At 53.2% G+C, this 65,149-nt stretch overlaps 1 protein-coding gene across 2 annotated transcripts; it reads right to left on the bottom strand.

The window, feature by feature from the left end:
- Positions 1–609: 609 nt before the first annotated feature.
- Positions 610–51,167, bottom strand: HTRA1 (HtrA serine peptidase 1). 2 transcript variants are annotated; one of them, XM_066355306.1, is made up of 9 exons: positions 50,600–51,167; positions 24,922–25,021; positions 24,285–24,489; positions 8,902–9,096; positions 7,365–7,397; positions 5,885–5,999; positions 4,619–4,676; positions 2,640–2,738; positions 610–1,320 (listed from the first exon to the last, which is right to left on the bottom strand). In XM_066355306.1, the coding sequence occupies exons 1-9, from the start codon at positions 51,075–51,077 to the stop codon at positions 1,152–1,154; spliced, it is 1,452 nt and encodes a 483-aa protein (XP_066211403.1). In that variant the 5' UTR covers positions 51,078–51,167; the 3' UTR covers positions 610–1,151. The 2 variants fall into 2 exon arrangements, with proteins under 2 accessions (XP_066211403.1, XP_066211404.1); XM_066355307.1 differs by having other exon boundaries at positions 2,640–2,735; positions 50,600–51,165.
- Between the last annotated feature and the right edge of the window lie 13,982 nt (positions 51,168–65,149).

A 65,149-nucleotide genomic window follows, 5' to 3' on the forward strand; every position in this document is an offset into this window, starting at 1 on the left:
GGTGCCTCGGGCTGCCTAAGGCTGTGCCTGCTCAAGGACACTTTGAGGGGAGCCCTGCTGTGCACCCCACAAGGCATAAGCTGTTTTCTGTCAGAGCCCTGGACAACTGGAATCAGCTTCAGCCTGTGCTTTCAGGGGACTCAGAACAGGACACTTTGGGGGTTCTATCCTAGACTCCTGAAGTGTCGCTCTTTCAAAAAGAGATCTGGTTCCTTGGCTGAGCTGTGGGGCAAAGGGGCAGGTCTGTCTGCTCTGCGCTGACCCCTGCACACTGAGCCCTGTGCCTTGCATAGAGCAGCGGCCCAGAGAATCTTTATTGACCGACGATAGCATGGTGCGTGAGGTCAACAGAGTCTTTTCAGTTTGAGAAGCCCCAGATGCAAGTGCAACTGTCCTCAAATCCAATTTCACAAGGCCAGGACAGCCGGGTACAACCGCTCATCACACCAGCAAGCCCCACGGGATGACCTGCAAATAACCACTAAGTCCTGCCACTCAACCCCACGCGGCGGACACCGTGGTTTCCCGAGGAGCCCCTGGACACAGTAATCACCTCCAAGAAACTGCGACCAGCTGTTGGGAGGGACGGGAAAGAAGCATGCCAGAGAGCCAAGTATGAAGAAGTAGTTTAATAGCTCAAACCCAAAGTCACTGTGCTCCTCGTTCTGAGGAGATTCCCCGAACAGGTGCCTGTGGCCGCTTTGGAAGCCAGCGTCCCCCCTGCTGCAGTCCCAGCACCCACCCACTCCGGGGCGCTGACTCGGAGGAAAGCCTGCACACGCCCAGCGCCCGCCCAACTCCCCGGGGCCTTCCTCTGATGTACGTGTTATATCAACTGCCGTCCCTGGACTAAGAGGATGACTCAGTTAACGGAGGAGACAAATGTTGACTGTCCGAGCAGGAACAGTCCAAGCGGGCAAGAAAAAGCACGCTGCATACATACGGTACAGGAGGGCGAGTCTCTGCTACACATTAACATTTGTTTTGCCTGCAAACTATCAAGAAGGAGTCTGTCGGCCAGGGAGTTTCTGCTGAACAAGCAACATGGTGGTCAGAAGTCTTGGGTGGTCCGTGCCACCAGCTCAGAGTCATCATGCACCGTCCACTGAAGAGTCTCTGAGGGAAACATGAAGCCCAGCTCATGCCTCTGCCTACTGGTCCTTTTCTTCAGGAACCACCGTGATCATAATGTCTTCGTTGCCCCTGCGGACGACCATGTTCAGGGTGCTCTCCTTTTTAATGACGTCGCTGACGTCGTTGGCGGAGACCACCGACTGTCCATTGATGCTGATTATGACATCATTTTCCTTGAGCCCACCACTGCAACAGAAGGAGAAAACAATGGTGACATCTCCACTCCTCCTGTCTAACTGCCGCGGAAGGCGGTCATCTTCGTGTGGACAGAGGCACAGTGTAGAACCTCAGAGCCCAGAGCAAACAGGTGGGTGCTGGTGAACTTAGGCGACTTAACCCACTAAAGGACTGCATTAATTCCTTTGGAGATGTTTAGGACAAATCTCCAATCATATCCATTGCAGAAATGCCTACCAGCACTTGTATGATCCATGACAGACTGACCACAAAAAAGGCAAGGATGTGCTATGTTTCATCTACCACGTACTGTGACCAAGGCCAACTTTCTTATAATGCGTGTCACCACTCAGAGAACTAACTGTTCCTATAAGGATCGGCAGAATGGTTTTATCATGTGACACTTCTTTTGTGTTATTGTTGCTATAACTTTAGCTCTTAATGTATGACAACGTCAAATAAGCTCTTATGGTCCTTAATGGTCCAGCACAGAGGTCAGCTAACTTTTTCTGTAAAGGGCCAGGCAGGAAAGATCTTAGTCTGTGCAGGCCTCACTGTTTTCTGTTACAACTACCACTGTTCTGGCCCGAAGGCCACCCCAGACAATGTTTCATCTGCTGGGTAGGGCTATGTTCTGGTAGATCTTCACCAATGGCCACTGAAGTTTGAATTTCACATAATTTTCATGCGTCATAAAATACTATTCTTATTTTAAATTTTTTGCAAACATTTAAACATGCAAAATCTATTCTTAACCTCTGGGCAGTACAAAGGCAGACAGCGCACCAAAGCCGGCCCCAGGGCGGTGGCTGGTCTCGGTCTTCCACTTTTCTGGGATAGTATGTCAACGCAGGTGACAGACCCAGAGGGCTGGCTGGCCTACTCCTCTTCATCTGACTTTGATGTCGCCTGGCTATTCTTCTAGAGGCATGGGCAGTTCTAGTCCGACGGATAACCAGATGCTATAGGACAGGACGTGCATCCTAAAGCCGATATAGGACCACTGCCCAGGGTCTCAGGGACCCTGCTCCTTAAACCTCCTTTCTCAGCCAGGCCTGTCTGTGGGACTCCTAACGACTCCAGCGCTCTTTCCATCTGGATGACCCCTCTTGAAGCAAGGACTTTTGGAGACAAGAAGCCCCCCTTTTTCTGGTGAGTCCTAAGCTGAACCAGGTCGGAAGGCCGGCGAGCAGGACTGACCGAGGACGTCCAACCATTGCATCCAGGAGCCGCACGACCGCCCGAGCTGACGTGAAATGAGCGCGGGCCCCTCCCACGACCCCCAGAACAACAGGGTATGAGGAAAAGGGAAAGTGATTCGAACTCACGCCTCCGCTGGGGTGTCGGAAAGCACTTCAATGATGTACGCTCCTGAAAGCACGTCTGGGAAGTCTCGGTGCCGGTCCTTGAGCTCCTTCGCTTTACTGCTTGGGAGGAAAGACCCCTGTGTCAATGTTAAGTGCCACCGGGCCCCCACTGAGGCCACCGGGCCCTCACTGTGGAGACTGGTGCCTACCCCACTGCTCTGCCCAACCCCGAGTCCACGGGACATGCCTCCAGGAGTCTGATGCTGCTGGAGGTTGCCTACTAGACTCAAAGATTTCTTAGGTAACAGCAAGAGAAGTGTCTCCTCATCATTATTAGCTTGACTCATTAATTGACAGTAGCTACCATCCAAGGAGTCACTGTCATAGAGCGGTTGGCTGGTTGGGAGCCTGAGCTCAGCCACTTCTGACTGTGCGATCCGGGGCAGTTGCTTAACCTCTCTGTGCCTTAGTTTTCACAAATGCAAAATCGGGATGATGACTTTTCCTCTGTGACACTGGTTGTTGTGAGGATTGGATGAGGTCATCTGGCTATGGCACCAGGCCCAGTGCCCGGCACAGAGCAAGCAGGGGACCAACAGTGGCTAGCGTCACTGTGCCTAGTGATCATTGTCACCACGGAGCCTTGGCACACAGTAAATCACCCAGGTCCTCACCCCACACCCAAATGCCTGCACTGTCATCCTCATCCTGGGCAGCAGGAAACTGAAGATTCAGAGGCCAAATCGTTCCCAAGGGCACAAACCAGGAAGTAGCAGAGCTCGGACGAGAACCCAGGCCGGAGCCCAGGGCTTGAACCTCTGTCTCCCACAGATCAAGATAAGAACAAGGGCACATTTTAGTCTCGGCACACTGGTACCCACTGTGGAGTGCTAAGAAAGGTACCAGCGTTCACCATACGTATCTAACCTATAATTCAGGGTCGCAGTTAATAGTTGATTTATTATAACAATACTATATATATATATTTTTCCTTCTTTTTCCAAGTGAGAGGAGGGGAGATAGAAAGACAGACACCTGCATGCACCCCGACCAGGATCCACCCAGTAACCCCTATCTGGGGCTGATGCTCTACCCATCTGGGGCCATGCTCACAAGTGAGCTATTTTGAGTGCCTGAGGCGGAGACTCCACAGAGCCATCCTCAGAACCTGAGGCTGATATATTCAAACCGATGAGCCATGGCTGTGGGAAGGAAAGAGAAAAAAGAGAGAGAGAGAGAGAGAGAGAAGGGGGAGGGGAAGGGTGGAGAAGCAGATGGTTAATTCTCCTGTGTGCCCTGACCGGCAATTGAACTCAGGACATGCCCATGTCAGGCCGATGCTCTACCACTGAGCCAACCAGCCAGGGCAACAAAAACATATTAATATTCCTATTAATATGTTCTACTCTCAGCCGAGTTTACCTACAACAATTTCAACTACACCCTTAGTTACCAGGACTCTTGCGATTACATCAGATTTTTTTCATCAAGGGTGAAAAACACCAGCGTGTTGTGGGCCTGGCGGCCACATGCCACAACCTCCACCAGCCCAGGAAAACAAGCCCATCAGTCATGTGGGCCGGCGGCATTCCTGCAGCCACAGCCCACAGGCAGCAGACCTCATGACCGGCAGGGCTTGCTGGGGCAGAGGGAGGTGCTTGGGGCACTCCCGGAATGTGGGTTTCAAGAGGACAAGTGCTGAAAGCAAGGCCTGAGGGAGAGTGACCAACACCACCTGTTGTTCAGGCCTGCCCTCAAGGCGGAGGGCGGACTCTTCCAGGAGGAAGGACCCGCTCAGTACACACGAACAGACTGAGAGATAAGTCAAGAGGCCAAGGATCGTGACCCCTCTCTCCTTCCTCACCTTATGTAATTTCAACCAGAAACTGCGATCTTTCTTAAGGCAGCATAAGGTTTCTCTTTCAGGGGTGCCAGGGAGGCCCCTTCCGAAATCCAGGGTCATTTACACTTAAGACAGACACACACACCCTGGTACCCACCTGGATGTGAGCGACATCATCCGGATGCCAATGTACTTCTTCTTGGTGATGGCTTTGCCTGGAGGAACAACAAAAGGACAAGGGAGGTCAGCCGAGTTGGTGGCTGTGCTGGGGCCACCAGGAGCTGTGAGGTTCAATCCCCCAGTTTGCAGGGGAAGGACCAGGGCCACCAGGGTGTGCACGGAGGCTATGGATAAAATTCCGCCTGGGACCGTGGGAAGTCCTGTCACTTCAGTTAATGGCTGAGAGCCTAGGAGGGACCCTTGATTCCTCTTGGCCCCGGCCTGACAACTGACAGGGTTCTTTCTGTCCTTCATATAAGTCCAGACAGCGGCCCCTTCCCTCCGTCCTGGTCTGGATGACTAGGAGAGCCTCTTAACTGGTCTCCCAGCTGCCACCCACCCCTCAGTAGAGTCACCTCCCAGCCCTGAGAGGGACCTTTAAAGACATCAACCAGATCACAAACTTCCCTGTTCTCCATGAGGCTCAAATACAACTCCAGCCCCTCACCATGGCCCAAGGTGACCCCAGCTGCCTTCCTTCCACATCCACACGCCCCCCGCATCCAGCTGCAAGGCCGCCAGCTCTCATGTCCCGCAATGGAGGCCTGGACCCTGCTGGTCCCCTGTCAGAACCCCCCCCCCACCCCTCCCAGCTGGCCCCTCTCCATGAGGAGGCATTTCCCGCCACACTGTCTCCACGGGCTGCCCTCCCCCCACTCCCTAGTGCCCCACCCCGCTTCCTCGTCTGGGAAGCACTTGTTGCTATCTGAGATCATCTTATTTGTTTGTTTACTCTCAGCCTCCCCTCCCCGCCACAGGTAGAAGGTAAACATCACACCTGCAAGGGAGCCCCAGTCAGGCCCTGAGCAGACGGGCCCATAAACATTAGTGGAATGAATGACCTCCTTGACCTCAACTTCCTCCTCAGTAACGCAGGACTAATACTCCCCACCTGACAGGGCAAAGGAATTAAAGACGCGAGTGAATGATGAACCAAAACGCTGTGCAGAAATCACCTAGGATCGTGCCTGCCACATACTGACTTGTATGAAACGTTCACAATCACAGGTCAAAAATGGCAAGCACCCACAACCTAACACCAGGGGCTTCGTAACGTGTGTTCCTTTTCCTTCCTGATGGAAAGTCTCAGGGTGCCTTCAGGTGTGTCGCTGTCCTGCCCCGAGTCCCAGCGGGGCAGCCGCGCCTCAGGCCTGCACCTCCCACCGCTGCCGGCTGCCATCTGTCTGTCGGGGCCTCTCTTTACCTTTGGCCTGTCGGTCGTGCGACTCCGTTAGGAACTTTTTGATCTTATCGGATGGGATCGCAAAGGAGATGCCAGCTGTCACTTTCAGGGTGTTAATTCCAATCACTTCCCCGTCCTGCAAAGCAAGGCAGACATGGCTGACGGAACCAGAGAGGCTCACCTGAAGGTTCGCACCAGGAGAGGACGGAGAATTTGTACGAGAGGAGTCGTAGAGTGGGGTGGGGCTGGGGGAGCTGGGGGGGGGGGGGGTTCCAGGCTTGTAGTGGAGAGAGGTTAAGTCATGTGCAGCAAGGGAAGACCCAGCACACACTCTGGGCTCATACTCAGGGGTCACCATGCTCTAAAAACTGCCTCAAACAGGTACTTTTAAGACCCACATTTACTCTTTTCACGGGGAATGTTTCCAAACGCTCTGACTCCTGTAGGTGGCTGTCCACACCCTCCTGCTTCTCCCATCTCCAATGACCTTAGGGTTCCTCTGCTGATACCAGGAGGACTGGCTTAGGGCTACCTGCTCCATTTCCAGAAAATGCAGTTTCAGACAGCGGCCCCTGACGCAGGGGTGCTGGGGGGAGGGGCACAAAGGCCTCTTGTCCCCTGCTGGTCTCCGACTAGCTTTAAGTCATGGGAGAAGCCAGTCCACAGGGCGTCCTTTGAGTCAAGATAAATTCACCATTTAGTCAACGCTGCATCATAGGAAACGACTCTGGAATCAGAGCCTCACCTCATGTACTCGGCCATTATTCTGAATACTATTGTTAAATGGTTTGCTCCACTTGGGATTAAAAGGGGAACCGGCCAGGAGAGTATAAATCACTCCAGGAATACTTTCCCGAGCGCTGAGAATTCAGTCCCCAGCTCCGAGGGACCCTCCAGGAGGCACTGCCCTCCCGGGCCTTGCTAAACATGGCCTCAGGTTCCTCACCTGTGAATGAGAGTTGACCTGGGTGACCCCTGGGCTGAGCCCTGGCTCTGACAGTCTGGTTTCCCTTTTATGCTTATGTATTTAAATACGGGCTTAAGTGACATCTTTGGGAGTGGGGTAAGTCCTCATTCCAGCCAGGTCTTAAGGGAGGGCTCCTGGCCAAAACAAAGACTGTGGACGGTCCGAGCCAGCTCCCCCAGCGCTGGGGACATCATCTGAGGGACGGGCCTCTCCGTGACGGGTCAGACCCGCTCACACCTTCGAAATAAAGGCCTGCTCCCTTGGCTAACGCCTGCCTGGGACCCGAATTCCACCGCCATTTCCTCGTAACTTCGAAACACCGGCGTGTCCCCCGGCATAACTTCCAACCCTTCCACTCCAGCATACCTGACTCTTTCCAGAAAGATAAGACAGGTGACTTTGCAAGGACACACAGCACATTCACAGATTTCACTTTAAGAGAATTAAATGTGCGGGCAAGTTCATGTCTGAAAAGAAAGCCAGAACAAAGCAAACGAAAGCATGCACACCGATATTAAAAAAAAAAGGCCTTACCAGGTTGACCAACGGGCCTCCTGAGTTCCCATACTGAAATTAAAGAAAAGTGAAAAAATGATGAGTTTATGTCCCTCCGTGCTCCCACTTCCCGGCCTGGTAGGTTCCACAGTGCGGGTTCTCTTCCAGAATTTGTTCCTGTCACCCTAGTATTTTGCCGGGGAAAAAGGGGACCTTAACTACTTCCGAAAGTTACAGAGATGCCATAAGTGGGATTTTTTTTTTTTTTGCTCCAAAGCTCAGATGCCAACCGTGAACCCCCTAAGGCACCTGACAGCTTTCTCTGGGCAGCAGCCGGGCTGCCCACCTGCTCCCGCACCCCAGTATGTCAATCGGCACAGTCCCCCTTCTGTGTGACCCATCTTGCCGCCAGGCTGGAAACCCACGTGGTGTGTCCCATTTCCATGACTTCACGCAGACCACAGGAAAGCTCAGGCATAAGATCTGTGGGAGGCGCCAAGTGCTCAAAACTCCCGCGTTTCTCATTTACTAACAGATGTCTGGGGGCGGGGCCGGGGCGGGGGGGGGGGGGGGGGCATTGCTTCTCACAAACGTCAATCCTCCTGGAAGACAGCTAAAGTGGAAAACTGTGATTTCAGAAAGCTTCTGCTTACGAGGTTGTGTGAAGCAGCCCCTGGCCTCGTCGGACATCGAACAGTGTCGGGCACTGGTGGGATTCAGCTGGTTCTCACCAGTTCGGCAGAACCGATACCTAATTTCTGGTTGAGTTGGGCAAACCGGTCGTTAAAATGGCACTTGTCATCAGGGTTCTCTCTAAGGTGGGTGGCTGCCCAGCCGCCCAATGTGGAAATCACAAATTGACATTCCTCCCTCTTTTTTAACGTTCATCTGCACAACAGCACATTCTAAGCACCCGTAGTTGTGTCCATTTCGTCCGTAGGTGAAAAAATATTGCAAGCGAGGACGCCAATCAAGAAGCAATATGGAACTATCTTAAATAACAGTTTTATTTTTTTTGTCAGGTATGATTTAATATTTTTTCATTAATATTTTAAAACTCTTTCTTATAATCTAGGTTTGTGGACCTCTTTCATTGTTCTTAAGTATTAAGTGCATGAAATAATAAACTACCTGTCGGCATATCTTTTCTTTATACTTAAAATGGTCATTAGGGCAGAGAACCGGTTGTTAAATTATTTGAATCTCACCACTGGTGTCGGGGTACCGCTCGGGCTGTGCCCCAAGGCACAGCAAACAGCCAAGTGCCGCAGGGACTCTGCCAGCGTGAGTGTCCCACCCGCCAGGAAGCTGCCGCAGCAGCTCCACGGAGGGTCCGCGGCCCCTGGGACAGGGCAGCTCCTGCAGGCTGCAGAACTTGGCCAACTGGGAGTCCCCTTCGCAGCGGCCCCTGGAGACGGCTAAGGAGCCGAGGACAGCCTGCAGCCTCAAATGCTCCAGGGCTCCCAAGCAAACTAACTCCTTGCACAGAACCTTGAGAACCAGACCCCAGCCCTGCTTCCTACGCCTGCCTTTGCAAAAGCCCGCGCCCCCAGCAGATGGCAGCGGCCAGACTCACGTTGATGATGGCGTCTGTCTGGATGTAGTCCATGTCCGAGTTCCGGAGCCCCAGCTCCTTGCCACCTCGCTGGGTGGTGCTGACGATCCCCGTGGTGACCGTGTTCTGAAGGGAGAACGGGCTGCCGATGGCGACCACAAACTCCCCCGGCCGCAGCTCCGAGGAGCGGCCAAGCAGCAGCACGGGCAGCTTCCCCTGGAACCACAAGGTTGGCGTTGCTGCGTTTGGTCAACAGGACGGATACGCGCACAGATGTCACGGAAGCCAAGCCGTGGCGGGTGCTCCAACACCAGGCCTGTCCCCAACCGAGGCCCGTCCTACCGCCCTTCCGGGCTCGGGGCCATGCTTCCCTTCCCACCCACAATACTCAGTATGTTGTCGGGGCTGCTGCGAACTCTGAAGCCGTGAGCCAAGGAAAATGTGGGGAGGTTACTGGAGGCCAGCTCGGGGTCTCAGCGCATCTTGAAACTATCAGCACAGAATTACACTGAAACCTTGAGACCGGGAGACGGAGACCAATTTCGAATTTGGGTCAGGACTGCCTGGGGTAATCTTAAAGAGTACACAACCCAGGGAGGACCCTGAGCCCACACACCCAGGGTGGAGGGGACAGGCTGGGGCTGCCACCCTTTACCACAGGCTCACCCTCCTGAGTCCTGGGCAGTCGGGAGCACTAAGGGCCGGACTGCACTGACTCAGTTAGGCGTGTCCTGTGCTGAGCACACGGCCCTTCTGGTGAGGAGCAGGGATGGCATAGCAAGGTGTCCAGAACCCTTAGACGCCAAGACCCAAGAGGTGGGCTGTCCCCTTGTCTGAAAAGGTCCTCCATCAGCCCCCTCTGCTCCTGGCTCAGGCAGGCTGAGTACCCCAACAAGCCTGATCCAGGATCCCCTGTGAAAACCAAGCAGAGTTGGAGCCACAAACAACTCTTCAAACCAAACGGGACAAAATAAGCCAGCTCAAGTCACCACGCTGGAGATCTTGGTTTAACCGGGGATGGCTTCGGCCCTCCCGACATCCCTACCTCCCCAGAGCCAAGCAGTTCTTTTTGCCTTTGTTCTCTGAGTCAGAATGAGCAGCTGCCCCAAACAACGTGGACCAGGCCCAGAAAGCAGAGATGGCAGCGCAGGCCTCGTGCGAAGTGCGATTCAAGAGTCCTGGTGTTTGTCCACCTGGACAAAGGAAGAAGTGAGGGTGGGAACCAGCGGTGACTTCAGCATGTCCTCTGCCAAGGACGGAGCGTATACCATATGCCAATCAGCTCATGGGGGCCCAGTGAACAGACGAAGAAACTGAGGCTCTGAGCAACTGGATGACTCGAGACAGAGAAGGGACTGAAACCTGGGGCCCCAGACTCTCGCATCCACCACACACACGGCACCTCGCCACAAAGACCCCACCCCCGTGAGGAAGAGGCCGGGCCAGCAAGGTCATGGAGGAAGGGGATGCTGAGCAAGAACCTAAGACCTAACACTGAGTTTAAGGGAGACACATGAGAAGGAATGCCTGTTGGACCACAGGATCTGAGGGGCCCAGCAGAGCACTGAGCTCGGGAGCGCAGACCCCTGGCCAGGCTGTCCAGTGAGATTCTGGCCTGAGCTTACAACCCCTGGGTCCTCAGCGTTCTCATCTGGAAAATGGGAATGTCACACATCCATCTCCGCAGTTAGTTGTGAGAATCCAGGGACTTAAGATCTGAACAGCTCTCTGAACACTGCCTCGCTCCTTCTAAGCATCATGGAAGCGGGTCCGGGAAGCACCCTGGAAGTGTTGGTTATTGTTATTAGTATTGGGGTCTGTGCAGACCCAATGGGCAAAACCTCACCAACAAATAAACTCCCACAAGCTAGTTCAGGTCACCCAGAAGAAGGCTGGTGGCACAGGTCTGCCCGGACAGTGACTCTCGGAACTTGGGGTCACCTGAGGCCAGAGTGCATGGTACTGCCCTGGAGTGGGGCAGCTGCAGCCCCGGACTCCCCGGCTCCTCAGCATCCAGCCACACCAGCGCGCTCAGCACAGCCTGTTTACCCTGGGCCCCCGCCAGCCGCCCCTGCCAGGAATGACCTCATCCCACAGTCGCAGAGCAGCGGGTGGGTGGGAAGGAGTCCGGGTTGGTGATGGGGGAGGCCCACCAGGGACACTAGCACTCGTTCAGGGCCTGGGAACAGCCTTCAGGGCTGGGCTGAGGGGGTGAGGGGACACAGAGGCGAAGGCTCCTGGGGCCGGGACCGGGGCTGTCTGGCTGCACCAGGTAACAGTCGCTTGTTTCCAATTTCAGTGCACGAGATCAAGTTTAACTACAGAAAGGTGGGCCCACATCAGCTCAGCCACCAGCTGGGGACGTGCCACTCCGCCTCCACCCACTGGGCAGGAAGCCAGACCCTGGCTCCCAGGTCTCGGGGCGTTTAAAGGCAGAGGGGCCTCGAGACTGCTCTCCAGAACCCTTCTCCGAGTCCGAGCTCAGGCAAAACGAACGCTTGGGGTGAGCGTGTGCAGACACGATGAGGACACAGGCAAGAGACCCCCCCCCCCGGGGCCTCTGAACGTGCTGCTCAGCCACGCTGCCCGGGTAGGGCCAGGCCCCCAGGGACGCTCAGGGACACCAAGCATGGCACCAGTGTGGCGAAGCCACTCGGGTGACCACACGGGCTTGGACAAGTGGGCATCAGCGATCCAGCCCAGAGACTCCTGCAAACCAATCTTCACTGAACACAGAGGGGGAAATGCAGGCCACAGGGCCATGAGGTCACAGCTGCACCAGTGGGCAGCACCAATCCTCACCCTGTGCAAGTCTTTACCCATCGGACATTTCACCGAGTGTGAAGGACAATCCGAAGAAAGCAAGGAGACGCACAAGGGGAGGGGCTGTAATATGAAGCCTGAGTTGCTATGAAGGGAAATGAACCTTTTCCCTCCCGTATGACAAAACACTTCCATGACTTCGTGGGGGGGTAGAGTATCTTCCCCTCCCCATTTTACAGATGTGGAAACTGAGTCTCAGAGGAGTGATTTCTCACTGCCAATGAGCAGGTTGGCCAAACAAGAAACCAGGCTTCCCAGCTCTGAGGCCTGAACTCCTAGGCATGTGGACCCAAAATTCTAACTGTAGGCAGAAATCTTTGCAAGGGAGTGACACGGGACAGAGACGCGGCCCAGCCCAGTTTACGGCGTGTCGAGAAATCAAGGTGACTCGTGGGGCCAGTGTTTGGGAGCCAGCGTCAGGCTCTCCAGTCTGTCCCAGATCCTAGTGGGGCTCGTTCTCAACCCCCATCCTCACCTCGGGCCTGTCTGCTCAGCGCCGCTATAAGTCTGCTGGCCAAATTCCTCCTTAGCAATTGAGCATTTTATTCCATGGCTGTCTAGACAGACGCTCCGCGGGGGGATCTGGGGCGATGAAATGCAGATACAGCCAGAAGCGCGAAGCTATGCCTTGGCCTTGACCTGCAGATGTAAGACATCGGCCGCCGGCTCCTGGTCTGAGCATGCACCGCTGTCGGTCCGGTCTGGTCCGGTCCGGTCCGCAGGCTGGTTCCCGCGCGGCCACCCCCGTCAAAGCATCCCAAGCTCCCCGCCACATCGACAGACGCCCTCTGATCTTCTCTGAGGCGGCCCCAGCCACAGGCCATGTTGGAGAGGCCAGCCCTTCTAACCGCCACTTCCCACATCTCACCATCTCGCGGGAGCCTCGTGCTGGGGCCTAAGGGCGCGCCTACGGAGTGGAAGGTGGACGGCCCTCCTCCATGGGGCAGATGAGAAGAGCAGAGGGTGGGAGAGGGAAGAAGGAGGCCTGTCGCTCTGTCCCTCACGTGGGCTGGTTCAGCCACTTGGGGGATGCAAGTGCAAGTCCTGCACCCAAGCAGGACGGTGGGAAAGCGTGTAAGTGGTCCTCGTTGCTGCGGTGGAACCCTGGGGCCCCACCCAGAGTTCCTGCGGCTCAGGATTGCCCTGAGTCCTTCCAGGACCAGCGAGGGCCATCTCAGTCCTCAAGGCCACGCTCCTGCTAATGAGAAGGGGGACCAAGAGGCCAACAGAACAAAGAGGCATCTAGGGTAAAACGCACACCCAGCCTGTGGCCCACTAATGCTCCGGGACATCCTCATGACGGAGCCGATGAGAGGGAGCTCAAGAAAACACAAATCCCCCTAATACCTGAGCTTTCGGCCACTGCTTCCCGGGTGGATGGAGAAAGAGCCCGGGGAGGGTGTCAGAAGGCCAGGTGTGGACTCCAGACCTATGTGTCTACGTTCAGTTACTGAAGACTGGCTGTAGGCAGGGTGATCATTGTGTGGTCGATGTAACACTGAAACTCGGTGGAGGCTGGTGCCCACCATGAGGAAAGAAGGCTCCTCCCAGGTGCTTAGATTTCCGCAAACACCAACCAGCAGGCCCAGCAGCGCTGTCCCCGTGGGACAGTGCCCACGCAGGGGAGAACTTCTCCAGCCAGCATGCGCTGAGCCACTCCCACGTGCCTGACACAGGGTGCGCAAAGATCAGTGGACGCCACCCGGGCCACCAGGGCACAGAGCAGTAAAAAGAGACCAGTCTCCATCTCCGTGGTCAGCTCAGCCCAGAACCTTCCATAAGGGTTAAATACAATCAACACTAAAAGTGGCGGGTTTACCAGGGAGGTGTGTTCAGATGCAAGTTACTGGAGAACCCAGCCGACGTGGAATATATCAGTGTCCACCTGTTCAGGCAGGGTGGGCTCAAGGACAACAGAAGAGGCTCCTGCCTCCCTTCTCTCTGATCAGCCTGCCGGTGGAATCCCCCACGCCTCTGTTCCAGATGTTCTTATCACCAGCCCAGCCTCCCACTGCCCACCTGCCCAGAGCACAGCTGGCCAGCAAGAAAGAACTGCTCTGCGCCCAGACTGGTCCACAGAGGCAGGTGACGGGAGCAAAGATGTCATACAACAGGGCAAAGAGGGACTCAAAGAAAAATCAGAATGGAGGCCCACCAGAGGAAGCGGAGTCCCTGCCTCCCCGGGGCCAGGCTGTTCTTCCAGTGGTGGGAGCCTGCACTGTCCTCAGACAAGCCCGGGCCCGGGCCCAGAGGCAGGCCTGTGCAGCACCACCTGCTCCCGGGGCTGTACATGAGGCCTGGACTCCCGCTGAAGTGAGTCACAACAGCTGGGATCCCCCCCGGGATCTCCCAGGAGGCAGAGCTGGGGCTGAGCAATGGCCTGGGCTGGCGGCTCGCTTCCGGCTTACTCTCCAGAACAGCCACAGGGGGTGCAGAACGAAGACCTAGACATAATGTGCACACACGCACGCAGAGACACATGCGTGTGCGTGCACGGGCGCACGCGCACACACACGCATACTCCTCACGCACACGATGACACGTGGCCTCCGTGCACCTCAGGAGCACACTGTCCCAAACAGCAGAACATCTGAATTTGGTCTTGGTCCTACATTAACTCACTCCATGACCTTGGGCCACTTGGACTTCTCTGGGTCTTGGTTTTACCACTTACAAGTGAAGAGACTGGAACCCTGGTAATGTCCAAGGTCATCCAGCTCTGACAGGGTTCTTTCCAGAAGACCTTGTTGATTTCCCCCAAAGGTATCCTATTAGCAGAGAACAGTTACACTGGTGAGATCAAAACAGACCCAGGGTGCTTAGCAAACCTCTCACACACGCCCTGCAGGTCGGATGACCCAGAACTACAGCTTCCTGGAAGGCCCCAGATGCTGGCTCAGCCGGCAATCTCCAGCGAGGACTAAAGGCAATGACCCGTCCGTCGTTCAGCTTCCGGCCACGCTGGGCTTTGCCAAACAGCCCTTGAGTGCTCACTTCATTGTGGCCTCATCCTCTGAAGTTTGGGGACAAGGACAATAAGACGAATCAACGAAACTAAAGGAAAGATTGGCAACTCTTTGGAACCTACTGAGGCAAGTCAACTGCTGCTTCTTTGAAAAGCAGAAAGCGCCCTGTTACAATATTTTTGTTGCTGAATGTGCAGAGGCCGCAGCGTCCGCCAGTGGCCCCACACGCCCACTCTCCAGGGGCTGGGGCTTCCAGGTCGGCCTTGTGTGCCGAGGTTTGCTTCAAAGGCTAATGGCGCAGCGGCTGGCTGTGACTCAGCTGAGTGAGTCAATGTGCCTTCTGGAAGCAGTTATGCTAACCTTTCATTTTCTTGAAATAATATGCAACGGGGAAAATAGCACGTCCCCCATACCCAGCAAGAGGCAGTGCCACAGAACTCGCATGTCAGCTAAGGGAAAGCAAGGGGGGGGTCAGCATCAAAGACTTGCCGGGGTGCCAGTGGCCCAGCCTGGCAGAGAGGGACAGTAGCCCGGGAGGGCTGGGAAGCTGGACAGGTCAGTGGGCTGTGGACCTAGGTGAGGCAGAGGCTTGCTGGCACTGCGCTCCTGGGGCAGGACCAGCTGCATAATTTACAGGGCGAGAGGGAAAATGCAAACATGAATGGTCTGTTCATAAAGCACAAACTGCCGATGAAGGTACTAAAACAGAAAGCCATTTTTTTAATTCCATGCTTCACTCTCTCAAGCTGTCTTGATTTTTTTTTTATTTGCTATTTAGTGTCCCACTTCCTGGGGCACAAAGATACTCCTGGGGCAAGTGCAGACCCAGGGGCCCCAGGACTCAGTGCTCTCTGCCCACCAGCTACTGGACAGACCTAGACATTGTGCCCAACCAGGGACTGGCAAGTCAAACCAGGCGTCTCCTGAAGGCCCAGTGCCCCAACCACGGAGGACAGACAGCCTCAGGGGCATGGCAACCTCCTTCCTACCAGGACACTAGGCGCCCGGATGGGATGGGGGTGCGCTGGCCCCGCCCATCACCAGCAGAATGCCCACGGCTTCATCCACTTCAGCCCTGCTACCTCCTGCTGCCCCAAGATGCCAGGGGTGTACTCGCCCAAACCCGAGGCCCCCTTGGGAAAGGAGGCTGGCGAGGATTGTTGTTTGGGGCAGGGGTCCCAGCAGACAGGGAGCTGGGAGCCCGAGAACCATCCTGGGGAAGAGGGAAGGCAGCAGGAGGAAGACAGTGTATGAGCCAAAGCTTCAGACCCCCAGCACACACTGCACCAGCTAATGAGGTTTCACTGACAAAACAAATTCGAAGACAAAATTAAGACGGTGACCTCAGAGCATTCAATCACCAAGCAGGGGCCCTTCTGAGCATCGAGCCTGAGACTACCCAGGTCACCCATAAAGCACCCTGGCCAGGGGAGGAGGTCGTGGACCACGAGTGAGATGCCTGGGATTCAGATCAGCGAGGGTGGAGGTCATCAGTGATATCAAGGTCAACGGTACGATCAAGGGCGCGTGGCTCCAAGGAGCACGTGAATGGTGGGCAAGACCAAGAAGCCAAGAGGCCAGGAGGGAAGATCTGCTCTGTGGGCTGAGGTCACCCACACATACAGAACCCAGGCTGCCACCATCCGTTTCCCCAGGTGACATGTTATTGTTACCGAGGAGATGGCAGACGTGGGACAGGTGGGCCGAATGGAACTGTGGCAGGTGTGGGAGGGGCTCAGATGGGAGAGATCTGAGGAGTGGGGGAGTCGGAGGGAGAACAAAAAAAAAGAACAAAGGATGGTTATGCAAAACATAAAAAAAGAGAGAAAGAGCAAATGAAAAATGCTACACCCTCCCCTCCCTCGCGTATGAACATCACCACAGTCCTTCCTCCCCTTTAAGCTATAGCAAGACATGCTGGCATTTCGAATGTTGCCTAACTTGTTTACACTACAAAATGTCAGCAGTTGAAGAAGGGAGCCCGATGGCCAGTGAGTGTTTACATTCTGTGGCATCCCGAGGGGGAAAAACATCATCTCCGTCAAGCCTAACTCCTGTCTTCTCCCTACGTCAGCCCCTTTGATCCCGTGCTTACCCACTGACTTCATCTTGGCCATGGCTGCTACGACAGTGTTGGGCCAATAAATATTTATAAAAAAAATCAATGAACGTGAAAGTGAATAAAGGAAAGAATGAACAAACCCGGTCTGCAGAGATCTGTCAGGAGCTTCAAAGTGGGCGAGCCCAAAATTGGGGTGAGCCACGCCTCGCGTTTCAGTCTGGGTAACTGACTCTGGATGCTGCATCCTGGTTCTCAGCGGTCAGTCAGGCCGCAGCTCGGGGTTCAGGGAAGCAAGGGGAACAGTCTGTACCGACCAGATCCCCACCGGGAAGGGCCGTGGCCTCACGCGTTCGGCTCAGCGCTGAACGCACCGCTGCCGCCCCGTGTGTGCTGGGCTGCAGGCACACTGGCAGCCGCCCCGTGTGTGCTGGGCTGCAGGCACACTGGCAGCCGCCCCGTGTGTGCTGGGCTGCAGGCACACTGGCAGCCGCCCCGTGTGTGCTGGGCTGCAGGCACACTGGTCCTCACTCCCTGCGAGCACTCAGAGCTTGTGCCGTATGCAAAGCAATTGCCCAGGATATCTAATTACTTGAAATTTTATTTTTTAAAAATATTTTTTTTTAATATTAGGTGACCTACGCTAGATAAAAATAAGTTGTGATGGTCAATGACCCAGGACATAGTAAAAGAAGTTAATATATATTCATGACCTAAACTGGGGACATAGAGTCTATTCTTACCACAGTGTGGGCCAGTGGTTTCTGTGAGCTGCCTGGTCACCAAGAACAGAGAGGACACTGCCATGAGTCATGTGTTCTCATTATCAGACTCGGATGCCTTAATTAACCAAAGTAACTTGTTAATCAGCACGTTTATGAGAATAAGCAGTCCTCAGTTCACCAGAGGGTCCTATTTCTCCCTTGCCACAGTTTTGGGAAACTGAATCTAGAAGTGTAGACAATACACAGAGGAACCAGCTAAACAGGAACACTGGCTGGTGCTCTGGAGGGCTCTAACAGACTCCCTGGGAAGTAAGTCTGCACGCGGTCCGAGGTCAAGGTCTTCCAGGCCGGACAGAAAAGGCAGCTAAGTAACTCAGGTCCCGTCTGACCCTTCCCCTCGCCTGGCTCTATCTGTTCTTTCTACCTCAGCTTGATGTCACCTCCTCAGATAGGCTTCCCTGCCTACACCACCTACAGAGGTCTGCCCAGCGCCCAGGACCCCAACCTCTCGTTTTGTTTGTTCCTTCTTCATCCTCATCATCACATTTATTCCGACTTGCCTGTTTCCTACACTAGATTGTAACCTTAGGGCTGCTGCCCGTTGCTGATATGTCCTCAGCACTTAACACATGTTTGGCCAAAATAGATGCTCAGTTAACACTGCTTGAATCCGTGAATGAATAAGGGATAAGGGAAAGGGTGAAAAGACCAAACCTAAAAAGATCACCAGGATTTCAAATTGGATAATGACTTGCAAAACATTTTAAGAGTTCTTATTACTGAGAAATGGGTAAAATGAAGGCCTCTCTCTGCTTAGTCCAACCAAACCAAAGCAGCAGCTTGAAAGGCTAAAAAATAATTTTGGCTTCACAGGCCTGATGGTCTCTATCCTAACTACTCAACTCTGCTGTTATAACGTGAAAGCAATTGTGGACTCTTCTACCTACAGGAATGGACATGCCTAAGTTTCAATAAAACTTTATTTACAAAAACAGACAAAGGGCCAGATTTGGGCTGCAAGCTGCCATTGGCCAACCCTGGACTCTAACACATGGTCCCACACTAGCTCAACTGTCAAATGGCTCGAATGCATGTCCCCCCTCGGTCAGTGAAGAGGACAGGAGACATTTTCAATGGACCACCTATAGAGTCGGACCCAACCACCTGGCAACTGCTTTGCCGGAACCACAAATAATCATGTTAATCCAATTCCCTGAAGAGAGAGTGCCAAAGTGAAAAAAGGCATTACCATATTAAGAGAAAAACAGAGCCAAAGAATTTCCTTCAATCAACTGAGTTCTTGAACTGGGGCCAGAGAACACACAAGGGCCCTGGTCTGGACGGGCTGGGGAACGGGGACGTTTTCACATTCCAAAGGGAACGGTCGTCAGAGCCGCGAGGAGCCGGGTCCTCCTCAGCCCAGGACACGGGCCGGACAGCGGACAAAGCGGCCTTCCTTCCACCAGCTGGTTGACATTGCCTAATGGAATACTGATTCCCTCCCCGCCTGAAAATGGTTAAAAAAAAAAAAATCAATACGGTAAATAGAAACCGGGGAACATCACCAGGGTCTGGGGCGTCTTGGGCACATTGATTGGCAGCCTGTAAGTTTGGGGCGGGGGGAGACCACAGTGAGACCAGCACAGAGTCTGGGAGCGGGGAGGAAGGCCCCGGTGGACAAGCACAGCAACACAAGGCTGGGGCCACCCTCCCCGGTGGCTGCCTGGGGGGGGGGGGGTGACAGGCAGACACCGGACGATGGGAAGCCACTGCAGAGCAGGCTGTGTTATCGGATTCGCTTTTGGACGGGCTGGGACGGCTTAGTCAGCGCCTCTGACAGTCGGTTGCTGCAGCAGAGCCGGCTGGGCTGGCGGCTGGAGCCAGCGACATGCCACCCCTTCCCACCCCCCTCCTCCTCTCTCTTCCTCCCTCCCTTCGCATCTTCCTCTGGGGGGGGGGGGGAGCCTGGACTCTCCCTCAGAGAACTCAGGGCAGGTCCAGAGAGGACTAGGGCCTGCTGTCCAGCCCCTGCCACCTCAGACCAGCATGTGACAGGGCCCAGGCCCTCCCCCCTCCAACACCCCCCCCCACTCCCCAGCCCATGGACCCAGTTCTGCACGTCACAGAGACCAGTACCAGTGCCTGGCAGCCAGCTCAGCAGTAAAAGGACCCTCTGAAAACAAAGCCACCTCCGCCCCCAGGTCTCACTTTTCAGCCACTTCAAACAGGTCCGTAGGTGGCATCTGGCTCTAAAGGTGGTGGGGGACAGACGCACGCCCAGGGGTGAGGGGGGAAAACCGCCTCGCCAGCCTCAACAAGGCTGCGTCCAAATATTCCCCGGCTGCTGGCGTCAGGGAAACGCGCCCACAGGAAGCCTCAGCATCTCGCCGGCGCCCTGAGTGACCAAGACCGCAGGCTGCTTGGGCCCCCGCAAAGCCAGGTGGCATCCACAGCTGGGCAGCCCTGCAGCCCCAGGGAGCCCCAGGGAGCCCCAGGGAGCCCCAGGGAGCAGAGAGCACTGGCTGAGGAAGTTGGGAGGGGGTGGGGGCTTCTGCAGCCTGCCTGGTGCACCATCATCTCGTCTGCAAACCCGGAGCAGCAGCGGGCCTTGCCCCCTTCTGAGCAGAGGGCTCTGACATTCACACTCGGGCCACCAGCCACCTGGCAAGTGCATCTGTCAATCACTCTAGCAGCGAAGGTGAACTTACATCAGCAAATAAACGTACTGGCTGTAACTTATGATGAGGAGATGAGGAGGAAGGGATAATTGTCTCAGGGGTTATATGTCCCCAGAGTGACATGGGGGTGGGGAGGCAACAGAGAAGGGGGCGGCTAAGCAGCACAGATGTAGGGCGGAAGAAGCGGGCACCCCAACAGGCCCGGCCTCCAAGGCCCCGTAAGAGTCAAGACCTCTTGGTAAGGACAGCAGGAAATGTGTAAAGGGTTGTGTACAAACAGGACATGATCCGATCACTGCAATCATCAAGGGGCTGCAGGGAGTGTGCTTTTCTCCTGTGTGTTTGCCAGTCAACACAGCTGGAAAAACAGCTGGAACACAAGTAACTTTCCCCTCTTACCTTCTTCAATACATTCCCAGTATTTCTGCCTCATACTCTGGCCTCAAGCAAGCAAATATCCCTCTTTTACCTCCCTTCCACTTTCCCTCCCTCCTTCTCTCTCTCTCTCTCTCTCTCTCTCTCTCTCTCTCTGTCTCTCTCAGCTACACAGGGAAAAACAAACTGCACAGACAAAATGCTGCCTTTGGATAAAAATGTTAAATGTTCTGCAAACACGGCCAGCATCATGCTAAACACATTTGGAAACAGTTTGTATCTGAAGCTGAACTAGTTTGCCCTCGAAGCTGCTTCCCATTAAAATGTTTGCATGCACACAGTCCTTCCTTCCTGCAGTGCAGCGGGGGGACTTACCAGCCCCAGGGCGGAGGGGAAGGCCTGCAGGGGGCCACCTCCTCCTCTGGCATGGAGGGGCAGCAGACCAGGGCCAGAGGGGCCTGCTGGCTCAGGGAGCCTTCTTCCAAAAGTTCTCTCAGCTCAAAACTCCGCAGGGAAAGCCGGTGCACATGTGTCTGCTCGGCAGTGAGAAGCCAGAAAAGAGTTATTTGGTCGCAAGCCCAGAATGTCTCTGGCAACCTCAGTCGAAGAGGGGGGGGTTACTGGAGATGTGGGGGGAGATTCAAGAATGGAAGGAAAAGTAGGCAAACCGGGCTCAGGAAGGGCTGGGACTCAGACAGTGCCGGGGGTCTTGGGGCTGCGGGTGACAGCCAGCTGCAGGTCCAAGGGGGAGGATCTGCTTGGTCTCCGGGGTCATGGGCACCATGACTGAGGGTTCCAGCAATGAGGGAGAAATAGACCCCAAAGGACGTGCTGGCAGCTGCTCCCAGGAGGGCGGCTGGTGACTCGTGGCAATGACAACAGACGTCACTGGAGGTAATGCTCCTTCATTGAAAGCGGTGAGAACACCCCCCTCAGGGAGGACGAGTAAGCAACAAGGAACCCAGTGAAATCACAGCACTGGAGGGAGGAGCCAGGCCCAGATTTGGAGCCAACAACTCAGCCATCGGGCCCTAGACGTCAGTGGCTGTCACACTGGTTTTACTCCGTTATTTAAAAATGGTCCTGGGAGGCTGGGCCATGGCTTCCCACAGCAAGGACCATTTGGAACCATGTCAACCCTCAAACCCAATTTTCGCTGGTTCTGTTCTGCCTCCTCCGAGTTTTCCAGCCCTGTTTCTTCCTTTCTGCTCTTCCCGAGAGGAACAGGCAAGGCAGCCTCTCGCCCCACCCGCGGCCTGCACGCTATTAAATCATGCATCCACCCAGTGAGGGGCCTTGCTCCAAGCCAGTCCTCTCACCCCCTGCTAGACAAACCCTCGATGCAAACCCCAGAACGAGACAGGAAGAGCTAGACGGCACGTTTGTTAGCATCCGCCCGCTTCCAATGACTACCAGCAAAAAAAAAAAGGCAGCTGAGTCCGTGGAAACCAGTCTCTTATATGGGTGTCTGCCATTTAATAGCCTTTCATTTTCGGTTCTGTTTCAAAACGCCACCTTAGTTCACATTCTGATTCCCTGGGCTGGAAACACATCCCAGAGAACACGCCGCGCAGGGAAGGGCAAGAGCGTGGGAGCGGCCGGAGCCGGGTCAGAGCCGCTCTGCTGAGCTGGTCTGCTGAGACCTTGCACACCCTGCCTGCCAGGACGGGCCAGGGATGACACAGCCCACACTCCACCTCGGCTCAAAATCTGAAAAGAATACCCCACCACCACCACCACCCTCCCACCCGGCCAGAGCAGCGGCACAAGCTCCAAAGGCAGACTTGCTCAGTGAGGGCAGCTCACCACCACCCAGGCCAGTGCCCTGCCTGCCCGGAGCCCCCACGGCTGGCGGCCTTCCAAGGGCTCGGTGGAGCTGAAAAGCCCTGGTGTGGGGCCCCAGGACATGCTATTCTGGCTGGCCTCCTTCCGGCGAGACTACCACATCCTGGACACCTTTCTAGCGGTGTTCTTAAATGGGGCTGTGCCAGCCTTCCTGTGGGCTATTTAAAATCCAGCCATCCCGTCGCACCAGAAGGCCAGGCCACCATCTCTCCGCTAAGAGCCAGGGGCTCCAGCAGCTGGGGAGCGGCAGCCTGGCTGACCCAGAAAGCTCTCACCGCACCAGAGCGTAGCTGGGTGGCCTTGGGCAGGCCAGCTCCAGCTCTCTGAGTCCCTGCTTCTTCTACTATCCAATGGGGACAATACGGCTAGCTTGCAGATGAGGCAAAAGTTACAAATGAAGGCAGAGCCTGGCCCGGCATTAGAACTTGTCAAACAGAAGTTATTGTGGTTATGTTGTGACAAATCAACACATTTTGAAAGAACAGTTGTTACAAGTAGGTCCATAGTAACCTAATAGAAATAATAGGCAACAGCAACCTTGCTAAAGGCCAGTTAACCACGCCGGGCACAGAGCCTGCTTCTGCTCCAATGAACGGCGCAGACAAAACAGCCGGTACAGCAGGACCCTGGCCTGACTCCACGGCCCACAGCCAGGTGGCCATGTGGAGGGCTGGGAAAGAGGACCCCTCCCGGCGCTCAGTCTGTGGTCTTCCCCTGGGCCAGCAACAAGGCTCCTACTGCCCTGGGTCTTCCCTCCTCACGAGTCTGGAGAATGACGAGGGTGTGAAGAAACCAGAAAATGCATTCAGCACATGCCACACAGCAAAGCAAATCTCCACAGTCAACCTACCAACAAGTGGGGATGTGTGTGTGTGTGTGTGTGTGTGTGTGTGTATGTACATGTGTATACATATGTATACATATATTAGTCTTTCCATTGATTTGAGAGAGGGGATGGTTAAGGGGAGAGAGAGAGAGAGAAGCATCAACTCATTGTTCCACTAAGCTGTCCCGTTTTTAGTTGTGCACTCACTGGTTGCTTCTTGCACGTGTCCTGATAAGCAGGAAAGAACCCATGACCTCGGCGGGTCTATGCACTCTATCCACTGAGCCATCTGGCCAGGGCAACAGGGGGAAGTCTTGATGTCTATCCAACAGGGACTGGAGTACATTTCAGGGATGAAGATTTTGCTAAACTAATCAACAGGACACAAACGACTGCAAGGAGAATGTGTAAGCCAAAAAGCAAACCATTTCTGAACATGGCATTTCCCAAAATAATTCACTGTTTCTATTCTGAAAAAGAAAGTGGGGGCGGGGACAAGAGGTTCTACACTCAGACAGTACGATTTGGAGTATACGCCTTTTGCAAGAGAGTCATAGGCACATTAGCCTGTTAAAAGCTCTGGGAAGTTCTGTGAGGAAGAAATCCATCTGCTTTATTTGAATTCCAGGTTTCCAAAACTTTGTCAAGTGTGGAGGATTGTGTAAAAACGGACATAGTAAGCTCTGCAAAGCCTTACTGATTTGGGATACCCGCTTGGTGTTCAAACCTAGAACACACGAAGGAACAAAAATTGGCCACAACGGTGCCTCAGAATGGAAGAGGGATCCAATTTTTGTTGCTTTCCTATAATTTCTTTATAAACCTCTGGCTCCCCTTTATAAAGCTGTAAAACACTATTTTTAAAACCCTTGGATCTTATCGCCTGCGTATTACAGATGCTTCGCGGGGCCCCTTGCCCTCCCCCCGCCCCCGGCCACACTCAGCCTCTCCTCAATGCTGTCTGTTCCCTGGCCCGGATTTGACTGGTTCCGTCCAGCTCAGTGTTCTCACCAGCGGAGCTCTGGTGCCTTCTGACCTCCCCGGGCTTTACCCAGGTTCAGCCAGGGCCCCTGAGAGCTCGGTGCTGCAGGCGGGGAACACACGTACCTCGTGGTCAATTTTGATAAGGGCGATGTCTGCCTTCTCGTCCACGTCCTTGATTTTGGCTTCATAGGTGGCGCCATCCTTCAGTTCAACTTTGACGCGGTGCTTGTTGGTCACCACATGGGCATTTGTCACAATCAGTCCATCTTCGGACACGATAAACCCAGACCCGCTGGCCACCGGCACCTCTCTCTTAGAAAAAGGAAGCCTAGAACCCAAAAGAGCACCCAGTTAAGCCTGTAACACCTGAAAATCAACTCTTGACCACACCGACGAGTGGGTTCTCCAACAGCAATACGCATCTAGCAATCATTATACGTTTGGGGTTCATTTAATGTTAGAAAAGGGAACACTAGGCCCAACGTTTACATGCATCAAAAAAATATATTCCACTTAGAAAATAGTTTTTGGGAATCTCTTCAGAGCCAGAGGTTCTTCAAACATCTAGAAGGGTCAAGAATGTGGATTTAAATAGTCAAACGGGAAAACATCGTAAGGGAGAAACGTTATTTTCCCTTAGGAATATAGTCAGGGACTCTGACCCTTGGAAGCGGCTCAGAAGTAGCTCTGATGTTTTGCTAACAGCAGCACGGATTCCTAGAGGCTTCCGGGCTACAGGGAAAAGGGAGGCCATCTTTACTTGCGAAACAACTCGATGTGAACCACGGCCGGGGCGATCTTCTCCACCACGTCGGCGATGAAGTTGTATTTATGGCGCAAACTGTTGGGATCTTCTTGCCCTGAGAATAGGAGCAAAGAGAAGACGTTTAAGAATACTGTGCTCTGTGCTGTGGTCACCTGGAGCAACATCTGGGTCAGAGGGAGTCAGAGGTCGTTGGGGACCTGAAGGAGGGATGAGGACAAGATCTCAGACCTCAGCTCAGAGGCCAAGACCAGAGCCTCTGGCTCTTGAGGAAATACCTACTCAGGTAAGGCAGCGACATCCATCAAAGATGAGCTCTTTGCTCAGCTTTCTTCCTTCAATAGTTTCATTGGGAAATGTTGAACCAGAGGCCCCAGCAAATACCTGGGCCTCCTACCAGCTTTTCCAAACTGGCCACCCAAGGGTCATCCTGACATAGTGTCCCCCTTCACTAGTGTCCCTTCCCCAGCTCCCCCAGCGCCACAAAGGAGCAGCCCTCCCCTGCACGATGCCACCGAGCGGAGGGCAGAGGCTATTTCGGACGGGATGTTATAGATTTAAAAGACAGTATGGAAAAGCATTAAGGCAACAGCACAGACCCCACAGCGACCATAGGTGAAGACAGGCCACCGTCCGTCCCAGGGCGGTTCTCACCACACCTAAACCACTCATTCCAACCCCGGACACCCCAGGCCAAAAGGCAAAAGAGTGGCCTTGATACTGTTGGGGGGAAAAGAGAGAGAGAGAGAGAGAAATCAAATGACCATAATTTTCTATATAAAAATGTACACTGTGATTAGTGAACCTGCATATGTCGGGCATGTTTGAAGCTACTTTCAGACAAAGCTATCACACATCCCCACGTGGGGCTCCCAGCAAGGCAAAAAGTTAGTTTCCAACCAACAGAGGCACAAGGGGTCTCAGGTCACCCACTTTGCTGGCACAGGTGGTGGCAGAGGCAGTGTGGCCCCCAGAAGTGCCACCTGAGCCTGTTACTTTGGCCCCAAAGCCCTGCCAACTGCTGACATGCCCCAACTAGTCTCTCTCTGCTCCAACAAGCCTGCAGGGTTCCAGGCTGGTCTGCAGCAAAGAGCCACGCCCCTCCCTTTCTCTCGCCCAGTCTCCGCCCAGTCGGCCAGCGCAGTGATGCAGGAAGCTCACTCCAGGGACCAGCACGCTGCCAGCCACCCACTACCACCTGGCCCCATGCAGAAACGGGCAGGGACTTGCAGGAACTTTTGCAGCAGTCTTGCAAAGGAATGCTATGCTTGTTGCATCTGAAAACTTCAAACTAGGACTTGTATTTTTGTCTCTTTGATGGCATTATGGTAGTTAATTCATTTCTAGCACATTGTACAAAAGTATTGATTCATGATGGATTGCAGACAAAAGGAAAAGAGCCCCACAGACTAAGAACTGGTCTCTCCCCTCACCGTTCACACTCAGCAGGATTCATAACAGGAGCCTGAAGGTGTCAGCGCACTACTGGCCTGTAAGATTGCCCCTCGCTTACCAAAGGGCCTGGGCGCCCCCAACACGCACACACACAAGCACAGCCCACGCCCACTCACACAGTCACACATCTGTGATCACACACACAAGACTCTCACACAAATGCACTCACACTCAAGAGCATGCACACACACACACATACATACATGCACTGTTACACTCACACACATTCACACTCATACACATATACCTATATTCACACATACACACTCACACACTCCCACACCTACACTCATAGACACACACATCTCCCTCCCTGCGAGGGGGCCAGTCCTTCACCAGGCTGGGCCGTAGGTGACGGCTGTGGCACTTGCACATGCTCATGGCTCTCCGAGCTGCATATCCACAGGCTTGCCCATGGGCACCACAGCGTCAGTCGAGACGGTCTCCTCGGTCCCTGCCATGGCTGTGTCCCCACCAGGGACCTCAGGAGCCCACCTAAATGCCAGTGGGCACAGCAACCTCTCAGGGACCAGCCTGCTTCTCCTGAGCTTCGTCTTGGCATGAGAGACCTCAGTGAACAAAGGGTCCCTCTCTGCCCAGGCCCCTGGGCTCTGAGCTCCTTTGTTTCAGGGTTGGGATCTGCGGTTTGCACCGAGTGATTCTCTAAGGTGCTAAAAACATCTGCAACTTCTAGGGAAGATAAACTAATTCAACAGATCGATCCAAGGTAGCATCATTTAATTATTTTTGTTTCAAAACCCTTTCATGTGTGTAAAGCCAGAAGCCATGGCCAGGGCTGCTATCACAGCCGCCCGGCCCATGCAGGTTCGCATTGGATTCGGACAGTCGGTAAAGAAACAACGGAGCCAAGAACTCATGGGCTGTCATCTTTAATTCTAGCTTGCACCCGGCGGGCAAGGAAAAAGTACACACTGGGCTCCAAAACCCACTCACATTCAGTGCTCACAAAGCTACTGACTTATCCGAGTTTCCTAGAATCAAAGGTTTCTAGCTCACCAGACTTATTCACCTCTGTTCCCCATCTCCTTCCTTCTCCAGCGTCAAACTGCACAAACTGGCTTCTCACTCAGCACTCTGCCATCTTGGCTGCTTCTCCTGGCCATGTGGCCTCTTTCTGCTCTCTTCTCTCTGCTCTCTGCTCTAATGATAATCTCAGGAACCAAGAGAGCAAGCTCCTGTTCTGCCTCTATTTTATAGTGTAGAAATCCAAACCTTTAATCCAATATACAAAATAGGGAAGTCTCTAATACAAAGTCACTTCTCTGAGGCATGATTGGATTGTACCGCCCCATATCAAAAAGGGTGCGAAAGGCTTAATCCCCAAACCAAGCCCCAGGCTTCAAGGATTCTGCCTGCCTTTAGCCCACCCCCAACACACATTAATATCACCTGGGCAACGGCCTCCTTGTGGGCAGCGTCATCTTTAACAAAGTGAGCATAATATATTTTATCTGCCCAACAATCCATCCCTATGCTCACTTTACTACCCACAGTCTACACTACCGGCATTCCTGTGCAAGGAAATTAGGCACATTACACAAATTACAACATGACAAATCATACAATTTCAACAATTACAAGGTACATTTCACCAGTCTCTGAGCACTTAGCCCAAAGCGCAAAATGTCCTCGGCTTTCTTTCTAGCCATGGGAAAAGCTTCCCGGGGCAGGGGAGTGCTTCCAGCAAAGCCACCCTCCACCCTGTTGGACAGATAAAATGTATTATGCTCACTCGTTAAAGATGGTGCTGCCCACGTGAGGCCGTCACCCAGGTGATATTAATGTGTGTTGGGGATCGTTGTAGCCTGGGGCTTGGTTTGGGGATTAAGCCTTTCCCACCCTTTTTGATGTGGGGCGGTACAATCCAATCATGCCTCAGAGAAGTGACTTTGTATTAGAGACTTCCCTATTTTGTATATTGGATTAAAGGTTTGGATTTCTACACTATAAAATAGAGGCAGAACAGGAGCTTGCTCTCTTGGTTCCTGAGATTATCATTAGAGGAGAGAGCAGAGAGGAGAGCAGAAAGAGGCCATATGGCTAGGAGAAGCAGCCAAGATGGCGGAGTATTGAGTGAGAGGCCAGTTTGTGCAGTTTGATGCTGGAGAAGGAAGGAGATGGGGAACAGAGATGAATAAGTCTGGTGAGCTAGAAACCTTTGATTCTAGGAAACTCGGATAAGTCAGTAGCTTTGTGAGCACTGAATGTGAGTGGGTTTTGGAGCCCAGTGTGTGTTTTTACTTGCCCGCCGGGTGCAAGCTAGAATTAAAGATGACAGCCCATCAGTTCTTGGCTGTCATCTTTACCGTTGTTTCTTTACCGACTGTCCGAATCCAATGCGAACCTGCATGGGCCGGGCTGCTGGCTTTACACACCCCCATCAGGATATTTCACATTGTCCAAAATCCGTAATTCGTAAATCCATCCAACAAAGGAGTCAGTGCCCACTCCGGTCGTAGTCCAAGAAATCAGTCCATGCACGTGGGTCATCAGCCACCCCTCTCATTCCTGCCGTCCTGGCAGGTCTTACACTGTCCTAAAGAGGGGCACGTGGCAATGGCAGTCAGCATTTCCATCTTGGCTCTGGAGAGCATGATAACGTCCATCCTATGTCCCCAAAATTGCAGACCTACCAGGGGCATAGCAGGTACTCCTTGCTGCTGGGCTCTCACCTTCTGGAGACTGCGGATCGCAACTCTAGTCCGATTCTCCTCATCCTCCAAAGAGGAACTGAAAACACCAACTCCTGCTGCCAGGCTCAAGCCCCAGGCTGCCGCCGCCTTCTGCTCTGCAGACCTTGCAGCTCCGGACCCGGCTCAGCCCCAGCCTCCTGCCGCTGCTGGCTCTCCACAATATCCAGGGAAATCTGCAACTCATGAACCTGTGAATCCTCCTCCAGTAGCTGCTCCATTTCCAGGCGAATCTCGCAAACCTGGTCGGCCTCCTTCTCCAGCACTTCCTCCAGCTCCAGGGTCAGCATCTGTTTCTCCCACGTTTGCTCCAGCTCCTTCCACTGCTCGGTTTGCAGGTCCCGGGCAGCCTCTTCCACAGAGCTCTCGGTTTCCTCACCCATGGCAGTAAAAGTCAGCCAGCCTATAGCCCCCAAAAGGACAGCCATGGGGAACCCTAACACTAGCCAGTCCTCTACTCCACCACTCAAAGGCTCCTTGCCGATCTGTATCAAATCCTGCCACAGACTACGCCAAATGTAAAGCCAGTAGCCGAGGCTACCATCACAGCAGCCCGGCCCATGCAGGTTCGCATTGGATTCGGACAGTCGGTAAAGAAACAACGGAGCCAAGAACTCATGGGCTGTCATCTTTAATTCTAGCTTGCACCCGGCGGGCAAGGAAAAAATACACACTGGGCTCCAAAACCCACTCACATTCAGTGCTCACAAAGCTACCGACTTATCTGAGTTTCCTAGAATCAAAGGTTTCTAGCTCACCAGACTTATTCATCTCTGTTCCCCATCTCCTTCCTTCTCCAGCGTCAAACTGCACAAACTGGCTTCTCACTCAGCACTCTGCCATCTTGGCTGCTTCTCCTGGCCACGTGGCCTCTTTCTGCTCTCTTCTCTCTGCTCTCTGCTCTAATGATAATCTCAGGAACCAAGAGAGCAAGCTCTTGTTCTGCCTCTATTTTATAGTGTAGAAATCCAAACCTTTAATCCAATATACAAAATAGGGAAGTCTCTAATACAAAGTCACTTCTCTGAGGCATGATTGGATTGTACCGCCCCATATCAAAAAGGGTGCGAAAGGCTTAATCCCCAAACCAAGCCCCTGCCTTTAGCCCACCCCCAACACACATTAATATCACCTGGGCGACGGCCTCCTCGTGGGCAGCGTCATCTTTAACAAAGTGAGCATAATATATTTTATCTGCCCAACAATGTGCTACCTTATTTTTATTTTTCCCTTCTTTCCATGGAATTGGAAAATCAGACATTGTTCTCAGATTATAGTTAGGGAAACCAAGGCCCACAGACTTTAAATGACTTCTCCACAGAAACAAATTTTCTTAATGGAGAGTTTAAATAATGGGAAAACCTGACCAAATCCATGATTTTTTTAACTTAATACCGGCCCTATATGTATCTGCTACCCCCCCCCCAGGTTTGCAGGTAGTTGTGGGTTAACTGGAGCGTCTCCCCGAGTTCTCCAATGGGAGATATAAACTAAAGGAGAGAAACATTCCTTCCCAACACGGAACCTGGGGAGCATCGCCCGGACACAGCTGTAAACAGACCCCCTGGGCTTCCTCAGCCCTGCTTCCTGGGAAAGGCCAACACTGGTCTAGCTCCAACCAGACCAGAACCCCCAGGAAGTGCAGCTCTGAGACCCTCCTGAGAAGGACAATGAGCAGAGCATTACCTCTGAGGATCATTAACTCACTTCCTCTTTCTGACTTCCAAATATGCATGGGAGAATCTGCCCACGCCAGGAGTGAAAATAAACATGGGTTTTTCCAGCTCCAAGGAGAACTAGCTGCTGTCCCGCACAAACTAGAGAAAGTGGCCCCAGGGTCTGTCCACCCTGGGATAACCACATGGGAGAACAGGGAAGACCCTGGCCTGGACACTAGGAGGCCCAGGTTCCATCCTCTGTCTGCCAGTGGCCTCCATTTCCCCATCTGTACAATGGGGCCAACAGCCTCCAGGGTGAGCTGAGCAGTCCACTCCAGCTCCAACATTCTATGATCTAACCCCTACCTCTCCCTCTTACCCCAACAGGCTATCTAGCGAGAGCAGAGCTTGTGGGACCTGAGACTGGGCACAGGACTCTCCAAACTCTGCAGATGAATAAACAGAAAGGAGCAACAATGGGGGCACAGACCACACTGAACAGCCCAACTGACAAGCCTCAATTGTGCAACGGAGATGAAAAAACAACCAGTGACCTTCGTTACCATCACCGGGTGGACCAGTGTCAGTGGGAAAATTACACAGAGCAGAAGCAATTGAACATCAGGAACATCAACTAATTGTCCACAGATGGGCAAACCATCAAACCAAAGAGGAAGTGCTCGGCTTCTCCAAATGCAGTTTCAGAATGAGGAGGAGTCGTGTCTCCAAGAGCAGCCAGGCTCAGGGTGAGGGTCCTGCTCCAGGACTTGTGAGGTTGTCCATCAAACCAGAGGAAGCCGCTGCTGCCTCCTGGTCTTCAGCAACCCCGGCTGACCCCACTGCTCTGACCTCTGCTGCTGGTCACCCGTCTTCCTCCCAGCGGGGTCAGCCGACGCTGAGAAGTCCCAGACAGGGTCCCAGGCTGGCTCTGCCACAATCCGCTCTCTGAGGGATGCAGATGGGTGCAGGGCTGCTGGGATGTCCAGGCCCTCGGCCTGGGGAGAATGGGTAAGCGCACAAGCTCTGGTCTCGAAACACAGTATGTACCTGTTGTGTGACCTCAGGCATGTCAACTAAGTCATCCACATAAACAGTGTGATAAGAACACCATCCTCGATGCGTTCTGAATGCTGACTTTCCGAACTACGGCATATGAAGAGCTTGGCCAAGTCATGTCATACAGTTTAAAAATAAAATAAAAAAATAATGGGTCAAGGTGCTTCTCAGTAGGCAGCTCTGGACAGGTGTGAGCACCACATACCTCACTGGTCCAGCCGGGAAGGGAGGGGAGAGGTAAAGGTGACCAGAGAACCACCCTACCCACCTGGGCAAACCCATGCAGGTCCTGCAGGCTCCTCCTAACGGCCATCAGGACACCAGTGACAAGCAGAGACCAAGGGGAAGCTGTATGGCAGGCCAGTTTTCCTGGTTTAACATGTGCCTCTGTTCCTCAGCTTCTAAGAGTACCCCACAGCCAGTGCAGAGGAAGACGGGGGACTGGGCCGCAGAATAGTTCAAACTGAAGCCCAGCGGCACTAACTCCCAGGGAGCAACCAACCGCACCAGAAGTAGACAAACAGAACTCCCTCTACGAAGTGAGGGTCGTGTTTACTGGGGCAGAGCTGTGAGGATAAGAAGCCGCAAGCGGGATCAAGGCCTGGCCCTCCTAACAGCTCCGTGATTGCGCAGAAAGCCGGAACTGGCGAGTGTTCAGTAATGGTCTGCCATTTACAGAAAGCTGACTAATCAGAATTTAGAAAACTGAAAGTACGGTGTTTTCTACATTCCTGACTAATGAAAACAGACAAAAGCAAGAAATGACCGATATTGGGATTCAAAGAAGGAGCTTCACTATAGATCCGACAGACACTGAAAGTTTGATGAGGTAATGTAATGAACAAATTTTTTTTAAAGATTTTATTTATTCATTATGGGGGGGGAGAGAGAGAGAGAGGAGGAGAGGAGCAGGAAGCATCAACTCCCATATGTGCCTTGACCAGGCCAGCCAGGGTTTTGAACCAGCGACCTCAGCATTTTCAGGTTGACGCTTTATCCACTGCGCCACCACAGGTCAGGCTGTAATGAAGAAATTTATGCACATAAATTCTAAAGCTTAGATAAAATGAACAGATTTCTTTAAACATAATTTACCAAAGCTTGCTAAAGAAGATACAGATATCCTGAATAATCCTGTGTCTATCAGAGAAATCATATTTGTAGTTTAAAAACTTCCCACAAAGAAAATTTCAGGCCCATATGGCTTCACTGGTGAATTCTACCAAATATTTAAGAAAAAAAAGTGCTAACACTTCATAAACTTTTTCCAAAAATAGAAGAGAGGAAACACTGTCCAACTTATAGGAACTCAGTATTACCTTAATATAAAAACCAGACAAAAGAAAATTATAGACTCATACCCAGCATAAACATAGACCAAACATCCTGAAAATTTTTTTAGCAAACAGAATTAAGCAATATAATAGAAAATAACAATATATCATGACCAAGTTGGGTTTATCCCAGGAAAGGACAAATAAGGTTGGTTTAACATTTGAAAACCAAACAATGTAATTCACAATATTAACACACAGGGTGTGGCAAAAGTAGGTTTACAATTGCAAGTACATGAACAGTTCATTCTTAATTATTATTAATTCTTGTATTATTTTCCATACAAATAACCATAAACCTACATTTGCCCCACCCTCTACTAAAAAAATCCAAATGATCATCTCAATTGATACAAAAATAAGATCTGACAAAACTGAACACCCATTCATGATTTTTTTTAAAAATCAGTAAACTAGAAATAAAAGAATTTTCTTCATCTGATAAAAGGACCACTAAAAAACCCAAAACTAACATCATACTTACTGGTGAAAAACTGAATACTTTCTCTCTAAAAAACAGAAACAAGGCAAGCACATCCACCCTTACCACTTCTGTTCACATTGTACAAATCCTAGACAGAATAATTAGGCTAGAAGAAAGAAATGAAAGGCACGGAGATTGGAAAGGAGAATATAAAACTGTCTGCATGCAGATAGCATAAGGGTTCATACAGAAAAAAGCTTAGGAATCTATAAATGAACTACCTAGAACGAATGAGTTAATCAACAGCACAGAAAAACAGGTCAATACATACAATCAATTATATCTCTATGGATTAGCAATAAAAAACCCAAAAACTGAAATTTTAAAAATACTAATTTTATAATAGCATCAAAAATATTAAATACTTAGGGAAATGTTTATCTAAATATGTGCAAGACCTATACACTGAAAGTTAAAGTACAGAAATAAATTACAGAAAGCCTAAAATAAATGGAGAGAGATACCATACTCATGGGTCAGAAGTCTCCCTCTCGTTAAGCTATCGATTCTCTCAAAGTTGATCTACAGAGTCAACATACTCCCAATGAGAATCCCAGCAAGAATCCCTTACAGGAAATGGATAAACTGTTCCTAAAACATATGTGGACAGCACAGAAGCTAGGATATCCAAAACAATTCCCCAAAAGAAATAACTGAATGGCATGCTACGTGGTTTTATTTTAAACAGAAAAAAAGTCTGAATAGGATTGGTAGAATAATGAGTCACAGCACCTTAAAGACAGAGCTTTCTGTTTACCTAATAAATATTTATCATTACTGGTTTTAAACACAACAAATGACCCATTCAGAGTAGCCAACATTTCCTATAATTTTCTGAGTTGTTAAATTGGCAGGATTCCATCCAAAGATAATAAATGATTCACTTTTCCTCTTTATAAACTACTCGTCCAGCACACAACTCCACAAATGTTCCTTCCTTGGAACCCATCAGATAATACTTCTTAATGACTTCCAACAATTTCCTTATAGGAGGAAACAGGGACACACACACACACACACACACACACACACACACACACACACACACAGTGTTGATGAGTTTCCATAATCAGTATCACAGATACTTCCATTATTAAGTGTTTACTGAATAGAGCCATGCACTAAGTTAAACACCTGACATACACGACCACATTCAAGAAAATCTGTTGCCGTGAAAATAAGAGTCACAACGAGGGGACTTGAAGCAAGGACTGAGCACAAACTTGGATATGTGTGCTTTAAATACATCAATATGTGTGTTTCATCTTTAAGGCAAACATGTCAGGTAAGGATCAGATGTGAGGCAGAAAGAAGAGAGACACACCCTCTCCTGGTCCTAATGCCTTGGTTCCCAAACTCTGCACCAAGGCCCCCCAGGGCCCCACAGCAGGCTGACATACAGGACATTTCCAATTTCCCGGGGAAATACAGTGGTACTTATTGGACACCTTGAGAACCATCTCTAGAGAGTTCATTCAGTTTCGAAATCAGCTCTCATTCAAGCCCTTTTGATGATTCTATATCTTTCTGAACTTGGATTTCTGGTGGTCACTGTGATCAAAGCAAGTACTGTTGGAATCAGTGGCCGGGGGAACGGTGGTGGCAGTGTCCAACAGCGTTCCAAGATCTTAGAGCAGGGGTCTCCAAACTTTTTACACAGGGGTCCAGTTCACTGTCCCTCAGACCATTGGAGGGCTGCCAAATACAGTGGTCCTCTCACTGACCACCAGTGAAAGAGGTGCCCCTTCCAGAAGTGCAGTGGGGGCTGGATAAATGGCCTCAGGGGGCCGCATTGCGGCCCGCGGGCCGTAGTTTGGGGACGCATGTTTAGAGACTGCACGGCACCCAACAGGTGCACACATCCCTTTCATAAATACCAGTAATTGTGGTTATTAAATAATGAAATTTAAATATCTTAAACAAATTTTTTTTTCCCAAATGACTACTATGAACAATGTGGTAAAGACACAAATACTTACGAAGCTGTTGGGATCTAATTGCCCGATAATAAATGGAACAGTTAGGTATTTCTTTTAGCCCTGGGAACCACGTGGCTCAGATTCCCCACCTCTCTCTCCCAGGATTGGGTTCACACTCTCCAGTCTGGCGAACCTCTCCCCAGGGCTCTGGAAACACTCCGCTCTACCCAACCTTGCATTCACATGCCTACTTTCTTCCTGCCTAGAATAACACCAACGAGAAGAACATACTCACTTACTGAGCATCTGCTCTGTGTCAGGCACAATGCTAGGCACTCAGTAAATGTTATCTCTAATTATTCCTGCAAGCCTGCAAGCTTGCAGGGTAGATTCTATCCATGGTCTACAGAAAGACGGAAAAACAGAGGAACAGAGAAGGCACATTGCTCAAAGCCTTGGAGCTGGTGAGTGGCAGAGGCAGGAGGCCAACCCATCTGTCTGGCAGCCCGGCTGGAGCTCTCTTGCTCTGCACTGTGGCCTCCCTTCCAGGTCCCAGCCCTCCCCTCCCCCACTGCCCGCTCTCCGCCAACTGTGGGAACAGCTTCCCCCTTCCAGGCCCAAGAACCCAGGGGCGGGACTCGGGATTAACAGCCCCAAACCTTCGCTTCCCCCGAGAACAATCGCGCCACCCAATTTCTCACCGGACTTGATAAGTTAGAGCTAATTTGGAAAACAGAACGCGGGGTATTCGAGGGAAAAGAAATGAATCCTCCTTTATTCAGAGGGAACAGCGTGTTCCCAAAATTCAAATCAGCTTCAAGAGCAGATTGATCAAATCAGTGGCATTTTAATGCACTGTCCTACATTCAGGACCGGCTAGATAATTTGCAGGGCCCAGAGCAAAACAAAAAAAAATGTAAGGGGCCCCTTGTTCCAAAATTATTAAGAATCCCAAGATAGTCACTGCAGAGAACCATGCGTAGGGCACAGCGGGACCGCACACAGGTTGCACACCCATGACGCCAGCCCTGCCCGCGCTCCCAAATCATTTGCTCTAAAACCCGAAGTGCAGGCGAGGTACTGAGATGCATCACACTTAGTCAAGAGCTGCTGGAGATGCTACTGGAATCTGTCTGTGCCCCGGAGCTCACGGGCAGCCTGCTGGGCTGACAGGGCGCCCGCGTGCAGGGAGGCAGGCATCCACCTTCTGTGCCGCAGGGCACAGCTCTCACGGGTGGCAAGCCCCACGTGCTAGGATCCCTCGACTTTAAAATAAGGAGGCTCAACCAGGTGGCTTCCACGGTCCCTGCTCACACTCACAAAGAAAGGGAAGAAGTCACCTGAGACTTTTCACCTCATTTCTTCCACTTCCGAAGCTAGCAAAGGTATTGGTACTTTACAAATTATACAGTAAATCACAGTGTAACCCAGTTCTAATAACTGGCAGGATTCGGGGAAAAGAAACATGAAGACACCCAGCCACAAAGACGGCTGCTGTCGGCCAGGGTCTGCTTGCTGAGGGACTGTGACAAGTCCACTGGGGACAGCTTGCCAGCCCACACTTGCCTTAGTCTCCCTAATGCTACCAGTCCAGCCTTTCTCTTCCTTCTGCTGCACGGCCTGGGCACAAGTGACATGAGAAGTAAAGTTCTTTCAAACGCACAGGCACAAAATGCATTGCACAGAGGTTGGAAATGCAGGCCCAGAGAAAGTATCTTCCCATTTTCACTCAGGTAGGACACCACCCCTCTCCTGACCACGAACAGCCCAGAAAGTGCTTACCCCTGAGACACCAGCGTGGACCCCCTGCTGCTCCGGACTCCAGGTCCCTCCCAAAGCCCTGGGACACTTTCCCCAGCCACCAGCTGACACACAGCCAGCCAGACTCCCCCTGGCCCAGCAGCTGTAAGTAAAGAAGTAATCACAGCAGACCCCCGTGCATGTCAGGAAAACCTGAAAGAGTCCTTGGGAATGGTCCAGGTGTTTGAGGGCCTGGGACACGCCCCTCGTCTGTCCTCAGCCACCCTCCCGCAGCACCAACGCCCCAAGCAGGAGCTCCTCATACGAGGTCTGGTCTCTGGGCCCTCCTCCTCCAAGCATCCCTCTCTACCCAGGCTCCGAATCCAGTGGCATGCTAGCGACTGTCCTCGTTCTCATCTGTAGATGGTCCAAGGGTCATGTCTGAACATTTCTTTGCCCCTAGCATGGCTAAAGTCACAACATAGAGGCTACCTGCAGGGTAGAAAAATCCAGGCCTAAATTTGGGGAGTAATGCAGGAGGAAATTACCCTCCAGGCACACTGCCTGCTGGCACCGGAGGGCCTGGCCTCGCGTGCTTGTTCCACTCACAGCCTGACAGCTTCACAGAGAAACCAACGCCTGCAAGGCCGGAGGCAGAGCTCAGCCTTCCAGCATCTCCTGATCTCTGCACCAGACTGCCCTGAGCCAAAGGTCCCTGCACTTCTGAGGGGGCGGGGGGGGGGATACAGTAACAGGGAGACAATGCAGAGAGGAGAGCCGACAATGCTGCAGGCCAAGGCCAGGGCCAGGGCCAGGGCCAGGGACCGGGACCGGGACCGGGACAGGGAGGGCTTGCACCGCCGGCCGCTGGGATGGCACCAAGGGAGAAGGAAGGAACACCCAGAACACTGCGTTTCAGGCGAATGATGGATCCCCACCACGCAGCTGCCACACCAGGGCTTCTGATGTCAGAACTGGAATCTGGGCTCCGAAACTCTGCCCGGGCACTGGCACCTGAGGCCTGAGAGGACAAGTGTCTTGAGTGTGCAGGAGCGTCGCGCCAGGGCCAGGAGGCCGTTAAGAACCTGACACCCTGCAGACTGCGGTGCTGGTCCCCATTGGGGGAGGGCAAGGGGATGATTTTTCACTAAGAAAAGGTCTCTTTGTGAGGCAGCACGGTGAATGCGAGAAGGACCTTGCGAGGGGGAGGGAGAGGGGGAGGGGCAGGGGGAGGGGGAGAAAGCCAGACTGCTGATGGGGGGAGGGGAGGCTGCACTCCCAGCAGGAGCCAGAACAGCAGAGAACCGGCTTCCTCCTCACCCAGCGCAGTGGACACCTTTCAACCTGAACGTCAGGAGAGAAATCAATGTACTGGGTAATGAGGCCTGAGGTGCAAAGCAGAGATGGCCTCCTGTTTGCAAGAGTGATTGCCTAGGAGGGGGAAAAGAGCATACATAACCCAGCAGATTGCCGCACAGGTGTCCCGCAAGACTCATTTTCTCCGTTTTCGGTCTGAGTGACTGTATTCTGTCTGTCCCACTCCATTAAATTCCAAGGAAGCTTGTCAGCCACAACGTCAACCCAGAGGCTGGCTCAGGGTGCAGAGGCCACAGAAACAGAAGTGAGACTTTGCACATTCCAGAAAACCAGACCCCCATGCTAATCGATGATGTGTCTGCACCTCCAGGCCCTTGGGGGCCTGGGCACAGGGGAGCCTGTGCAGCTGGGTGCTCTGACCCTGCAGAGAAGGCGCACAGGAAGGAGGTGGGCATCACCTGGCTGTGGCCCAGGCAGCAGACGGGGTCTAAAATAAACCCTCCGCACACAGAAGGAAGAGGAGACAGACAAGACACAGCCTCAGTGTCACACTTCCGATGGCCAAAGCCTCTGGGACCGCTTGCTTCTGGTTCAAATAAACTGAATTCACAAGCGGCAACTATTGTATTTTTTTTTTAAGGCTCAGAATTGAATGGGACTATTATGCTGTCTTTTGTACAGAAATAGAAAAATAAAATTCAGGAGAGTTGCGTTTGACCTATTTCTTTCCTCTGTGCGAATCAAGGAGAAAGAGGAGGCGGGGCCGGGCGGGAGGAGGCGGGGCCCGGGCCTGGCTGGGATTCCCCGCCCACTCTGGCACTTCCCAGAGCGGGCAGCCCCCACCCCGCTTTCCGGTGCCGTCTCCCAGACGCGCAGAGTGAGAAGAGCTCGCCTGCTGCCAGACCTCGGGCTGCAGATGGTCCCCAGCTCCGTGTACCCACAAGCGAGGAGGGGACTGTTTGCAGGGGCCGGGCCAAGGCTGCGGCAGATGGTGCTGAAACGACTGGGCAGGTGAAGTCCAGAAGCAGAAGGACTGACCCAAACAAGTCTAAGACAGCCTTGCCCGATTAGCAACAAGCTTTCGGGAGCACCGGGCCAGCTGGCTGCAGAGCGCTAGATGTACCACGGTCAGTTACAGGCACAGCCCAGTTCTGCAGTTTGGACTTTGCTGGCCAGAGATGCCTTTTTCAGAACCATGTGTCTGGGTTTAAAGGTGCCTGTCACTAATAATCACTCCTTGGTCTCACTGGCCAAAAAAACCCAAAAACAAATACAAGTCCTTGTTAGCCCAGGCATGCTGAACGCTCGTGAACAGTCCGTCTTGTTGCGTTTGACAGTCTTTGCTGACCTATTTTACGTGTTAGGGGGAGAAGTTTCCAATCAGTTACATCACACGATTTTTTTTTTCTTTCAGAAGTCTGAATGCCCGGGCATGTGTCTATTATTATCTTCAGGGAAACGGCTAACTGCTCAGTTCACAAAAACACTGTTAACTTTCCTTTTGATAAGCATCTGGCTCCGGTCTTGACCTTCCCAGATTTCTCAGCTGGGTTCTCTTCCTGCCACGACCACTCCCGGTTGTTGTATCTGGAGCAGCCGAAGCAGTGCAGGCTTCCGAAAGCTCCAGCGCCAGCAGCGGGGCTGGGAAGCGAAGCTTCAGTTTCTTAAGAGGCCTGAGACACACTCCTCAGCTGTCAGTCACCGTCCCACCGCCCGGCAGAGGAGGGATGTGATCTGACAGTGAAACCAGACCCTCCATTCAGAAAGGGGGTCGGGGGCCCTCTTCCCAGAGAAGTCCCCCGTGTCCATCTGCTGCTGCTGCTAAGCACAAGGCTTGAGACACAAGGAGAGAAATGGGGGAAACTTGTAAAACTGAGACAAGCCGAAAAGAATCTGGCTCAAGGAAGAAATAAAAAGTGGGCACTGAGACCCAAGACAAACTACTTCCCCTCTTCGGGCCGCAGTTATCTCATCGGTAAGATGAGGGAAGGCTAGGCTAGACCGTTTCCGACATCCTGTCCAGCTCCGCAAAAGGCCCTATGAACTCATGAATCTGAAAAATGCATTTCCTGATCTTTTCCTGACAGCATGCAATGCCCATCAGTATAGACTGTTCCTGTTTTCAATGCTGGCTCTCAGCGTCACGTGCTCCAATTTCGTCCCAAAGAACACGTCGGTGCCGCCACAGCAGTTCGGGCTTTCAAAGTGATTTTCATGGCTGGGGTTAGGGGATAAAAAGGAAAAGTCTGGTCTTCCTCTAGCACACACCAGAATGTTACTCGGTCATAAAGTGGCCTGCAGTACTGACACGGCCACAGCGTCGATGAACCTTGAAAACATTGTGGCCGGGTACAAAGGACAACATGTCCGATTCCGGCCGAGCCGGACAGCAGATGAGCGGTCGCCTAGGGCCGGGCAGAGGGAAGGCATGGGTTAATGCTGTCAGGTAGTGGATGTATTTTTGGAGCGATGAAAATATTCTAGAATAGAGAGAGGTGACAGTGCACAACTCTCTGAATATATAAGAAGTCTGTACTGTCCACTTGGAAAAGGGTATGTTTTAGGGCACGTGAATTGTATCTCAATTAAACTGAACTGAAAAGAAAAAAAATAATGTCACTTGTTTTTTCTTTTACTTTTTTTTTAAACTTGGTTACTAGAAAATTGGATTTTATATATGTGACTCATGTTTTAGTTCTGCCTGTCAGGTACAAAACATTTGAATAAACACATTCTTCACTTTTCAAAACAAACAGAAACAGTCAGGCAGGCCTCCTCCTGTACCCTGGACACAGCTGGGCTGGGCATCCAGGACCTCAGATTCTCTATCACAGTCTCGCTTGGGACCTCGGGCGCTCACACCCCTCGCCTCTCCCAGCTCCTGGACAGCCACACGACCCCTTTCACGTTAGATCTCCTGTGATCACAACTGCCTCCCCAGGTAAAAAACAAAATTTAAAAATGCTCATTCTCCCTGAAGAATGAGCAATCTGAGAATAACAGCAACTTAACAACAGACCGGGCACCTTACTGACCAAGCAGAAGACAGAGCTATAGACAGTCCCATTCCACTTATCATGAAGGATTTCTTTGGAGGGAACTTCCTTTATGGCTGGCCTAGCTTTCGGTGACTTAAGAGGGTGAGACAATTCTATAGCCGATGGCAATGGATATGGGTACAAACTCCTGGGAAATAATATGCCGAAATACAGCAAGAGCCATAAAAAAAAAAAAAAAAAATCCATATCCTCCCATGAGTCACTGCACTGTATCTATCCCAAGGGGAGAAGCCTAGATACAGAAATAACCACGGACACGAAAAATGTTCATTTCAGTCCTGTGTGCAATAGAACCACGGCCCAGGAGGGCACACAGAGGGCAGGGCTGACCCAGCGGTGGTGTAAAGCTCAGGACAGAAATGAGGCAGCTCCCAGAATGACGCTGGAATCGCAGCTCTTTTTTTCTTCTCTTTATTTTTTTTTGATGGGATCAGGCTCTATTTGTAACTTCAAAAACTGATACCGGCCAGCATGTCATCAAACGTATCAATGCATCTCCCCAGGATGTCTAAACAGACTGGTGGAAGAAGTGATTTAAAAAGAGCGGTTAGGCTAAGAGAGTAAACACTTGGTCCACTCCTCCCAACGAAAACCTAACCACAGTGCGAAAGGCATGGAAGGCCCTCAGCCCTGACTTATCTGGTGTGCCCCCCACGCTACTTATAATGACTATTTCCCTTCAGCAATATCCCTGTGATTGTGGCTCAAGGGCATTAATATGTACTTAGAACTTTTGAGAGGAGAAATCAGTCATTTTACGGATAGCTTTCGGGTCATTTTCCAACCCGAGGAGATCGCTGTGGAGGGGCGGTGGTTCTTCAGCATTATTTTATAATGGGAAGCTAAGTAAAAGCACCAACAGTTTCTGAGCCTCATGGGTGAGCTAGGTGGGTGGGCCCTGGTCGCTTCCTTTTGAGCGCCTCAGTTTCCCCATCTGTAAAGTGAAGGCTTGGGCTACAGGCTCTGCAAGGACTATCCACGTTTGGGTTTTCACGCTCTCGGATTCAGTCCTTCCGATGAGCCAGTTGGCGGCTTTGGCCAGCCACCAGTGTCACTGCAGGGAAGAGGGCGTCCTTGTCCAGAAGATCCCAGGAAACATGAAACCAGGGAGTTGATGTGGCCGGAGATGGGTTGTGGACGGCGCAAGCACAGTGACAGCTGTCAGAGGATGGAGGATGGTATGGCTGGTCAACGCAGGGACCCCAAGGGGACGGGAGTGTTACAGAACCCCACACAGAAAGGTACCAGGCACGTGGGTCCTTGCTAGAAGGTCTCCACCTCTGCCCTTCCTCCTAGTCCTCCTGTGCTGTCATCTGACTTCTACCGGGTTTTTACCCATGAGGGCTGAACCATACTGGGCTATGCTTTTTAGAGCCAGAAATGTCAAACTGATGAAGAAATGTCATGCTAGGATGTGAGCAACCTCAACTCAGGCCATTTCTTGGGCACTACATGTTCCATAGCAACTCAGCTGAGAAACTCGGAACACAGACCACAGGCACCCAGTCCGGAGCATGCAGGTACAGCTCCAGATGTGCTGCGTGACAGTTGGGGTATGGTGTTTTGAACCAAAACATCTGCCCTGGGATGTGATGGCAGTGAACTCTGCCTTTAGTTTCCCTGAAACGGAGGGTCAGTGCTTGGGGACAACTCCATCACCTTGGCCAAGAGCTACGATGTCTCAATGAGACAAAGAAACATGTCCAGAGGGGACCCATGTCCTGGTACCCAGGAAGCATACTGCTTTCCCATCCTCTGGCTCCACTGCTTGGTGCTGGTTCTACCAGGAGTCCTGGAAGAGTCTGGAATTGCCACTTGGAGATCTCTAACTACTTTGCCTGCCTGACAAAGCACTGTCACACTCATCTGACCCTCGGTGTCCTTCTGAGGTCTTCGGGGCAGCATCCCTATCCTCATGCTACATACAGATGAGGAAACTGAGACTGGAGGGAGAGAGTGACTCACCCAAAAGGCCCCAGGGGGCTGGAACCCAGGTTAGCTAACACCATGGGCCATAAAGGAGACAGCCGTTCCGGGCTCTACAACAGACTCAGGGGACCTCAGCCCCCCATGCCATGAGCTAACAGCCCACTCGGGTAATCTGCGAGGGTACAGTTGACCCGAGAGCCCTGGGAAGCCACCAGACCTGGTTGATGTTAGTGAACACTCCACCCAACAACAGCAGAATCTTCTGCATTCACAAGGCACGTTCACCAAGAGCGACCGCAGTCTAGACCAGAAAACAAGCCCTAACAAATTCCAAAGAGCAGACACCCTACAAAGCATGTCCTCGGGCCACAATGGCACTGGATGAGAAGTCAGTAACAGAAAGGTGGCTGGAAAGCCCCCCAAATATTTGGAGGTTCAACGGCATGCCGCTAAAGCAACCCTTCGGTTGAAGAATTCTCCAGAACAGTTTCAGTGTGAGACTGACATGGGTTCAGTCCTGGTTCTGCCTCCTCGTCCTGGGTGGCCTCGGATAGTTCCTTTACTTCCTGGGGCCTTGTTTGGTCCCTGAGCTGGGAGACGGGGACCATGCCGCCCCCCCAGGAGCGGCGATGAAGAAGGAACAAGGCAGGCCCGTGACACTATCAGCACAGTGCACGCCCCCAGGCAGCACCCAGTGGTGGCAGCTCTTCAGGTCTCTGCTCTGTCCGAGAAGACTGTCCCCTGTGCCCAGGCTGGCTTACCCTGTGCCAGAGAAAGGCGGATGCGACTGCTAGATGCCGACCCTCCCGCCTCTATGCCATCTGCCTGGGCCACCTCCGGGGGCAGACCTCTCCATGTCCACCTATTCCCACCGCGCGGCAACTGTCACTTGGAATATCAGCATGATATTCCAGCAGGGAGGGCTGTCCAAGTCACAGGGGGCGCGGTGACTCAGCAGCCGAGTGACCCACCAAAATCTGCCCCGAGACCAAGTGAGAAGGAACTCGACGGCAAACTTCGCCAAACCCTGAGGAAAAAAAACAAAACAAAAAAACAGCTCCTCACACAGGCAGGCCTACCATCTTCTCAAGATGTGATTGCACAACCAATTGTAAAAAAAAAAGATAAATTTCCTGAGGCTTTAAAATATTGCACAAGGCTCTGACTCACTAAGACAGACAGGGCTTATTGAGATTTTAAAATTATCAGGAATTCCAGCCACAACAATATGCCTTCCGAGCCCATCACATGCTCAGGGAGACGTGACTGTCTCCTGGTGAGGGACCGGCTGCTGTTGCGTGATGCTGTGCAGCGCATTTTTATGAAATACGCTGATTTGACGATTTGTCCTAGACATCTAAACTAACGGAGTATCCACAAACTCCCACGCTAGTTTTCTTCCACCCCAGATATGAGCAATCTTTCCTTGTGAGGAATTTCCAAAGCATGGGAACCAAACCAAGCATCATCCAAGCCGGTCTCAGGGCTCCCACACACGGCTACCTCCTGAGCGTCCCGGACGCCAGGCGCGGTCACGGGACAACATCTGTAAAATGCCAGGCCTTCCAGACACTCGGGTCTCCACGCAGGAGAAGTCACACACTTCCCTCATGTCACAGCCCATCGCTAGGGGTTTCCAAAAGTGACAGGCAAGGCGGTGTCTGGGTCCCTCTGCCCAGACCCCCTTTCCTAACTTAGTTATTGACAAATTCCAAGTCAGGCTCCAGGACACCCATGTCACACCCACCCACCCGCCTGGTCCCCGAGGAGACAAGATCGTCACAGCACTTCCTGCACTGTGCTGCCTCCTGGTCAGATGTCTCAATGACAAGGATGATAATTATTGTTCTTATAGCTACACTGATGGAGCCCCAGCCGTGCCCCTGGCACAGTTCTTAGCTCATCATTAGGCGCTTCTTTCCTCCAACTACCCGATGAGACGGGCTACTATTTTTATTATCATTTTACTGATGAGGAAACTGTGTCTCAGAGAGCTGAAGTTCCACCATTAGAAAGTGGGGATCTGACTCCAGAAGTCCAATCCGTACGCCAGGTGTTACATGACCTACTACGAACTCGAGGATCATGGGCCACTGAGCCTTACTCACCTCTGACTCCCCAAATCTGGACAATCCTGAGGATGCAGCAGGTGTTTGATAAAATGCTCTAAATGAGCTTAGAAACGGAGCTCACGTCACTGACCCCCAGAGCTGAACTCTGCGCCCTTCCAGCAGGAACAGACGTGCCTCTCCACTCACGCATCTCTGTCCTGCTGCGTGTTGTGCTGGCTGGTGTTCGTCAGACACACATCAGCCAGCAGCACCAATTGTCCTGCCACTTCAGGGCACCTTTTGGAAAAGCAATCGGAATAGCTACATGTCTCAGTTTCTCTTTGATATTCTTTCTATCTATCTATCTATCTATCTATCTATCTATCTATCTCTGTCATCTTTCTTTTTGTTTCTCTCTCTCTCTGTTTCTTCAATGGCAGGAAAGGTAGGGAAGGACACGTGTCGTGGTTCAGGAGGGATCCCACCCCACAGACCCCGCAGCCCAGCCTCAGGGCCCCTGGGAAGCAGCAAGGGGCACCAGGCTCGCTGGAGCTCCCCTCTTGGGGGTGAGCATGTCACCACTGTGGTCATCCAGGGACACTCAGCAGCCGGCACAAAGCTGAACAAAGTGCAAGGCAAGCAGGCTCAAGACGAGCCACAGGCATTCAATGACAACCTTGGCTTTTAAACATCAATAATTAAAAAAAAAAAAAATTAAAGAAGCCTGCTCAGCCTATTTTAATCAGGCATGAAGTGACCACAATTCTTCAGAGACTGGTTTTCTTACACACATCACAGACCAGTCCAACTGAAGGGACCTCAGAGATCATCTGATCCAGCTCCCTCACTGCTGAGGCCCTTGAGAGGTCGGGCACCGGTCACCTGGTCAGGTAGCAGCCTGGGGAGGGCCAGAGCCAGCTGCCAGCCCTCCACCCCAGCTGGCCTTCCAAGGAACCTTTAACCCCTGCCAAGCTTGATTTCTTCTTCAAATTAAGCCTGACCAGAGCTATTTATTCACTTCAAATATAAGCTCATGGAAAGTCTGATTGCTCAATCCAAGGCATGGAACTGTGTCCAGGATCACACAACTCCAAACGGACTGAGTCCAGGCCCCGTCCTGAGGCTTCGGGCGTCCGACCACAGTTAGCTCATGGTCCCCACCATAATCGCTTACTAAAGGCAGTTGTTTTCAGGTCTAACACCACCTATTTACAGCTCTCTGGGTGGAATGAAGTTACTCAAATGGCTGGCTTTTGCTGTTGACTCACTAATGTTATAAAACCTTCCCATTTTAACTCTTTAACAAAACCAACAGAGAATTAAAGATAACCAATCAATGTGAGCAATGCCTTAGACACTGTTCAAAAGACATGAACAGCCAGGGGCTCTTCCTCTGGAATGCATGGCCAGCCTCCACTGCCAGAGGCCTTTCCTCCTCCGGACCAGGGTGGGGGAGACGGGGACAGGGAGGCCCTGGGCTTGTAGACCCCAGGGTTCACCTGGGCTGCTGCCTGGGGTCAGGTGGGCTTTCCTGGACTGTGTACTAAGAGGACACATGGATGTGGCTTCTGATGTCTGGGAGTCTTTTTCAGGCCTCTTTCCTGGCTTTGCATCCATTTTTTTTTCCCCAGCAGAGTTCTGCCACATTGTACATACATCGGGCTGGTCTTTTGCAACGTCTGCAAATTCTCTCCCCGACAATATAGGGCCCGGGGCTCTATATTACAGCCTCTCATTCTTCTGCTTTTCCTCCGCCAAGAACCACACTGATGGCGACCGGGGGCCACCCTGTCTTCCTACTCCCGTGCCTGTGGCCTGAGAGCTGTGATGGGTCTCCAGTTTCATCTCAAGGTCGTGGCCATCTGGAGCACTGTTTATTCCAGTTGTTGGCTGTGGCTCAGCTGAGGTTGGCTTGGAATCCTGGTTTCTCTGCTGACAGCACAGCATGGTGACTGGGAACGGGCTCTGGACCATATGCAGGGGTTCAAGTCCTGCCCACAGCGCTGCCCGGGCCTCTGCCTCCCAGCTGGGACGGGGGGAGGACTACTGTATCCCCTCACAGGATGGCAAGGAGCACCAAACGGGCTTGGAGAGGCTGGCACGGAGCAGGCACTGAACATGTATGTTAGCCCTTGTTATTATTATACTATTATGAATTACAATTCCTTTCTTTTTTGCCAGCTCCTGACCTATAGAGAGCTTTTATTTTAAACTGATCCAAACTGCTAACAATGGAAGCTGACAGACCTTTGTTCTCCGGTATAATTGGACACTTTCCCATCTGAACCCTGACAGCAGCATGGACTTCTGATCGAGATGGTGTGCCTTCCACTCCAGAGCCGTGATTAGAGGACGTCCCCTGAAGTCTCTGTTAAAGAGCTTACGGATCAACATGCTCTTTGTCGAAGGGCAGCACATCTCACCAAAGACCCACCATGCCTCCAAAGTGCGGCTCACCAACCCAGAGACCTCGCGTCTGATGGCACTTCCCTCCTCCTTGTCATTACTGTCCGCTCCACACAAACCCTCCTTAGGATCTTGGCAACCGTGGGCCCGCTCCCGTCCCCGAGACTCCTCCCTCACATCCTCGCATGGCTCCTCCGACTCCAGCCTCTAGGCCAAAGGCAACTCCTCCGAAAGGCCTCCCGTGTCCACCCCCGCTGCTAACCCTGCACGCCTGCCAGCCCTTCTCAGCCAGAGCAGGCGGCCAAGTCACCTCATTTAACAATGACATCAAGTGACCTGCTTGTGGCTAGGGCTGCAACTGAATGAAGTCTTGGCTCCCGGGCTCCTGTCCTCAGGGGCACCTCCGGAGAAGGGCAAGGGCAGAGTGTTAGATGGGGGTGGAGGGAGGTGGAAAAAGCAAAGCCTTCAATTAAAGACTGGATGGCTGTCTCTCGTCCATTCATTCATTCATTCATTCTCTTGCCACCCGTCCCCAGACCGACAGGTGCCTCCCCCGGGCCAGGCAGGCAGGCAAACACACACAGAGCGCCAGACCCACGGCAGAGCTCCGCAGTATCTGCAGGAAGGAAGAGGGAAGGACGAGAACAACGCTGGACCCTGTCTCTCCCTCTTTTCAAGGCCACCGAAGGCGTCCTTCTGTGCCTGTCCACTTGCCTGCTCTCCCGGGAGCCTGCTGCCGGCGTGACGGCCTCCACACGGTGACTGTTAACGCCTGCCAACTCCAAAGTGGCTAAGGGGCTCCGCCGCACCAGCAATAACCCAGTTGCTCCCGTGGTGGCTGTCACTCAGGACCCCGAGCGGCCAGACTACAAGCAGGAACACTTCATTCCCGCTGCCCTCCCTGGATGTCCCCAGAGGCACCAGTCAACCCCTCCCCCAATCAAGGCTTTGCTTGGGCTATTCCCCACCCCAGCTGGTCCCCACTCCAGCCAGGATGCACTTCCCAGTCCTCTGGAAACTTCTTTCATCCCACCTGACCTCTGCGCCACAGGCCTGGGGTTGAGCCCCGGGCTGGCTCTGAGGAAGACTATTTGGGTTCAAATGCTGGCTGAGTGGCCTGGGACAAGTAATTCAACCTCAGTTCCTCCGGGCTCCCTCCTTGTGAGGCTGTGAAGATCAAGCGAGGTCCCACGTGTGGTACCTCTGGCACAAGGACTGGGGCACAGCGCGGGCACCAACTGGGGTGCATTTCCATGCCCATCCCCAGCCTCCGCAGGTCCCTCCTCTCCGGGGCAGCTCTCCTCCACCCTCCATCTAGGCCATTTCCTGAGGGTGGGTACAGGCTCCCTGCTCCCGTGTTGGCTGACTACATGCTCTCCAAGTTCTCTCACACGCTCTGGCACCTTCCGCTCAGTGCAAGCCAAATGGTGCGAGGTCTCAGTTAGTCATATTCCTACAAAGAGAATCCAGACCAGCCCCTCCGCTGCCCCCACCTCTCCATGCAGCGCGGGCAGTGAGGAGGCAGACTGTGGCTGCACCCAGGGCCACTGCCAAACCCAGCCGTCCCATCCCGACAAGGCTGGCCTGGCCGCAGCTGAACCGCACATTGTTTTTCCATATGGTCTCCTGCCTGGAGAAGAGAAGCTCCGTCTGGAAGGTCCCCCGAGAGACAGAGGGTTTCCCCACCCCTGGCCCCATCCCCACCCCCAGGGAGGGACCCGGCTTGCTGGTACAGAAAAGATTTGTAAGGTGAGCGAAGGGGGACACTTCTTCATCCCTAACTGGCCCCACACCTCGACCTCTTCAGATTTCGTGATCAAAAGCCCCGTTCAACTTATTCAAAAAGAGCCACTTTCATTTTTGTAGGATTGGCTCAAAACACGGGAAGCAAGGCAGGCAGCAACGCGGCTGCAGCGGCTGCGGCAGGAAACCAGCACCTGGCCCCGGAGATCATCTGGGGAAACGGGCGCCAGGCTGGCCACACTACTCCTTTCAAATGAAAAGTTAAATGGAGTTGTCATAGGCAGGGTCCATATATAGTGAATATATGGTTAATTGTAAAGGGGGACGGGGGTGGGATGCAGAGAAGTGGAATGGAAAGCAATAGAAATGAGTCCTCGTGGTCCCAACGCCCCAGGCTTGTTGAGCACAAAGCACTTACCTTTCCCAGTCCCGAACTTCTCTCCTCCCTTATGCCCACATTCCTGTCTTGTTTGTCCCCCGGTCCCTGGTGTTGTGCGGTTCCCCGCTGGGCATCCAGCAATGCGCAATTCAGGCAGGACACCCTGTCACCCTGACTATAGGACAGAGCGCACTGGGCGCAGAACCGACCCCGGGCTGGGCGCAAAGCTTGGTTCAGGGGGAGCCCACGGAACGCTGCCACCCAGAGATCGGAGTCCATTCTCCCAGAACACCTCGCAACGCTTCCCTGCTCCTCGGTTTGCCCGTGGGTCCCGAGGAGGGCAGACTGGGGCGGAGATGGGGAGACCCAGGAGCTCCCCAGATCCCAGCTCGCGGCGGGGCGGGGAGGTGGTAGTGGGCACCGCCCTCAGGTACCTTGACTGCAGGTGCCGCGCTGCAGGACAATGACCGGCGGCTGGTGCAGCCTCTCAGAGCGACGGCTGGCGGCGCGCAGCTGGCACAGGTTGGCGTAAGTCTTGGCGTCGCTGCCACACACCGGCTCGCTGCTGGCGCACACACAGAGGCCGGCCTGCGCGCGCCGCCGCACGGTGGCCGAGGCGGGCACCCCGAAGGGCACCACGCACTGCAGCCCCTCGCCGCACGGGCCCTCCTGCAGGCCGCACTCGGCGCCCTCGGGGGCGCCGCACACCTCGCAGCAGCCGCACGCGTCACGGACGCGGCCGCCCTCGCAGTGTTCCGGCGGCGGGGCGCAGCGCGCGGGCTCACAGCGCTCCGGGCACCCGGCGGCAACTGGAGACGAGCGGCCGGCCCGGGGCAGCTGCGACGAGACGCGCGCCGCAAGCAGCAGCAGCAGCAGCAGCTGCGGGAGGAACGAGGCGTGCGCCGGCTGCATGGCGGCTCCGACGGCGGCGGGCTGGGCGAGGGCTGGAGAGCGGCGCCGGAGAGCACGGAGGGAAAGGGAGCGCTGCGAGTGCGCGCGGCCGCGCAGCCCAGCCCATTGGCCTCCCGGCGGTGACGAGCCGCCTTAGGGACGGGCACGGCGCCCGGGAGGGGGGCCGGCGGAGGGCGGGAGGCTGGCTCTGGGACCGCCTGCGGTGGGGGCAAGGCGGGCGTGCCCCGGCACGGCGGGGCTCGTGGGTGCGGGCGGGGCTGCGTTTCCTGGTCTACGGCTGCCACTTGTTCATTCGCCCTTTGCGGGGTTGCTCACCGCGACTCGCCACCTTCAAACTAAAAGGAGACTGCAAAGGGCAACCTGCGTCGCCCGGGTTGCAGACCCCCCCACACCCCGGAAAGTTCCCGCGGCTTGCTGAGATGGGGACCCGCCCTGGCTGTGGAGCGAGATTGGGGGAGGTGGCACCTCTGGCCCCAGTCCCGCTCTCCAGAGGAGGAGGGCAAGCACCCCTCCGGAATTGGCCCACGTGCCCAGCACAGGACCGTGACTATGGGTCCCGTGCAGCCGCACAAAGGTGATGGTGCCCGTGGGACTGGCAGAAAACCTGTGACTAGACCCACGGTTAAGTGAGAAAAAAAAAAAGCGAAGAGCAGTGATTAGAATAGAATGATTTGTGTCCGATTCCTTTTAAAAGGTACAGGTGGGATGCGTGCTTGTACCTGCACAGAATCGCTCCGGAAGGAGATGGGGAACCCAGTTACAGGCGGGCGGGGGAATCTCGGGTGGGAGAGGGGCTTGTACTGTTTGAATTTTTCATCACGTCCATGATTGTCTCTAAATATTATTGTTTTTTAAATAAAACGGCCCGCTTTCGCTTTTCCACTTGAGTATTTGGTGCATCCTTTGGAACAGACACGAGTCATAGGAGGGGTAGGGGTGACCCCAGAGGAGGGTCCCAGGAACTTGGCCAGACCCTCAGGTGTGACCTGCGGGCCACATGGAGTAGATGGACTAAGCTTGGGCCCAAGGGCCCCAGAGGAGGCTGCTCACACAAGCCCTGCCCTGCAGGCAGGCAGAAGCGCCCAAGGGCAGATGGGTAGGCAGTGCTGACCTTTGAGTAGGGTAGGCATAGGAAGGGACGAGGGGGCTTAAGGATCCTGCACTATTCTTCCTCTGTCATTCCCTTGTGACACAGGACTGTCCCAACACAGACACAGTAGTTGAAAAGTAAAGTTCAAGTATTTATAACCCCCTTCAAAGCACCTCTCAAATGTGAACCATGTTAGCATCCAGGGGCCTGGGACCTACAACGGGAAGGCTGGAGGTCCAGTGACTCGGGGCACGAAAGGACATTGGGGTCCCCAGCCAGACCTCATCCTTGTGGGAGGGGAGCCCTTGGCCCAGAAGTCATTCAGCCCTGGATACTGGAGGGAGCGTGATGCCTCTGCTGATTAGAGAGCCCCGAGTGCTGGCTACCTGGGAGCACTCATAAAGGGGGAGGTGGGGTGGGGGGAGAGGGATAATTAGCAAAGTCGGCCAGCAGATAAAACACTGCCCGCTGCTGGCCAGTGGGCAGAGAAAATAGCAGGGCTGTGATGGTGAATAAATCAGTGAAAAATTCTTCTTGCCCAATACTCTCCTTTTACAGATATGAAAACCCAGGTCAGGAGGACCAGTGACTTCCCAAGCCCCACACTCTAGGTAAGAGTGGGGGACTTCTCAGTGGCCTCTGCCTGCCAGTCCCCATCCTCCCCCACCCAGCCACACGGCCAGACTGCCGATTAACCAGCTGGTGAGAAACAGTCTGCGACCACAGCCTCCCCAGTTTGCTGGGTGGGTCTCCAAGCTCCTTCCCTGTGAGAGAGTAAGTCCCTGAGGGTCCACTGAGCCCCCTCACCCCTCACCCTGTCCTCAACCCCACCCCCTCCTCTCACACACTCTGCTCCGCCAGTGCTGAGTAACTTGCATTTTCTGGAACAAACCATCCTGTTTAAAGTCTCCATGCCTTTGTTCACACTCTTCCTCCCTTCCCTTGAAGTGCCCCTACTCCCCTCTGGTGTGAGTTAGTGCCACCCAGTGAAGCAGGCAGGGGCCGTGCCATCGGATGGGCTTGGACCCAAAGCTCGCTCTGGCCCTTTAATTCTGTGACTTTAAGCACATTGTTTAAGAACTTCGGGACATTAACCAGAAAGTGACGTGGAGTGATGAACCTAAGGGTGTCTGTGGCAATGGAACCACTCCTGTGGTAGTTGACAACCCAAAAGAGGTGTGTGGAATGGTGACGGTCAGTACCTGAGGGCCACAGAGGCCACATGGCTATTCTGCCAGGGGAGGAAGATGGCAGCAGCCTGCCACTGGAAGCCATATGGGTGGCTGCACCAGGAGGAGTCAACGGAGGGAGGAATGGAGGGCCCAGCAGTGCCCAAGAAGCAGAATTCACAGAGCCAGGTGTTGAAAGATCCTCTCTCAGGTGTGAGCACTGCTCCGAAGACAAGCAAGCCAACAGAGGGGCCCCAACAAGTCCTTGGACTTCGAGTTAGAGAAATGCAAGTCCCACCGAAAGAGCTGCAGGGGCCCTGAACAGTCTGGGCACAGGGGGTATTGTGCGTCCGTGCAAGTACACACGAAGAGAACACGGAATAAACCAGATGGAACCTGGCCGCATGGGCCTGTCCCTGACCTCCCTGTAGTCCTAACATCTCCACATCTTGAAGGAGTGCTTTGATCTCAAAGGGTTGTTCTCTCTTTTACTTCTTCCCTCTCTGGTGCCACATATATAAGACGGCTTCTTAAAAGATGCATTTTTTGATACGTCACGAAAACTCATTTTTCACTCACCAGATCTTGGCACAGATTCCTAGAGAGGATTTTTCCAGAGAAAACGGGGCGGTTCTGAAGTCACTCGGGCATGTTGCCTGCCACCCTCTCTGCAGCCCTGATGTGCAGCCTTTAAGCTTTAATTCTGAACAAAGTCAAGTGTATTCATGAATAATGAACAGAGAAACCTCTGGCTGCCAAAGCCTTGATAAAGAAACGAGGCTTCTGAACTAGAGCAGAGAAACCACCACCTGTGCTGCCCAGGAGGAGAAAGATCTCCTACTTGGGTCCTCCTTCCTCTCAAATGCACATAGGTCCCAGAACGGCGGGGGACTCTACTCCCTTTCCTGATTCACGGGGCTGAAGACCTCAGGAACCACAGCAATCATCTTAGCTCTTCCGACCAACTGGTCGCCCCACCCAGTCATTTCAGGACCTCTCCTTCCCAGTACAACGAAGTCTAAACTTCTTAACCTGACATCCAGCGTCCACCCAGTCAGGGGAATTTCAAGCTGCTCAGTGTGGCTGCGGGCAGGAACCGTCCTCGTGGGAGGACAGGCAGCTGGAGGGGAGGGCCAAGTTGTGAAGGACTCTGGCTGTCCCCCTAAGGACTTGGGGCTTTACACTGGTGCTCCTGAGAAGCCCCAGCAGACCTTTAAGGGGATGGTGGATTGGGGGGGGGGGGGGGATGGATTCAATAACATACATTTTTAAATAGAGGTACATGATTAAATTTTAGAGTGAGGAGCACTTTGAATTAAATTAAAGGTGTAGCTAATGTAACCCAATAGGATAAGAAGTAACAAAAAAATTTTCCATCCGCTTAGTAATAATTAATTCATTTCAGCATGACCTCTTCAATGCCAACCCCTCCTTTAAAAATAGTGCAAATGGCAAGGGTGTTTGAAACATTTCTGAGAACTTCTGAAGCACTTTAGACCTACCAGCATTTCTAATATCAATTCACAAAACGTTCGTGTATATTAATTAAAGAAGGACCCCCCCTACAAACCAATCCCAGGCCCGGCTGCTGTTCTGTTTCCTGGCAATCATTCAAGAGCTTTAACTCAGATCTTCCATCTGTCTAGACTCGCCCTTCCCCCAAATCAATTGCAGAAAACCAACAGTCTGTGTTTGCATTAATTGGCTCCTTCCAACACACTTGCTTTAGCAAATTAAAATTGTATGCCATGTGACCAAATTTTTCCACTTCCAATGACCAAATATTAGACACAAGTTCGAATAGAACCACAGGCAGCCACAAACACGTAATGAATGACAGCTTGTCGATTTCCTGTTATTCAGGGGCAGCAGGGAAATACTGAGCAAGGTCACATATAGAATGTGCTGCCTGTTGGGCAACACAGTTTTACCTAAAATTATGAGCCGGAATTTTAAACATGCTTGTAAAAGAAATTCTTTTTTGTGTGCATGTGTGTGTGACAGAGACAGAGAGGGACAGATAGAGACAGACAGACAGAAGGGAGAGAGATGAGAAGCATCAACTCTTTGTTGCAGCACCTTAGTTGCTCATTGATTGCTTTCTCACACGTGCTTTGACCGGGGGCTGAGTGACTGAGTGACCCCTTGCTCAAGCCAGCGACCTTGGGTCCAAGCTGGTGAGCTTTGCTCAAACCAGATGAGCCTGAGCTCAAGCTGGCAACCTTGGGGTCCTGAACCTGGGTCCTCTGCATCCCAGTCCAACACTCTATCCACTGTGCCACCACCCGGTCAGGCTGTAAAAGAAATTTTTGATAAGAGAGAAGGTCTCAACCTTTGAGTTATTCCATTGTCTAAGTATATAGGCAATAAGGGAGCCAAGTTCTGTAATCATTAAAAAGCATTTACTAAGTTTATTTGGCAACAGGATCTCCAAGGTGCTTGGATGTCAAAGTTTTAAACCAACTTGACCTAGAAGGTCAAGATCCTTTCGCTACAAACTTGCACTGTTATTTCCTACATATACAGTCGTGTATTATTGTTGTTTTAATCCCCAAACTAATGGCAACAATGTGAAATGTAAAGCTGTGAGAACATCTTGACACAACTGAATGATACAGTTTTCCTAAAGACTGCTTGAAAAGCCTGGGCCAGAAGTCACTGAGGGCTGAGGTCTCTGTAACCCCAAACCCAGCCCACAGCTGGAGGGACCTTCTGCAGGCTCTGGGTTCCCCTGACACAGCTCCATTCTCCCACCCAGGGAACTGCCCATCTCCTTTGGCAAACAGTCAGCGCACAGGAAATATGTGTTGGTCTTCTTGACCCACCAGCTGAGCTCACCCTGGTCCTGCCTGGACCTCCCGGGGGCCAGAGCTCTAAGCCAGCGGGTCTCACACCTGCTGGCTGGACCTCAGAGGCCTGGGCTCCACCCCGAGTGCCTGACTCCACAGGTCTGAGATAAGGCTGCGCATTCACAGTTCCACCGAGTTTCAGCGGAGACCCCACTTTGGGTGACAAGCCAACTAAGTCCATCTGCGGCCCCCTCCTGTCCTGTTCCTTCTCTGCTCAGGTGTGTCTCTCTGTAGACACACTCTGCGCGGTACCCCGGGGAGAAGCAAGGCTCGGAGAGTCTCAGGGAGAGAGTGGGAGCTAGGGGCAGCAGGTGGCAGAGCAGAGACACCGCCGCTCTCATTTACTGACTGTGGAGGGACTCGGGCTGCACCAGGGTTTTAATAGGAAAGGCATGTGGTCAGATCTGTGTGTTGGAAAGACCACCAGGATGGGGTGGAAGCCGGTCTGAGGGATGGGCATGCAGAGGGGGGGTGTAGAGGCAGGTGCCAGCAGGAGAGATAGTCACCCCTGGATGGAAAACATGCCATGTGCTCAAGTGCAGTGGACATGATGCAGTGGCCCCCTCTCCCCCTGCAAGCCAGCAGCCTTCTGGTTCAGTCTGGGGAGAGGAGTCTTAAGTCCCACCAACAGGGCCCAGGGTTGGGGCCCCCTGAAACCCCTGCTGATGACCTCAGGGAGGGCATCTTTCTCTGTGTGTCACTGTCCTCTGCAAGAAAAGGTAACAGAGACCCCCTAATGTCTGTTAGAATCACCTGTGAGCTTTTAAAAACATGCCGATACCCAGAAATCTGGCAAAACTTGGTTAAATTCAATAAATTATATTATTGAGTACAGTACTTGATTTTCTGATTTTGATCATTTTACTGAGGTTGCATAAGAGAGAGTTGTTTGTGTTATGTGTGTATGTGTGTGTGTTACACACAAGTATTTAGAGGTAAAGGGCCCTCAGGTTCCAACTTACTCTTAAACGGTTCAGAGATTTGGGATGATTAAGCAAGTATGGTTAACATTTGGGGAATCTGGGTTGAGGGTAAATGAGACTTTTGTAGCAGTTTTTCAAATTTTCTCTAAACCTAGAATGATTTCAAAATTTAAAAAAAAAATTTTTTTTCAAAGTTTGGGGGTTTTTTTATTTGATTTTTTAGAGTGAGAGAGGAGAAAACCTTGATTTGTTGTTCCATTTATTTATGCACTCACTGGTTGGTTCTTGTATGTGCCTGACTGGGGATCAAACCCATAACCTTGGCACTCTCTACCCAGCCAAGGCAAAAAAAAAAAAAATAACTTTTTTAAACAGAAAAAACAAATACTCCATCAACTGAGTCAAAAATTTAGAGGAGCCAGTAAGCACATGAAAAATGCTCAACGTCATTAGTCATCAACAAATCAACATCTCAGAGCCACAGTGAGATACCTTTTTACACACACCAGACTGGCTAGAATCAAGAGATCCAGTGATAACCAGAGGTGACAAGGACATGAAGAGAGGTGGACCCTCAGCTACTGTTGGTGCAGCCTCTTTGAAAAACAGTCTGGCCATTCCTGACATCATTAAACAGTTACCAGTGACCCAGCAATTCCACTTCTAGAGGGACAAAAACATATGATATATCCAAGAGAAACAAAAGCATGTGTCCACGCAGAAACTTGCTCAAACGTTCAAAGCAGTACTATTCTTTATAGCCAAAAGGTGGATGGACATAACCCAAAAGTCCAATTGATATGCCATATCTCTGTGATGGAATAGTACTCAGTCACAAAAAAGAAAAAAACAAACAAAAAGAAACGGTGAGGTACTGACACCTGCTACAGCATGGGTGGACCTCAAAAACATGATCCTCAGTGAAAGAAGCCAGCCACAAAAGACCGTGCATATATACGAGTCTATTCACGTGAAATGCCCAGAACAGGGAATGTACCGAGAGGGAGTAGACAGGAGGCCCCTGAAGGCTAAGGGGGAGGATGAGAGAACAGAGAGGGAATCGCGACAGGGCAGTGGGTTCTTTCTGAGGTGGTGAAATGCTTTGAAATTGATTGTGCTGACAGCGGCACATGTCTGTGTGTACCCTGAAAACCATCGAAGTGTACACTTTTACAGAGTGAATTGCATGGTATTTGAATTATATCTCAATAAAGCTGCCTTAAGCGAGCGTCCCTGGTGCCAGGTTTTCAGAGAACCCCAGGACTCCGAGGAGCAGCAGGGCTGAGCCCCACAGACAGGCCCTTGCTACGTACTGATGCCGTGTGAGTCTGTGTTTAAACCATCCTGTTGGCCTCTAGCCGAAGCAATCTCTTAAGGATCCAGCATTTGGCGGCACTGGGAATTCCACCTGTCTAACCCACAGCCGATCTGTGTGCACATGGGCCACCCCATGGCCGTCCCCAGGGGCTGGGAGTCGCCTGGAACCGGAGCCTGACTCGCCCATACCGTGCCAGAAACCGCCCACCCGGCGGCGGGCTCCGGTCTCCTGTTGGCTGAGTTAGACAGAAGCTTGCAACAGGAGCCGGGTACGGCCTTGAAGTTAATACATTCCCATCTCAATCTGCATTCACCCTCCTCCCTCGAGTCGGTTCCATTTCTGATGTGCCCTGCAGCTGTTGGCTCTCCTGGCCGGCGCTGGCCTGGCACCAGCAGAGCGTTATCCCCGATGAATCACGGCCCAGGTAGTTTTCCACTGGGCGCCGAGCCCCAGCCCTTCCCCACCCTCCCTCGGAGCCTGTCCCTCGCCGTTGCTGTGGAGACCACATCTCTCCCCCACCCCACCCCACCCCGCACTCAACTCCACGTCTTGGGTGCAGTTTCTGGGTGTGCAGGCCTGGTCCAGAGCCTGGCACCCAGGAATTACATGAACTTGCTGGCCCTTTAAAAAACAATAATCGTCGCTTTTACCAATTGGCCTGGAAGCCAGCCTTCCTGTCGCCAAGCCCTGCAGCCTGGTCCGAGGGAAGGAAGACATGACTGGAGCCCTCAACCTTGGGAGGGTGGAGCCCGACCATTGTGATCGCTGGAAAGGAATTCAGGAAATCTTCACTAATGGCCCAACTTCCCTGGTTTGAGATTCAAGAGGAAGCAAAATGAGCACCCACGGGGGACACTTACGCACTGAGCAAGAAGGACGGGGTATAAAACCATGTGCTGTTTGCTACGGATTGCTTCGGAAACTGGCCATCTGACTCAAATCCGGACAGAACTGAGTCCGAGTGTCAACAACACATAAACTCAGAAGAGGAGCCCAAGCTCCCCCCAGCTCCCCCCCCCCAGCTCCCAGCACCCCCTACTTCCTACCCACAAATCCCCGTGACTGATGGAGGAGCAGGAACTAGACTGTCCCTCCCTGAGGACAGGCACTGCTTCCTGCTCTACCCAGCCCCTGGCACAGGGCCCGGCACACGGCAGGACCTCGGCTCGTTCTAAAGGAATGAGACGTAGAAGGAAGTGTTGGTCGTATGTATCTGTCTCAAGTGAAATGCAGGGTTTGCGAATTAAAACCTTCTGTGTGTCTGCATCTGAATCTTAAAGAAAATCTTTTCTACGAGAGATGTTTTTCTGAGTTTTGGTGATGTGGGTCACTTAAGTTTGGGAAGCGGCTGCATATGTCCTGACCCTGTCACCCAGATGGAGGCTGCCGGATTCGCCTGGGTCCCAGGGTGAAGAACAGAGCCTCTGCCCACTCACAACGGATGTAGAGCATAACGGATCAACAGCCTTTACGGCTGTAAACCGCCGAGGTCTGGCTGTTGCAGTATAACGTGGCACAGTCTATCAGATAGGCTTTAGTTACCTTGTAACAGAGACCACCTTTGTGTGTCCGCCTCACCTACTTCTTATACTGTTACCGGACTAACGAGGTCCTTTGCCTGAGCGCACTGAAGACCAGGAAGACACAAACAGGAGGTTGCAGCAAAGAAAGGGTTTGTTTTAGGAAGTGGCCACGCCCAGATGCCCAGGTGAGCTCATGCTAAAGACCTGCTAATGCTAAACCTGCTAATGCTAAAGACTCGTCTAGGGGATGAGTTATCTAGGGGAAAAATTATTAATCACCGTGACTAAGCGAGTGAAGGTTGTGGTCAGGGTCATGGTCTCTACTGATTGGTAGGTGCTGGGGCGGGGGTAGCTGATGAGTGGGTGTTGCTTGCTCTGGTCTCAAGCTTTTCTGAGCCTGAAGCGGAAACATCACTGAGGCCTTAGATGTTATCTCTAGTTTGACCCGAAACTGTCTCTGGAGCCTGGAGTCAACAGACATCCCAGGGCTTTGTCCCTAAAACTATCTGATGCTGATCAGCATCTCGTTGTCCTGAGGGCTCAGCCATGAAGACAGAAGGATATGCCGGGAAGAGGGAGGAGGGTGAGAGGAGAGGGATGGGGGTGAGGGGAACAGGGACAGGGGTGAGGGGGAGAGGAATGGTGGTGAGGGGGAGAGGGATGGGGGTGAGGGGAGAGGGACGGGGTGAGGGGAACAGGGATGGGGGTGAGGAGAGAGGGATGGGGGTGAGGGGAGAGGGATGGGGGTGAGGGGAGAGGGATGGGGGTGAGGGGAGAGGGATGGGGGTGAGGGGAACAGGGATGGGGGTGAGGGGAGAGGGACGGGGTGAGGGGAACAGGGATGGGGGTGAGGGGAGAGGGACGGGGTGAGGGGAGAGGGACGGGGGTGAGGGGAGAGGGACGGGGGTGAGGGGAGAGGGACGGGGGTGAGGGGAGAGGGATGGGGGTGAGGGGAGAGGGATGGGGGTGAGGGGAGAGGGATGGGGGTGAGGGGAACAGGGATGGGGGTGAGGGGAGAGGGATGGGGGTGAGGGGAGAGGGACGGGGGTGAGGGGAGAGGGACGGGGGTGAGGGGAGAGGGACGGGGTGAGGGGAGAGGGATGGGGGTGAGGGGAGAGGGATGGGGGTGAGGGGAGAGGGATGGGGGTGAGGGGAACAGGGATGGGGGTGAGGGGAGAGGGACGGGGTGAGGGGAACAGGGATGGGGGTGAGGGGAGAGGGACGGGGTGAGGGGAGAGGGATGGGGGTGAGGGGAGAGGGACGGGGGTGAGGGGAGAGGGACGGGGTGAGGGGAGAGGGATGGGGGTGAGGGGAGAGGGATGGGGGTGAGGGGAGAGGGATGGGGGTGAGGGGAGAGGGACGGGGTGAGGGGAACAGGGATGGGGGTGAGGGGAGAGGGATGGGGTGAGAGGAGAGGGATGGGGGTGAGGGGAGAGGGATGGGGGTGAGGGGAGAGGGATGGGGGTGAGGGGAACAGGGATGGGGGTGAGGGGAGAGGGATGGGGGTGAGGGGAGAGGGACGGGGTGAGAGGAGAGGGACGGGGGTGAGGGGAGAGGGACGGGGGTGAGGGGAGAGGGATGGGGGTGAGGGGAGAGGGATGGGGGTGAGGGGAGAGGGATGGGGGTGAGGGGAGAGGGATGGGGTGAGGGGAGAAGGACGGGGTGAGGGGAGAGGGATGGGGTGAGGGGAGAGGGATGGGGGTGAGGGGAGAGGGATGGGGTGAGGGGAGAAGGACGGGGTGAGGGGAACAGGGATGGGGGTGAGGAGAGAGGGATGGGGGTGAGGGGGAGAGGGATGGGGGTGAGGGGAGAGGGACGGGGTGAGGGGGAGAGGAATGGTGGTGAGGGGGAGAGGGATGGGGGTGAGGGGAGAGGGATGGGGTGAGGGGAGAGGGACGGGGTGAGGGGGAGAGGAATGGTGGTGAGGGGGAGAGGGATGGGGGTGAGGGGAGAGGGATGGGGTGAGGGGAGAAGGACGGGGTGAGGGGAACAGGGATGGGGGTGAGGAGAGAGGGATGGGGGTGAGGGGAGAGGGACGGGGGTGAGGGGAGAGGGACGGGGTGAGGGGAGAGGGATGGGGGTGAGGGGAGAGGGATGGGGGTGAGGGGAACAGGGATGGGGGTGAGGGGAGAGGGATGGGGGTGAGGGGAACAGGGACGGGGGTGAGGGGAGACAGGGGTGAGTCAGGGTGAGGATGAGGCCAGTTGGAGTCAAAGGGAAAGGAGGAAAGGTCAGAGGAAAGAAACGAAGTCTCCACGCAGTTACACAGTTACAAGCCCAGCAAAACCACTCATGCACAGGAAGCCCTTGACAACGACGAACTGAACTGAAGCACAGGATTTCTTCTGCTGGGAAAAACAAAAAACAAAAAACAAAAACTGGCTGAGCACAACCACCTACATTTTGTGGCATTTCTTAATGCCTGTGCTGCCTTCAAGCCGAAGGACAAGAGTCCATCGTAAACCAAGCTCCGTTCTGTCAGCACAAATCTCAGAAGGATTATGGGGCCTTTAAAGCTGGGATGGAGCTGGCCCCAGGCCGGAATCCGGTGTTCAGCATGTGCCACCTCCTCTTCTTGGGGGTCCCTGCGTCACCCGAAGCAGGGGGTGGGCTGCCTCCTCTGGCATGAGCCCAAACCAAGGCAGGAGGAGGCTGCAGTTAGCTAAGACCAAACCAGGGAGGGCCATGGCAGACACCTGTTGTTCTAAGGTATCAAAACTGTCAAAGGTTATCTCTCAGGGCGGTCACAATCTGATATCTTAAATGTGAAAAAAAAAATAGATGGGAGGGAGAGGAGAGAAACGAGGATGGAATAGAAATGTTCTCAGAAATTATAAATTACCAATATTGACAAAAGGAAAAAAAAATTTTTCCCGGGAGGGTAGAGAGACCAAAGCCCTAGCAGGGGAGGTTAGGGAGGGCTTCCTGGAGGAGGGGACATGACATATGGAGTCAGAATGCACAGAGGGAGGCCACGTGTTCAAACCAGAGGGGGCTCATTGCCACTGAAGTACCCTGAACGGTTTGTGCACTTGGTTCCAGGGAGACACAGAAAGCCACGGCACATGGGTGGTCCCATGGACAGCCGGTGTCCCTTGCAGCACAATCCACATGACAGAATCTTCTGAACATCTCACACCAAGAAGATTCTCTTGCTCAAATAAGGGGACACGCTTCCTTCCACCACAGACAGGCTGTTCCAGAACTCGCTTGCCTTGCCCGGGGCCGGGAGCCTCAGGGCGAAAGTGCGTTTACCAGCAGTAAGCACCTGTCCCGGATTCCTGATATATTCTGACTCCCGGGGACGATCAAATAAACATCATCTTCCCACGGGAGTTCCATCTGTCAGAGCAAGTTCCTGCAGGCAGCTGGCCCCTCACCTGATGCAGGGAGCACAGACCAGGACGGGGTCACGGTTCCCTGCTCTCCCCAGGACAGGGCGGAACCAGGGCCGCTCTGGCGAGCAGGAGAGGAGGGCTCCACTGCCTGCTGTGGGGCAGCGAGTCCCCAACTTTCCTGGGCACCGGAATCACCTGGGGGGCTTATGAAAACAGACAGGGGCCCCGGGAGGGAGGGGCCTGAGGCTGTGCATTCCCAGCAAGTCCTCAGGTGACGCTGATGAGGCTGCCCAGAACCACACCGAGTCACTGCTTTTGGGGTTTGTCTAACTTCTCTCGGGACAGGTTTAAGAAACGTCCAAACCTGTAGGGATTTATTTTTTTTTATGAGTATTTTTGAGCCAAACTGACAATCTCCCGGGATTGTGATGTTGCTCTGGAGGACGGCAGATTTGTGGCTTACGTGATACATGAGAATCAAAGGGAAAGATGTGAGGGGGGGACGGGGGACCCTCCGGCGGTAGGTTGGAGGGGGTGGGAGCGAGCAAGGCGGGGAACGCCTGAGACTGGGTCACAAGCGAAACGGACGGACACACGGTGTGGGGCGCGTAACACGGACAGCACACAGAGATGGGATGTGGGAACGAGATAACAGCAAGGTCCCCTGCTCTGATGTGTGGCTGTTCCCTGAGGGGTCTGGAGAAGATGACGCTGATGTGCCAAAGGTCTGTTATCGCAGATGCAGCTAGACAAGACAGGCTTGCGGAAGGTAAAGACTGACCTTTGTCAAAGAAGCTCCTGGCCGAGGACAGCCTTACCCGCCGTGGCCCACTTTTAGTTAGGAACCACATTCAGACCGTCCAGGGCGGTTGCTTTCTGTCCCTGAGCTCCTCGGGCTTGGTCCGCAGCCCCGTGTCCACACGTTGACCACGCTCGAGTGTGCAAGGGGCCCGGGGCCGCCAGCAGCCGTGAGCAACTGCTGACACGACTGCACCGTGCGGCTCTCGGCGGAGTGACCACTGCTGCCCAGATGTTTGGTGTTCGCCTCCTGTCTTATTGATGTCTCTCTTGGGCCCATCTAATCAACAAAGAGCTAGATTGGGCTGGTTCCGTTTTCTAGCAGTTTCCAAATTTGGAAGTTGTTGGCTTTTAAGGGGCTGCCGTGGAGAAAGGGCAGCTATGTGATTGGCCCGGAGGCTGGGAGAAGCAGCTTACACTGAACTCGGGTCCCAGGGACCTGACCTGGATGTCGGCGTGGTGGGGCGAGGAACGCGGGTGTTCGGGGTCCTCGTGGCCTGTGTTGTGGGGAAGCTGAGACAGCAACTCCAGCACCGCAAGGAGAAAAGGGCGGCTCAGTGGGAATGGAAGAAAGGGTGAAATTCAAAGGCAAAGGTGACCAGGGACGTGGCCCACGGGCCGCGGAAGGAAGGGCAAACAGAACACCGGGTGGCGGGAAAACCAGGAGGCCGAGTATGTTCCGTCTGAACTGGAGTGGACGTGCCAGCAGCCCTGTGTGAGCAGCCGGAAAGGCAGGGGCGGGGACACACCCGGAGAAGCTTGTTCCCAAGGGGTGTGTCTCAAATGGGGGACTGAGACGTGCTCTCCAGGGGCCACAGGTTCGTTGTGAGAAATCATACGTGGCACACCTGAATTTCAACTTCCGAAAGACTCTTTACGATTTCGATGGCCTCCCTGTGCCCGAATATTACTTTATTCTGGTGCCCACGCCTGTGCGCGGAAGCACAGGGGAAACTGAGTGCCATCCCAACTCGTCACAGCACAGCCTGAACAGCGTTCACACATTCTGACTTAGGGACAGAGCGAGTGGTGGCATTATCTGCCCAGTTCTGTGCAAATACATT

This window comes from Saccopteryx leptura, chromosome 13 (genome assembly GCF_036850995.1).
Source record: "Saccopteryx leptura isolate mSacLep1 chromosome 13, mSacLep1_pri_phased_curated, whole genome shotgun sequence".
Taxonomy (NCBI): Eukaryota; Metazoa; Chordata; class Mammalia; order Chiroptera; family Emballonuridae; genus Saccopteryx; species Saccopteryx leptura.

Excerpts from the sequence above, each read along its gene's own strand:
- HTRA1 (XM_066355306.1), bottom strand. The coding sequence starts at position 51,077 with ATGCAGCCGGCGCACGCCTCGTTCCTCCCGCAGCTGCTGCTGCTGCTG. Across the intron at positions 24,490-24,921 it reads CACATCGAGTTGTTTCGCAA|GCTTCCTTTTTCTAAGAGAG; the intron begins GTAAAGATGGCC and ends TTTGGGTTCTAG. Across the intron at positions 9,097-24,284 it reads TTATCAAAATTGACCACGAG|GGGAAGCTGCCCGTGCTGCT; the intron begins GTACGTGTGTTC and ends TTGTGGTTCCAG.